The sequence below is a fragment of the Pogona vitticeps genome, chromosome 1 (assembly GCF_051106095.1).
Source record: "Pogona vitticeps strain Pit_001003342236 chromosome 1, PviZW2.1, whole genome shotgun sequence".
NCBI classification, from domain to species: Eukaryota; Metazoa; Chordata; class Lepidosauria; order Squamata; family Agamidae; genus Pogona; species Pogona vitticeps.
Genome location: NC_135783.1, coordinates 147,231,542 through 147,303,630, shown reverse-complemented (window position 1 = coordinate 147,303,630; position 72,089 = coordinate 147,231,542). Strand labels below are relative to the sequence as shown.

At 44.1% G+C, this 72,089-nt stretch overlaps 1 long non-coding RNA gene across 1 annotated transcript; it reads left to right on the top strand.

Moving 5' to 3' along the window:
• The first annotated feature begins 14,586 nt into the window (after nt 1-14,586).
• LOC110078952 (uncharacterized) lies at nt 14,587-69,498 on the top strand. Its single transcript, XR_012088158.2, has 2 exons — nt 14,587-14,800; nt 69,016-69,498. It is a non-coding gene; the product is annotated as an uncharacterized LOC110078952 (long non-coding RNA).
• The last annotated feature ends 2,591 nt before the right edge of the window (nt 69,499-72,089 follow it).

Here is a 72,089-nt window from a genome sequence, read left to right as displayed (position 1 = left end):
CTAGGCATACTCCTCCTATTTACCCACCTGGCATTGGTGTCACAAATTTGCCAGCCTCACTTCTGGAGAAAATTCTCCCACATGCTCTTCATGAAGACTTCTCTCAGTTTAAGAGGCTGACTACACAGGTTGTTTAGCCTGCTCTTTGAAGTGCTGCAGGGATGGGCTGGTGCACTCTTGAAGATGGTGACCAGCCTACCCCAAGTGTGTTCCTACCCACATCTTTTTGGCCCCTATCAAAGGGCTTCTACTTTTCTGGTGCAGGTACAATTGCTCTGCTTCAGATAAGTTCTGACCCATGGGGTCGCTGGAACTGGTCCAAAGCAAGCCTTCCTCTCTCAATTTACCAACACAATGAAGTGGCTTAATAAGCAAACCACTTCAAGATATTAGCAAATGAACCATTTCCATGCTTGGCATAGGACAGGTGATATGGAAAATATTTTTTTTCACTGCATGCAGACTATCACCGCAGCACTCAATCAGTTATAAAAACTTTTTTTAAAAAAATCTTTTCTTTGCCTTGTCTTAAAGGGCCATTTGAGAAACCACTGTTACATTATAACTGATGCAGTGCATCAGCAATAGTCTATTTACAATAACAACCCCCCACTTCCTTTGCTGTCTGCCAAACAAGAGAAATGATTAATTTCCCAATATCCTGAAGTGGCTCACTTATTCAGCTACTTCACGATAGTGGCAGGAGCCACTTCTGTATGAATAGCCCGGCTTGATTAGCTTATTCTAATCAAGCCCAAATGTTCCCAAGTGGACCACACTAGCTTTCTTCCTGCTGCTAGCATAGCCATACTTAAACATGCACTTACCTGCCTCAAGGCGCCTATCACCTTTATTGCCTGGCCTCCATGCCAATAGTCTGCTAGTCTCAGATGCTCTTTTGGGGGAAACTGCCCTATTCTGGACAGTGTCATCAAAGCTACCAACATGAGTTTGACCAAACTCTGGGAGGCAGTGGAAGACAGGAGGGCCTGGCGTGCTCTGGTCCATGGGGGTCACAAAGAGCCAAACATGACTTAATGACTAAACAACAACAGCCCTATTTTTTACCTTACTAGGACTCTGCTGGATTAATTTAACCTCTCTCCACATACCATTCTCCACTTCTTTAACCCCTTCTTTGTTAGGTTAAATGTGGTTGGATGTGTCTCCCTCTGATTTCTTCCAGATGTTCTTTAGCAACAGAAGTCTCCATAGTGGGCAGAATTCTATTGTGACACACAGGTTTCACTAGTAGCCAGGAGTGAATTAACAGAGTGGATCTGAGCTTTATGGTTTGCACACTCTACCAGTGTCCAGTGAGGCCTGAGAAAGGTTCATATACCTTGAGCATGCTTTACTACCTCCAGAGGCAGTGACAAGCCATCCTGGTTCAGGGGGGCAGCAGAGGTTGCTGCCAGAGAGACCCATGCTCTTGCCAGCAGCTGCAGATGGATTAGCCTCCGTGATGTGTTCCCCTCATGCATCCCTACAGTTCTTGTAAGGAAACCATGGTGAGGTCACTACAGGTCTGGAGAAGGTAAGTGCCAGTGACAGCTTTCCTTCCAAATGATACAGTGAGGGCTCCAAACAGGCTCATTAAAGGCAACAGAGGATGCTTGTTGGCAAGGCCTCTCAGATCTGTGTAAGGGTGGGGGCAAGGGGAACTGGCATGGCCTTGTAACTAGGAGTTCCACCTGCACAGCATCTACAGGCAAATGGGAGCAAGGCAATGGTTCCAAGGTCCCAGAGGGAGGGAAAGGAATGAACTGGCCTTTGCTGCAGTCTTTCCTGTCAGAGGATGGGCGGTGGGTAAAGAGTCCTTGGCTCCTGGGAGGTAGGCTAAGGTGTCTGGTCCCCAGTGAGAGGGCAACAAGAACGGCCTTCTTGTCTGGCCCTCCCCTTGGAGCAGATCCACAAGTGCCACCTAGGGACTGATGACAGAAGAAGGTCAGCTCCCAGGAGGGGCAAGGAAGCAGCTTTCCCAGCATGGAATACATGGAAGGGTACAAACTAGGGCTCCTAAGAAATGCCGGGCTCCGAAGTGGTAAAGGGAAGTGCATGTAGGTAGAGACTAGAACTTTAGCAACACAAGATCCAGAGACTGGAGAGAGTTGGGCAGGAAGGGCACAGCTCCGTCGGGAGCAAAAGAAGTCATCTTAGCAGTACCTCCACTAGCACTAGATCCATTGACTGACTGAAGAGAGAATTGCTTCCACAACATGGTTTGGAAAAATACTCAGAAAAATTTCTTGTCCTCAGAACCAAACCATATACTGCCCTCCGTGATGTGCTCCCTTCATGCATCCCTACAAACAAACAAACAAACAAACAAACAAACAAACAAACAAACAAACAAACACACAAACAAACAAACAAACACAAAACACCACCCACCATTCCAGAACTTTATACTACAATTTCCCCCTTGCACCAACCAGATTTCTTATGTTCCCGTGGAAACAAGAACTTCTGTCTTGTTTTTCCAGTTTATTTTGATTTTTAGGTTGGGGGGTTTGCCTGTTGTCTTGTGTAAGAAACTGCCAAATTCTTTGAAACTCAGTGCCCTTTCTCGAGAATCTTGGGCAAAAAAAGATGCCGTTCTGTACAGGAATTGTAACAATTCTGTCTTAGGTTGTGTTTCATCCAGAAGGAAAATGACAACAAAACATCCACGCAATACTGCCAGATTACTCAGGGCAGAAAAACAGCACAGAGAAATCTTGCTATGAAGAGAAAGCATGGATTCCCCAACCCCCCCACCCCAGTTTCTGACTGTGAAGGGTGGCTGTGAGATTTACAGTCTTATAAAATGAAGTTTGGCCAACTGTTTAATCCAGAGATCAGTGCCTTCCTCCTCCTCATTTCTGTGTTAACCTGATTGGCTGAGACGCTGGCATCTTTTCAACAGAAGGAACCACTGTTCCGCCTCATTCATTACAACAGCACCCCCTGCTGGAAGGCCTGAACAAATACCCATCTTGAGCTTCCTTGGAGGGCCTAGTAAGGGGGACCTCAGATATCATATACCCTGGACTGAAGAACGGGACACTCCTTCTATCTGGGATGGTCGCCCTCTTCCAGTGAATGTGCAGAAAGGGGTGAGGGAGGAAGGGGGCCCCCTGAATCAACCCTGGCGATCCATGGGCTGCAGCCATATCACCTTCACAGGGGGCAATCTGGCTATGCCATTGGGGGTGTGTGTGTCATGACAGTGGCTAACAAACAGCAATGGTCAGCCAGACACCACACGAGGCACAACCATAGTGCGATTGGGCAGACATTTATGGCAAGGGGGCTTTCAAAGATAATGCCTCCATTGCAATTACTGCCAAACCGAAAAGGGGTCCTAGAACATTGGATCAAAGCCTAGGCTGATCTTAATGAAGGCTTTAGTGGCGTGGCTGGTTTTTGCACCAAATAATTTAAGTCCCCAAATCAGGGCAGCTATGAAATGTCTGTACCAGAAATACTGACGTGATCTCTAAATCATTTTTTTTCTTTTATTGTGAAAGAGTTGAATGCCTACCTTTCTCAGAGATGGGGTGGGTGGATATTTGGAGCCCTGCCGGCTCACAGGGGACGGCAGGGAAGACCAGCCCAGAAAGCTGAGATGAGGGCTCAGCTGAAGGGCAAAAAGAGGTGGTAGCACCAGTGGTCCAGCCAGGATGAGTTTTGAAAAACAGAGAATTAATGGACAAAAGGGGGTTCTTCATCTCAATTCCAGATAGAGTTGCCCCTCTCTCACCTTCTTCTTCAAAGGGTTAAATGCTTATTTTTCTGGATTTTGAATCAAATGGAATAATAGCTTCTGTAGGGGTGGGCTATTTGACACACGGAAGCATCCTTTTGCTACACTTTTGTTCTCAATTCTGTCTTCCCAATCTGCTTTTCTTTTTCAAAAAGTGGTTTTATGGCGTCATTGTCTGCATTAGAGCACAACCTATCATTCCTATAATTAGCTCCTGGTTCTTCAGCCTAGTTCTGGATGATGTTCTGTGCATTTCAATAGATGATCCTTAAAAGTCTTTCTCCTCTCAAAATTGCTTATTAACATGAGTGTAAAACTTATATTGGGCAATAATGCACCCCCCCACTGCAGATGCTTCTCTTTTACATTAACAATAATACTCACATATTTTGTATAAATAATATAATGTGAAGGAAGCACATAAGCGATTCAAAGCTGCATTCCAGATGTGTAAAACTTTTAGGCAATGGCAGCAAAATCAGCAAAGAGTCTTGGCTGAAATCCTATACTCACCTGGTGAGAAGCTCCACTGAAGAAGAAGCAGCAGGGGTAAGAAGCAGTGGAACATGCTTCTTAAATACTTTTGGATTGTTCAAGCTGACCATTTGATTGCGACACGATGGATGAAAAATCTATCCCACTGGACTCACAAAATGTTGCCTTCACAAGTGGAAACACTCTAATTCATTGATGCATTGGGAATCAAATATATTTTGTACAGATTAATACTGCAAATCCATATATTTTAAACTCTTCTACAATTAATAAAGTGATAAGTATTTAATACCTGAGAGAATATCAGATTGTTTAACAAATGAACTGGTAAAACCACTCCTTGAGTATCTCACTTTACTTGATAGCTCTGCTCAGGGCCTTATAAATTGGTTCTGATTTGCTGGCACATAACAGACACATATAGCCTAAGGTCCAAAGGACTACGTATGGGGTATCCTCTTCCCCTACAAACCAATCAGAGGTTCCAGAGTATTCCTCTCACCAGCTTTGTCTGTAAGAGTATATTATCCAAGGGTTCATGGATGAGAATAACTATCTAGATCCATTTCAGTCTGGCTTCAGTCCTGGTTATGGGACAGAAACTGCTCTGGTTGCCTTGGTGGGTGACTTACGCTGGAAATTATACAAGGCGGGGGTATGTCCTATCGGTTCTGCTGGACCTGTCAGCAGCTTGTGATACCATCAGCCATGGTGTCCTTCTGGCCCGTCTCTCTGGGGTGGGACTTGGGGACACTGTTTTACAGTGGTTCAAGTCCTTCTTAGAGGAGAGAACTAAGAAGGTGGTGCTGGGGGACTCCTGTTGGACACTTTGGCCTTTTCGGCTGTGATGTCCCTACAAGGTTCTGTTTCATCCCCTAAGCCATTTAATATTTACATGAAACTGCTGGAATTGGTTGTCAGGAGTTTTGGGGTTTGGCGTCACCACAATGCGGAGGGCGGCCCGACTCTACTTCTCCTTGCCATTTCAATCCAAGGAACGTGTTTTGGCCCTAGGCGTCAGTAATGGACTGGATGAGGGGAAATAAATTGAAAATCCAGACAAGACAGAGGTGCTCCTGGTCAGTTGAAAGGCAGATCAGGGATGCAGCCTGTGCTGGAGGGAATTACATCCCCCCTGAAGTGCACAGTCTTAAGGTGCTCCTGGATTTATCTCTGAGTCTGGGTGCCCAGATTTTGGTGGTGACCAGGTGTGCATTTGTATGCCAGCTGAGCCTGTTCCTGAAGAGGTCTGATCTAGCCATGGGGACACATGCCTTAGTTACAACCTGGCTAGGTTACTATAGCACAGTGTGTGTGTGTGTGGGGGGGTGGCGGTGGTGGTTATGGAAAATGTCAGTAGCTTCAGTGGGTCTAAAATGCAGCAGCCTGCCTGCCTGCCTGCCTGCCTGCCTGCCTGCCTACTTACCTACCTATCTGCCTGCCTGCCTGCCTGCCTGCCTGCCTGCCTGCCTGCCTGCCTGCCTATCTATCTATCTATCTATCTATCTATCTATCTATCTATCTATCTATCTATCTATCTATCTATCTATCTATCTATCTATCTATCTATCTATCTATCTATCTATCTATCTATCTATCTATCTATCATCTGTCTGTCTGTCTGTCTCAGATATTTCTATGCCACCTTTCTCTCCAAAAGGACCCAAGGCAGCTCACCCTGTGCTAGTGGTAAACCCTATCTCCCCACGTTGTGCCAAGGCCTCCAGAGGGCTCCATTTTCTTGGAATGCATCCTGCGCATGAAGAGGGGCTTGTAAATGGTCACTGGGAGATCAGGATCAGATGCTGTAAATATGAAGTAGCTACTTCGTTGTTTCTGCTCCAGTTTGGGAGGTTTAAACTGAAGACCCATGGGATGGTTACCTGATTGAGCCATACGTTGGTGGTCATGATCTGCTCACGTTCATTCTAGGGCAGAAGAAAAAGAAAGATTGCTATTGAACATATGGATAAGACACATCCCGAAGAAGTCATATATGAATCAGTTCAATGGTTTTTGCACCAATGCACTGTTGTTCTTGTCTGCTGGTGATTCCCTTGGCAGTGTAACAAATGCAGCTGCAACAGATGAAGTATAAAACCCTTGGTTTCCTGACTGCAGTTGTTTTATCCGACAAAGGTCTTGGGTCTTCTCTGGTAGGCCCGGTCTACCCCCCCCCGGTTAGAATACTTCATGCCTCCATATCTTGTTCACAGGAGCTGTGACTTCAGCCAACAGGTGATTTCCTTGGTGGGGGGAGTATAAAGGCAACTCAATCCAAGAAACGAACACCTCCGGCCACAAAATTTTGAATCTACTTGCCAACGGAACCCCTGGTAGGCCCTGTCTAACCCCCCGGGAAAGCTGCCTCTACCTCCGGAGGACTCCCTGGCCTTCCCTGCCACCTATTTCAGTCCCCAAACTGTTAGAATACTTTACCTGATGTTGGTATCATTTGAGCTGCCTCAAAGGACTCTGGGAATCACAGCCCCACCTCAAGCCTAGAGAAAAATATTGTGGGCAGTCAGGGAACTTCTTTACTCCTGCAGTGCAGGAGGAGGAAGGAAAGGTGGGGCGGCTCCGGATCGTTCACCGTTGTTCTTGTTTCCTGGTGATTCCCTTGGTGGGGTATAAACGCAGCTGCAAGAGATGAAGTACCAGTGGGGTCTCAATTTACGAACTTAATCTGTATTGGAAGGCGGTTCGTAGGTCGAAAAGTTCGTAGGTCGAATCTGCATTTCCCATAGGAATGCATTGAAAACCATTTAATCCGTACAGTATCTGCTCCTTTCCATCCATAGAAACTAATAGGAAGCTGCTGTTCCGTCTTCTGCCACTAGAGGGGGATATTTTTTCTTTTTTTTTCTTAGGTCAAGAAAAGTTCAGGAAAGGAGGGGGGAGGCAGGGAACAGTTTTGAAAGCACTTTTGAAATCTTTTTTTTTCAACGAAGCCAATTTTAAAGCATGTTTTAAAGCATGTTGTGCTGATTTTTTCAGCACAAAGACACACAGGCAGGCTTTTTAGGTGTTGAGCAAGCCTCCCCAAGCCTCTTCAGAGCCAGCTGATCAGCTGTTAGGTGGGGAGAGGAGAGGGGGGGAAGCACAAAATGGCTGCCAGGCTCCCTTCTGGGTGTCGGCTTTTATCTGTTTGCTGCTCTTTTTCCTGCAGTTCGGGGGCTACCAAGGCCTGGTAAGTGACTTTCCTTTATTTATTTTTAAGTTTCTGACCTTTTCCCCCCCTCCAGAAGCCTCTAAGGGGAGGGAGGGGGCATTTTTTCCTGTTCGTAACTTGAGGGAACTTCGTATGTTGAGTATGTAATTTCCTATCGGGCAGGTTCGTAAGTCGAAAAGTTCGTATGCAGAACCGTTTGTAAGTGGAGACCCCTATTGTTTTATTTGACGAAAGGTCTTGGGTCTTCTCTGGTAGGTCCGATCTAACACACACACACCCCGGGGAAAGCTGCCTCCAGATGACTCCCTGGCCTTCCCTGCCACCTATTTCAATCCCTAAACTGTTAATATACTTTACCTGGTAATGGTGTCATGCTTCTGACTCTTTTCCCTCTTTGGAGTTGCCATCAATTGCCAGCCCTGCTGGTAATTTTGATGGAGAGAGACAAATGCAACATAAGCAGCAAGTTAGAATGAACTTCCCCACCTTGGATCTCTTGCTCGAGGAAACGTCTTCTGGGGTCTTTTCCTCTTTCATTTTTGGTTGTGCTAACAGTGAGCCTCTGCTGCTTTCCAGATCCTTGTCTCTTGAGGACAACATGGCTCTACCTCAGAGAGGGGCAAAAAGTCTCTGCTGGACCAGATATTTATAAAGGTGATGAACTGCATCACAAAGTGGGATGACAACGTTTGGTGAAGGCATTGTTACCCAGCAGGCCAAACATGGGAGGCCTGCCTTGTTTTCCTTACTGGTAGCAAATTGGAAACAAGAACACAAGTATACAGAAAGCACTTGTCTTTGCTTTGGAACCATTGTTTTTAAAATTCTTTGGACTATTGGGTCCAAAGCCTTGGAAGGCAGCCCATCTATGAGAAGGGAAACTCCAATTTCAAACCTCCACTGCCTTGTGGCTATATCCACTGATGGAAAAGGCTTCAGGAGTTAACCTTGAGGCAAAATCCGGAGCCAGGGTCGTTCTGTCAACTCCTGCAATGTTGCTGGAACCATTTGTATTGGCTCTTGCCTTTCCATTGGATTATTTCAGTGACATGGAGAGAGGGGATCTGCTGCTTGAGTAACAGCCTATCATCCATATTATTTTACCCAGGTTTCGTGCCATGGAGAGGACACTCCAGCTTTGCGTACAGTGTCAAAACACTAGACGCTGTTCCAAGTCCTCCATACAGAGCATGTTATCATAGTCTCTTGAGACTGAAGGATGCTTATGAAGGTATGAAGATTGCTAACTGGGGCTGGTTAGAGATCACATGTTACATCAGCTCCACCTGGGCAGAATTCAAAGTGCTGGTTCTAACTTATAAAGCCCTAGACAGCTTGGGCCCAAGCTATCTCAAGGGCTGCTTCTCCCTTTATGAGCCTGTCTAAGTGTTAAGATAATCAAGAGAGGCCTTTCTTTTGGTCCCACCACATTTACAGGTGCATTTGGTGGGGACACAGGAGAGGGCCTTCTCTGTTGCTGCTCCCAGGCTCTGGAACTTCCCTCCCACAAGAGGCCAGGCTGGCCCCATCTTCGCTGCCCTTCCACAAGCACGTTTGTTGCAAGTTACGCCTACCCAAATGTAAGGTATATGGAGTTGGTTTGGAATTGGATGACAAATTAAGAGCCATTAACTTCACAAAAGACCTGCTCTTCATTTTAAAAAAATGTCTATGTACAGATGGATCGAGTGGTCTTCATTTGGACTGTCCTTATGGCGGGAGCTAGCTATATCATGATGAGTGCCTAGACTTCCAAATTTATCAGTACCCGACTGCAGCAGTGGGGATGTCCTGTTCAGTATTTGAGCCATTGACTCTCAGGTACATATAATGGGTCATCCAGAGACTCAGATCTGATCCTAGTTCTGCACTGAATCTTCTGGAGCTTTCTTCTGCCAAAGGATATTCCTACTGAATCCTGCTGACTTTTGCCAGTTGGGTTGACAACAGGCAACAGTTCTTATTAAGGAGGATTTGGAAAACATAAACCCACCAAATAATACATAAATAAATACATTCCTATTTAACCTCTGTTCCTCATCATTTACCCCACTCTTCTCCAAATCACTTTGGACAGAAGAAAATATTTGTTGTGTTTTAGTTATGCTTGAGTCTTCAGTTTTAAGGCAAATGAATGTCACACACTGCACTTTTTTAAAAAAAAGTATAACTACTGTATGTCATTGTTAGTGTAGACTTCAAATTGAAAAGCATGCATGTGACACAGGTTGTTAAACAAATTCCAGAGGGGTAGTTGTGTTCGTCTGTTCGGCTTCCCCTTCCACTGCTGCTGGCGTTGGATTAGGATATTTATATTCGCAAACTAATATGAATATTCCCCATCCCAGCTGCAAATAACGTGGGTCCAGCCTTTGGAACCAGCCCGCCCAATCACACGTTGCCACATGGCCAGCATCCCACTCTTCCCACCAATTGCGGCAGTAGCACTGCCATCTCCCTGCTCGGCTGGCCACTCCCGGCAGGGGGCGGGATGACGAGTCTCCCCACAGGGCTGCTGAATGGCCAGGTGAGGAGGGAAAGGGTGGAGCTACTTTTGCGATTGGCAGGAAGAGCGGGACTCTGGCAGCGTGGTGGCACATGAGTGGACAGGCTGGTTCCAAGTACCGGACCCACGTTAGTTGCGACTGGGACACAGACATTTGTATTGGTTTACGAATACAAATATCCCCATCTAGCACACAAAGCGAGAGAAAGCACACCGTCATGAAGGGCAATGGTTGGAAACGGTCCCCTGTTTTCTTTTGTAGGCTAAACCAGTGTGGACAACCTTAGTGGACCTGAAGCCACATTTTCACTTCTAGGTATCACTGTGGGCCACTCTGGACCTCAACAAATGAGTCTGTGTTTTTGGAGGTGGGATTTTAAGGCCTTTTCCAAAATCCTCAGGACAAAAACTGCCTCTCCTAAATTATTTTGCCTCCCCCCCCCCATTTTTAACATGCTCTTAGTTGGCCTTGCAATCTACAAAAATGTCCCTAATGGGCTGCCTTGAACCCATGTTACACCATTGCATAGAAAAGCTACAGACTTGATCCACAGTTCCTCTTACATGCCATGATTTTTTCCCTCTGCTGTTAACTGTTTTTTTAGCCAGAGTCTGCTCTCAGAGAATAATACTTTACTAGTATAAAGTGGCCACTTAGGCATCCCAAACAAAAGAGGACAGCAGAGGGCAAATTTGCATATAAATGCCAATATAAATAGAGTTCTATCTGTGCATAAATACATAGGCTTAAAATCCAATTGATATTCCCTTAATAGATTAATAGGGTTTACATAAGTGCTGATTTTCCAAATCTCACTGATTTAATGGACCTGCTTCTTTTTTGGAGTAGTGATTGGATTTAGGCCATAATGCATGTGCCTAGATGGTAGTTTAGAAATTAAGCCATCTTGTCCTGAGGGAAGGAGGATAACTGAGTGACTAATTCCTGACCCAGGCCCTATCCGAAAGGCAGACATCCAGAACAGGGAATTCAAAAGGGGAACAAACGAAAAGAAGGCTCAATAAGATGATAGAATCATAGAATAATGGAGTTTGAAGGGCCCTGCATTGCTATTGGGTCCAACCCTTGCTAAGTGCTGGAATCCAAATCAAAGCAGATCTGACAGACATGATCAAAGCAGATCTGAAAGTGCTAGTTTATTTGGAAAAGACAACAAAGCGGTCGATGACAAGACTGAACTAATCTCACTATGTGTTCTATGTATTGTTTTCCTACTTCATACTCTGTTAACCAGAAGAAATAACCAGAATTCCCCAATATCTTGTACTTACAGGAAGAGGTTATTTCGTTCCCTTCTTGGATTAGGTAGATATAATATTTTCATTTCTCTCTTAATCATACGTTGATCTGCAGGCTTTACTGCCTTACGGCTGAGAACTCTTCGGGCTGCTTCGAAAACTCAGGACTGGTGGGCGTTTAGATTGTGCTAAATAACATTTCAAGCAGCTGCCCATTTCATAGGTCTTGGTTTTGCATGCCCTAGAGACTTCATTTAAAGGTTTAATGTTGTTTGTTTGGGATTGTATCTGTTTAGACAACTCTAGAGTGATTAGAATCATAACCTGCCTAGGAAAATCTCTGTATGTAACAAAGGGGTTGATGATAGCAAATGCCACCATTTTCTTCCCAGAATGTTGCTGAACTGACTTTGACCCATCCCCCATGTTCTTTATGGTAAACCTCAATAAATATTCAAATTAACTGCGCCAATAAATGGCCTTCACTCAGTGGGGTAGGAGGGCATGACCAGACCTGCATTTTCACAATCTGTTGGCTCAGGCGGCTGTCCAGGTGCTCAAACTCTTGATGAGTGACCAAAACCTCTGCTGTCCCTTCCTTAAACCAGTCTTTGACTAGATGGCCTTGGAGAACACTTTAAAAAGAGGACTGTCCCCCCATCACCATTCAAATAAAGGAAGAAGCTCCATAGGAAATAAAGGAAGAAGCTCAAGCAGCGTTGCCACTATTTATTTATTTATTTATTTATTTATTTATTTATTTATTTATTTATTTATTTATTTATTTATTTATTTATTTATTTATTTATTTATTTATTTATTTATTTATACCCCGCCTATCTAGTCATTTCGACCACTCTAGGTGGCTTACAATAACTTTATTAGTCTCCAAAGTGCCAACAGACATTCTCAGCATTTGCAACGCTGTGGCAACTGGAACAGAGTCAGTAGGGGGGCAAGATTAGCCATAGCCCCCCAGGTTGAGAGGATATTAAATAACAAACCCAGGTTATTTCCGTGTAATGTGTGAAAGAAGCCTAAGGGGTCTTAGTTTCAGTTCTGCTTCCTGGGTAAAACATATCATTGAAACTGGATCAGCCTAGGATCCTTTGTTTCGTCTTGTCTTGTTTTTGACATTTACCACCAACTGAAGAGAGGGACGGAAACAGAACTGCCAGTCTGTGATCTCTGCAGTGGATGATGGATAATTTTAGGGATGAATTTTGTTCCCCTCATTTAAATGCAAGATGAGGAAGTGATTGTGTGATTTTATAAAATAGCCCAAAAGTCCTCGATACAAATAGTGAGGAAGTGTTTACTTTTTAAACCCATATGTTCCATTCAGATGCAGGATGACCTTCTAGAACTAGGATGTGTGTCTTTGCTAGCTTGGCATGCAGATGGCAGTCCAGGCACTTAATCTCCAGCAAGTCCAAATTTTTCCACTGCTTTTCTGGCTGAGTAGTAAATTGGGTGGCCATGGATACAAATATCAAAGTATTCTGGCTGTGATATATAGAGTGTTGTGCTGCAGACATAAAATCTCTCTCTCTCCCTCCTCCTCTCAATCTCTCAATCTCTTTCTAACTTCCGAACAAAGGATGTTCGGTACAACCTTTTCTATTATAGATGACTGAATTGTTCAATCACTAATGCAAGGGCAACTGTACCAGTTCTTTGGAAAAAGAATGATAGTATTCTCCTCTTTCTTGCTACTCCACTTCAGGCAGCACAATGTCTACGGCTAGGCCTGTCCAATAATATAAATGCCATGCGTGGTTAGAGTTACGTAGCATTTTTTTACCTGTCCAATGGCCTAGTGCAAAGCTCGTGAGACGAAACAGGAATAAGCACTCTGGGAAAGAGTAGCAAGGCAGAAAGGCAGAAAGAAAGAAAGACAGAAAGAAAGAAAGGCAGAAAGAAAGGCAGAAAGAAAGGCAGAAAGGCAGAAAGAAAGGCAGAAAGGCAGAAAGGCAGAAAGGCAGAAAGGCAGAAAGAAAGAAAGAAAGAAAGAAAGAAAGAAAGAAAGAAAGAAAGAAAGAAAGAAAGAAAGAAAGAAAGAAAGAAAGAAAGAAAGAAAGAAAGAAAGAACTTACTGCTTATTAACTAGGAAATGATGCAGGAAGGGGGGATAAGGATAATGCAGGAAGAATTAATGCAGGAAGGGGGGGGGGAAGGATCACTAAACTCTGTTGTAGAAGCCCCTGGAATTAGATTTGAAGGGTGCAAATCTGTTTCTCCCTAGCTACAATGGAAGAGCAAGAAGAAACACCAAATGGCCTCAGAAAGAGAAACATTAAAGAAGCATAAGAATATCAATCTAAATTTAGATCTAGAAAATGAGGGGAAAACACACCACCTCAGCTACATAACTGCTAGTTGCCCCTTTTCCCATTGGTTCTGATCATCTGATACATGTGTTAGTGCTGTTCAACAAGCATGGTACCTGATGTAGAACAGGCTTTATATGTATGTGTATCATGCCGACTGCATGGAAATCCCTGAACCTGGGTCCTGAGTGGTTTGGTTTTCGATTTTGTCTTCAGTACTGCCACCTACAGGTTTGGAGACGGGAAGGATCACACCTTGGGGACAGGCAAATTCCTAACCCTTACTCTATGAAACCCGGAGCCTGTTTCTCAGTCTAAGCAACTTCTGTCTGGTGGGAAGGCATGAGCTTAATCCCTGACTGCTGTTCTAGATCCTGAGCTCTGTTTGTTTTGGATTGTGCATCTCCTACCGGCCCTTCCCTTGGCCTTTGAGGTTGACCTTTCCCAAGACCTGAGAGGTGAGAACCACCGCACTACACTAAGCTTCAGAGGTGTAAAATAGCCATTAGGGCGCTTGGGGCAAGTGTCATCACCTCCCATCCATCTTGAGACATGGGCATGGGTCCCACATCAGAAAAAAGTGGGAAAGAATGTGACACAGCCGCCCAAAAAAGATTGAAAAAGAAAGTTCATGCTTTCAAACAAAGGGAAGTGAATAGGCCCTCCAAGCCGTTGCCACTTGTTTTGCTAACACTCACCAAGAGATCTGCTTCTAAGATTTTCAGGTCATCTAGATGTTGGTGCCAAAGCCCCTGTTGCCACATCGGAGTTACAACTCTGGTAAACTGGGTTAACTTTAAGCAATAGGGAAGTGCATTCATTTTGGAACAGGTTAACCCGAATAAACCCCATTTGGTTTGTTGCACATTTGTTCCAAAGCAGAAGCCCAAAAGCCACAGAGTCTGCAACTGACAGTTAACTCTTAGCATGGCCATGTTATTTCCTCAGAATGCCATGTCATGTTGGGGCAGAAAAAAAAGGGAAGTCACGCCTTTTATTTCCTACACCCACACTCCCAAAATGCCCAAGAAAGAAAGGTCCTTTTGGTTATGTCATACAGGAAACGCAGGAAACTGACTAAAGAAGCTGGAGGGAGAGAGGCTGAGAGCCATTCCTGGCCTTTTGTGCGCTAGCCAGCCTGCTGCTTTGCTGCCAGAGCCTTCACTGCAGCAGCTAAAAGAGAGACAATCGTCTGTCTAGAGAGGTTACAGCACAGCACACATTTCAACCAGCTTTACAGGCATCCACAAAGAGAAACAAGGAATAAAATGTATGCATTGGCAAGGCAAGTATGTACTACTTTTTTTCTTTTCTTTTTAATGCTCACATTCATTGTGGATGAGGCCGGAGGAGGAAGGGAGAAATTAGCCAGGGAAGGCAAATGGAATGAAGAGGAAAATAACAGATGAAGCAAAACAGGGATGGCTTAGGCAGGCGGCAATCCTCCCTACAATTATGGGGGGAATAAGTCTTTGCCTGCTTTTCCAAGTGCATGAGCAAGCTGTGCCCCTTTGACATGCAAAGCACACCTTCTGGTTTCCTGCAAGTAAGTGATTGCTCAAGCATTCATGCACCAAGATTGAGCTGTGACTGCTGCTTGTGTTAACCCAAAAAAGGAAGGAAGGAAGGAAGGAAGGAAGGAAGGAAGGAAGGAAGGAAGGAAGGAAAGAAGGAAGGAAGGAAGGAAAGAAGGAAGGAAAGAAGGAAGGAAGGAAGGAAGGAAGGAAGGAAGGAAGGAAGGAAGGAAGGAAGGAAGGAAGGAAGGAAGGAAGGAAGGAAGGAAGGAAGGAAGGAAGGAAGGAAGGAAGGAAGGAAGGAAGGTCGGTCAGGATGCCTATAGGATTTCTGAGGGTTCCCCCACCCTGGAGTAATTTAAACCAGTACATGATGCCTTCCCTGTGGAGCCAGATGTTGGGAGTTTAATTCCCCGCCGTGTCTCCTGGGAGAAGAGGCAGCCTGTGTAGCCTTCGGCAAGCTGCCCAGCCAAGGTGCCCCTAGAAATAGGGAATGGTAAACCCCTTCAGTGTATTCTCTACCTAGAAAACCCAGAAAACGGTTGCCATAACGTCAGAATTTACTTGACAGCACAGGATGATGATGATTCGCCCACCTCTGGGGCTTCCCAGAGGATAATGGTCTCCATGCTGTGATGAACTCCGGTGTTGTCTTTATTAACAAAGTGAGGTCAAGCTGCTTTTTGTTGTCATATACTATTATCTAATACGAATGTCCTGACATACAACCATTTTGAGTTATGACCAGCTCCGGCCGCAAAATTTTGCTTCGACTTGCAGCCGGAGCTTCCAGTTACGAACAGAAAAAGGCAGGAAATTCAAATTGCTAACCATTGGTGGTGAAGAGGCTGCTTCTTTGTAATTCCTTCACCCCAATGGTTAGAAGGAGTGCGATCGGAGGAGGCTACCTGGTAAGGTGAGGTGCTGCTTTCCACTTTTAAAAAACTGTTCCAGATGGGTTTTGCAGCATGCTTTTGGGCTGGGTGGTGGGATTATGATTCTATGCTGTGATGGATCTTGCAGGGCTTGTTTGTTTTTTTTTGCTGTTTTTATCCCCATTTCCGATGGGTCTTGCGGGATTTGTTTGCCTTTCTTCCCCCCCCCCCCTTTGGCTGGAACAGATAAATTGCATTTCCAATGGGTCGTGCAGTGGGTTTCTTAAATTTAAATTTTAAGATTTTTTTTGGTGATTTTGTTATTTGGCCAGAATTAATTAATTGCATTTCAATGCATTCCTATGGGAAATGGTGCTTCAACTTACAACCATTTCGAGTTATGACTGGAGTTCTGGAACCAATTAAGTTTGTAAGTTGAGGCACCACTCTATTACATTCATATTCCTTTTCCTGCCAGGCTGGCATACACTGTCCTGCTCAGGGATGTGACGACTTCTCAGCAAACCCTGTGGGATTTTGTTCTCAGCAATCCCTGTGGGATTTACCGACATTGTTCCCTCTGATATACTCCCACCCATGCAATGTAGTGTCCCATCCTACACAAGGTAAGCCACCACACTACTATGGGCTATGCCACATCCTGCACAGGATGAATCACTGTACAGTACTGTGCAAGATGGGGGTACCTATGTGCATCTCCTGCAAGGAGTTGTTGTATACAAGACACCACCTACCACAAGAATGTGACATTTTTCTTTTGTGCAAGGCATGCTGTGAGGCAGTTGAGATGTCTTACAATATTTTCTCTCTGAGGATCCCTTGAAGGAGGAAATCTTGAAGCCAGAAGGGGATTTTTTGGGGGAGGGGGCTATCCTTCTTGAAGAGAGCAACATGCAAATTCCCAGTCTTGACTTCATTTTTATTCTCTCAACTCCCCAGTGAGGCAGGTTAGGTTAAGAGACAGTAATTCAATGAGATTTTGTAGCTGCTGGGTCATAAAAAAAACCTGGTTTGCTGAGAGTGTGTGGTAGGACCGTGGGGAACAACCCATAATGGAACCAAAACCACAGTGAGATCAGCATTAGTCCATGCCTGAAGTAGGAGAACCAAATTGTCAAAGGAGTGGATACACCCCAAGTGTAATGGCAGGCAGCTGCTTCTGCCAGGTTGACAGAAGACTCAGAACAGATTATTGTGATTTCTGGTTAGCTCCTGTGGTCATTAACATTTTTAAAGGAAGTTATTTGTGTCAAGCTCTTGTTTCAAGTTTGGAGACAGACAGAGACAGACACTCTGCTTTGGCAGCAAAGGGCTCTAACAACATAGTGCTGTTTAATGCAAAGAGCCTCCCTCTCATACATGGCTTACAGACTTGAACCACTTTGTGAGTGATTCCCAGAGTTGAACTTAGGCAGGGCTGAGCTCCAGGGTTTAGCAGTTAAGCTATTAGCAGAATTCACTTGGACAGCAGAGAGTCAGTTTGGTATGCCTCCATGGGTGGAATAATTTGTTAGGAAGAGCCCTGATCACATCTCCTGCTCTTAAAGTTAAGTTAAGGAGGATCCATGGACAGAAATCAAATGGACATAAATGAAAAAGGCATTAATAAATTACTTGACATAGTATGGGAAGAAGTTAAAATATCACAAAAATTATTGTCACGTAGAACAAAAACAACTTAAATGTCCACCACCACATTCATCATCACCCTCCAGATCAATAAAGAAGAAAGATTATTCTAAAGCAATGTGAGTCCAATATGCAAAAAATAAGCTTCTGAAAGCTTAACCTTTTAAAAATCATAGCTCAACAACATAGATGAAATAACTGAGATCCAGGAATTCTAAAATTACATACTATCATGAGATTTATATTTATTTATTTATTTGGAGAGCCAGGCTGGTGTAGCAGCTTGAGTGTTTTGACTACTAAGTCACTAAAAAGCATGATGATAACAATGGCAATAATGATACTTCAACATATTTATAGTCTACTTTGTCCAGCAAAATTTTCACTGAGGGGATTACAAATTATCAGAGAAGTATAAAATACATAATCACATCATGAAAACACAGTGATGTTCAAAAAAGCAGCAGCAGTAGCAGCAGCTAAAATCTGTGAAGCAGAATGTGTCAAACCAATGGTCTTTTACACCTTCCTGAAAGTCAGCAAACAAGAGAGGACTCACATTTCCAGGGGGGGGAAGCATTCCAAAGATGTGGTGCCACCAGCAAAAAGCCCCTGTCCTCGATACTTGCTAGCCTCATAGCTAGCTCTTCTGTGTGAACCAGGAAAGAAAGAGTGCCTCAGACTTTGACTTTACGGCTCATCCATAACAGTTGCAAGTGGCCTTCCAGATAACCTGCTTCCCAATTCTGTAGGGAAGAGGTGGTGTGTGACCCCATGTAGCTCCCATGCAGTTTTTAGCCCCCTGACCTTCCTCTTCTCTATCAGGTCACCAAAATCTGGTTGTGCAGTCGTACTAAGAAGTATCATTTCCCCTGTAGTTTTGTCACTACATTTGAACACATTTCGACAAAGCCAACTTACTCTGTAAACAATGTGCACTGTAAAAGTGCCCTGTAAACAATGCCCCCCCCTTTTTAAAGCAAAACATTTTTCATTACTGTACAGGGAATAGCAGTCACAGCCCTTCCATGGAAAAAGACACAACTCCTGTCAACCCATCTCCTTTGCGAGCGTTCTTCATTTCGGCAGTATGATTCAGGCCGGGGAACAGTCAGGTGGTGCTGCTGTGGTTAAACAATCGGGCGGGGATCCTTGCCAATGTAATCAAAGTGAGAGATCTCTCAATAGATCCCTCGCTGCAGGGGATACATCACCGCCAATGCATTTTCCCACACGCTGAGGATTATAAATGAGAAATCCAGTTCAATGTGTGACTAACCAACTGTCCAATATAGTGGATACATGATTAATAATGTATGCCCCAATCCATCATCTTGTCTTCTGTTAAGTGTAGCTTTCACCTTGCTGGACGGTTGCCTTGCACCTCTCTTTCCAGATCCATTTAGGGCTGGTAGACAGCTTAAATGCCTTGGCGCTGTTCTCTGCCTCTCTGTAGCTGCAAGAGGAAGCCCCCATCCAGTCAGTTTGGCAAATCAGAAAAATCCACAGAGAACCAAGCAACTGGCAATGGGGCCTATTGAACACTGCCCGAGAGAACTGAAACAAAATGCCTTGGGTGTTATATGGGCCAGGCAATTTGGCTTTTCCTCTGCCCACCTTGTGCTTCTGCTGATATCACAGAGGTCAAGCTCAAACTGAATGGACTTCCTTGCCTTTAGATTTAAATTAAAGCCCCACAGAAGGAACGGCAACTCCGAAGGGGTCAACATGGAATGGGCAAAAGATCAAGCCTTTGTTCCCCTGCCAACTTTCAATTGGTCTCCACCCTGCTCCCAATATGTGACTTTTTAGGGCCTAGAGTAAAGAAATTGACTGTGTATTAAGATATATTTGCCTCTTCTTTTTTTGTCTGACTCAAATTACAGGGATAACACTGATTTGTGGTTTATTCTCCTGCATATCTCTGTAAATAAAATGGGAGGGACCTAACAGAAGCAGAAGACATCAAGAAGAGGTGGCAAGAATACACAGAGGAATTATATCAGAAAGATTTGGATATCCCGGACAACCCAGACAATGTAGTTGCTGACCTTGAGCCAGACATCCTGGAGAGTGAAGTCAAGTGGGCCTTAGAAATCCTGGCTAACAACAAGGCCAGTGGAGGTGATGGCATTCCAATTGAACTATTTAAAATCTTAAAAGATGATGCTGTTAAGGTGCTACATTCAATATGCCAGCAAGTTTGGAAAACTCAACAGTGGCCAGAGGATTGGAAAAGATCAGTCTACATCCCAATCCCAAAGAAAGACAGTGCCAAAGAATGCTCCAACTACCATACAATTGCACTCATTTCACATGCTAGCAAGGTTATGCTCAAAATCCTACAAGGTAGGCTTCAGCAGTATGTGGACCGAGAACTCCCAGAAGTACAAGCTGGATTCCGAAGGGGCAGAGGAACTAGAGACCAAATGGCTAACATGCGCTGGATTATGGAGAAAGCCAGAGAGTTCTAGAAAAATATCTACTTCTGCTTCATTGATTATGCAAAAGCCTTTGACTGTGTGGACCACAGCAAACTATGGCAAGTTCTTAAAGAAATGGGAGTGCCTGACCACCTTGTCTATCTCCTGAGAAACCTATATGTGGGACAGGAAGCAACAGTTAGAACTGGATATGGAACAACTGATTGGTTCAAAATTGGGAAAGGAGTACGACAAGGCTGTATATTGTCCCCCAGCTTATTTAACGTATATACAGAATACATCATGCGGAAGGCTGGACTGGAGGAATCCCAAGCCGGAATTAAGATTGCCAGAAGAAATATCAACAACCTCCGATATGCAGATGATACCACTCTGATTGCCGAAAGTGAGGAGGAATTAAAGAAACTTGTAATGAGGGTGAAAGAGGAGAGTGCCAAAAAAAAAAAAAAAAACAACAGCCTGAAACTCAACATCAAAAAAACTAAGATCATGGCCACTGGTCCCATCACCTCCTGGGAAATAGAAGGGGAAGATATGGAGGCAGTGACAGATTTTACTTTCTTGGGCTCCATGATCACTGCAGATGGAGACAGCAGCCACGAAATTAAAAGATGCCTGCTTCTTGGGAGGAAAGCGATGACAAACCTTGACAGCATCTTAAAAAGCAGAGATATCACCTTGACAACAAAAGTCTGAATAGTCAAAGCTATGGTTTTTCCTGTCGTGATGTATGTAAGTGAGAGCTGGACCATAAAGAAAGCAGCCCGGCGAAGAATTGATGCCTTTGAATTGTGGTCCTGGAGGAGGCTCTTGAGAGCCCCCTGGACTGCAAGGAGAACAAACCTCTCCATTCTGAAGGAAATCAACCATGAGTGCTCACTGGAAGGACAAATCCTGAAGCTGAGGCTCCAGAACTTTGGCCATCTCATGAGAGGAGAAGACTCCCTGGAAAAGACCTTAATGTTAGGAAAGTGTGACGGCAAGAGGAGAAGGGGACGACAGAGGATGAGATGGCTGGACAGTGTCTGCGAAGCAACCAACATGAATTTGACCCAACTCCGGGGGGCAGTGGAAGACAGGAGGGCCTAGCGTGCTCTGGTCCATGGGGTCACGAAGAGTTGGACACAACTAAACGACTAAACGAATGAAACTACATGATGAATTGTTCTAACCTTACTGTGTTATAAATCTAATCAGCCCCCTGGAATCTGAGATGCAATGGATGAACTGTAAGGAAAGTGCAGGATATTAATCACTCCGTAAAAAGTGACACGACTAAACGACGACGTACTCTGGGATGATCAAGAACAGATCCTGCCCCTCCTCTGTATGACTACCTTTCAAGTATTTTAAAAGTGCTATCATGTCTCCTCTCCCCTCAGTCTTCTTTTCTCAAGGCTAAACATGCAGACTTTCTTCATAGAGTTTGATTTCCAGTCCCCTCATCATCCTTGTTGTCCTGCTCTGAACTTGCTCCAGTTTGTTGGTATCCTTCTTAAAGCTCAGTGTCCAGAAGTGGACACAGTCCTCTAGATGACTGGTTCTTAACCTTGGGTTACTCAGGAGTTTTGGACTGCAACTCCCAGAAGCCTTCACCACCAGCTGTCCTGACTGGGGTTTCTGGGAGCTGCAGTTCAAAAGCATCCGAGTAACAAAGGTTAAGAACCACTGCTCTAGATGGGGCCCAACCAGTGCTAAATAGAGGAGGACTATCTGGAAAACAACTAGCAACTAGTACAGACTTTTCTGTATTGATCTAAAATGATCTCGTTACCGTGCAAAAGTTAGCATCCCGGCCATGATATCGTGCTGTCAATGAATCTTCCAGACATTCTTCTAGGACAGCCTAATGTACAGCATGTACAGGAGTCCACCAACATCTAGATCTGAAGTGTGAAACTTTTAGTCTTTCAAAAGTGGATGAACTACTACACTCAGAGAGGGAGAAATTATTTTTTTAAAGTCCTACGTGATTAAGTTTTTAGAGGATTTTTTTTCAGATTAAGACTACAGTGTACACTTCTTTATTAGTTAAGTAAAAGATTACATGAAATATTAAGCCATTCATTAAAAAAAAACCTAAGAGAAAATTACCCTGCTCCTCTTTGTGGCATTTTACTATGTACTCCCTCACATTCTGTAGTTTAAGTTGGGTTCCACAACTTGGTATTTTTCAGATGTCCTGGATTACAAATCTAACACTTCATTTGCTGGGACTGTAAAACTCACAAACTAACATATCTGGAGAGTGCCCGTTTAGAGACTGGTGCTCCAAAATATTGATCTGAGAACCTATTTAGTTAAGCTTTGTGGTTGATTTCCATCTCTCTTCCCTTCTTTCCATCCCCATCTTCCAATCCTCAATTGCTATGAAGTAACCTCTAATTTATGGAGACCCTATTGTCCAAAATGTCCAGCAACTGGACTGCAGCTGCTCAGCAACTGCAAACTCAAGCCTATGGCTTCATTTATGGAGTCAATCCATCTCATATTTGGCCACCTTCTTTTCCTGCTTCTTTCAACATTTCCTAGTGCTGCAGTCTTTCCCACCAATCCTTATCTCATGATGTGCCAAAAGTATAACAGCCACTGTCTCCAGCAACACAGATATGTTCACTTACACTTCAGACACTGTGGATTATTTGTCTGGACTGAAAAAGGCTAATAAAGAACAATGTGTATATTCCACTTAGAGATCTCTGAGTCAGTACACTACTGGAGTGCAATGATAAAGGGCTACAAAGATTAATGAATGAATCAAAAGTGGAGAGTTCTTAATTAGATCTATTTTGAGTGCCTCTGAGCAAATGGATAACATTTTTCTGCATGATTGAAAAACTGCATCCTCTGCCTCTTCACCCACCTGGAATCAAGTGGTCCCCAACCTTGGGCCTCCAGATGTTCTTGGACTTCAACTCCCAGAAATCCTGGTCAGCAGAGGTGGTGGTGAAGGCTTCTGGGAGTTGTAGTCCAAGAACATCTGGAGGCCCAAGGTTGGGGACCACTGGTAGACTCTGCACAAAGATCAGGAGTGTAGCACATGTTTTTCTTGCAAAGACTAGGATCTGAAATGCAATTCCAGTCACCTCCAGTTTAAAGGATCAGATAACCCCAGCGTTCTACCCCAGTTTTCCCTTACTACTTGTTTGCTCCTTGGTTCCCATTGAAGAGGGCACAAATCTCAAACCAATTAATCCAGCATCTTCTCTTTCTCTCACGCTCTTATTGCTCACACATACATACACAGTCGTTGCACTCTGCCTCCTGCTGCTATTGTTGCCATTATCGGCTCTGCCACTTCTCCTTATCCTGAAGCTCAGGCTTGTTCTGCGGCTAATTAACTCAAATGCCTTCACATTTCCATTTTTAACCTTTAATTTTAAACTAATTGGGACCTAATTAAATTAAGTCACCATTCTAATTGTGTTTGGCCAACATTAGGACAAAAATTAAGAGATTTGTCCAATTAATTAAAATAAAACACCATTCCTTTGAAACAACTGTGACTCCCATTGTTCCTTATGATTGGCTGGACCGACTAGGACCGATATGAAACTTCTGGAGGTATACAAGCTGCTCAGTCCAGATCAAGCAGGGACCACATTTAATACTGGATTGTGTAAGTGAGTGAATGTCCCTCCATCAAACCATGCTCCCTAACATGTTAGGTCAAGGAGAATGGTTCCAGGTGAAATTCTTCACACTGACAAATCAGTGGTCTATGTCTAAAAACTAGTCATTTTTCCCCCAAATGTTATATGGAGGACCATTCCATCATAAGAACCCTTCCCCACAGTCTGAAACAGTACAGGCCACGTAGATCTCTGGTAACTACCTTGAGGAGATTGTGGCTACTGAGCTATAAAGTTTGGAGGTGAAAGCAAATTAACTGTGGTTTGTTGCAAGGGGGAAAATATGGATAAATAAAAGAGGCCAGCCTGTACACAATAGGAACTGGCTATTTCCCTTGCATTCTTTATCATTCTACTGAGCTTTCGAAACTGTCAGCTACCGACAGCAAAAACCTCTTTTGGCAAGCAAGACACAGAGTCATTGTCCTTGAAAAGCTAGAACACCCACTGGGAAGCGGCTGCCGTCGCTGCCTCCACCGCCACTGCTTCCTGGTGCATGAATGAGCAGAGAAAATAAATGGCTGTGCTGATGGTTACCCTCTGCATATGACAATCTATGAAGTGCTCACATACATGGAAGAACTGTCCACGCAGGAAATCTGGTACCCTTGAAGTGGTCTTGAAAAACACTCTCAGGTAGCAGAGAAACAAATAGATGGGATGTAAATAGAGATAACTAAACTAACAGTGCAAACAAACATGCGTCTACTCTGAAGTAAGAACCATTGCATTTAGTGGGGCTTTGTCCCATGTAGCCTGGGAAGAGAAGGACGAACCAATGTGATGCAGCGTAGCCTTCCCCAATCTGGCGCCCTCATTACGCTCTCTCAAAGACCGTGTCTCTTCTTATGAACCAGCTTGGGTGTTGAGATCATCAGAGGAGGCCTTTCTCTCGGCCCCACCACTTCCACAGGTGCAACTGGTGGGGACACAGGAGAGGGCCTTCTCTGTTGCTGCTCCCAAACTTCAAAGCTCCCTCCCACAGGAGGTCAGGCTGGCCTCCATCTTTGCTGTCCTTCCAAAGGAGGCAAAGACCTTTCTCTTCAGGCAAACGTTCCCTGAGCAACTGGCCACATGACAGTGACTTTTAGCCGGATTGTTACTGTATTACTGCTCTGACTGGCTCTTTAGTACTACTTGTGGTTAACATCTCTCAGAGAGGTGTTTTGTTTGCTCCTTTTTAATAATTGCATACTGTACTTATTGTTTCAGCTTTAATATTGTCTTTTAATGATTGCAAACTGCCTGGGGTCCTTCTTGAGGAGAAAGATGGAGTAAAAGTAAATATATAAATAAGTAATTAAGTAACTTTCTAGGGCTGTCAGCCCTGGGAGCCCAACAAGATGTGGAGGGCTGATGGGTCCCCGACTCTTCTTTAAGGAAAAGAAGTCATTTCTCATTTGAGGAAGAAACAACGGGGGTGGAGTAAAAGTAGTTAATATGGCAAGGAACAAGGAACTTGTTGAGCATATTGTTAACCAAAGTATATATCTTTCAATGTGCAAGGTGTGAGAAGCCTGTCAAGAAAATGGTAGGTCTTTGTACGGCTAGGTGTGAAAATAATACCAAGGAAGTGAGAGAGTTTGCACACCTAAATTCTTTTAATCATATGCCTTCACTGCTGAAGGTGGGGGAGATTGGCCAATACCTGAATCATTGTTCTGAGGGAAGAAGCACCTGTGAGACACACACACACATACACACACACACACACACACACACACACACACACACACACACACACACACACACACACACGTTGCTGGGGCCAGATGGCCGGTTGGCTTCTATGCAATTTTTTTTAAAAAAAACCCTCAGATGATAGACTGCTGAACTTTTAACACTGCACAACTTAGTCATATCATTCTTCCTACCAGAGACTTGGAAGATAGCCATTTTTGGGAAGAAGTCTCTGGTAATTATAAACAGGCCAGTGCCGTAGCCATTCAATACCTTCTAGGGGTGTGCTGTTCTTTCTTTCTTGGACTACAGCTCCCATTTTCTAATAATTACTCAGGCAGAACTCTGAGAATCACTTACAGACACTTTTCCACACCTACATTTCACTCACCTGAGACAGGCCTCTGTGGCAGGCCAACTTCATGTACAAAAAAAGAAATGACCCGAGTGCTTCCTGGAAGGTCTAGGTCTTTACAGGAGCTGTAGTCTTCCTGCTTATTAGACTCCCCCAAAGAACTACACCCTCCACTCCAGGCCAGTTTTGTTATCTCTGTTGCCATCAATGAAAGTGTGTCACCAGAATTCAGCACTAATGGAACCAACTAGGGACCATTCCCATCTTCCCTTCTGAAACAAAGGGAGCTGCTATGCCTTCCCTACTTATCTGCAGAGCTCTGCGATGCAAGAATGCCGAGAATACCGTCTGTCCCCTTCCCCGCGCCATAAAGTGCTGCCTTAGTGGCAACTGCAATTTGATGTCAGCTGCTGGATTTGGATGGTAAAGGTTTGGGAGCTTTCAGCCTCCCCATCCCCCAGAATACACAGTCAACATCAAATGAAATCTTAGGGGAGCACAGAAAGGGAAAATGTTCCAGAGAAAAGAAGCTTCCCCACTCATATTAGATTTCTGAAGAGAGATAACAGTATCTCTCAAATGACTCCATATATATATTTCTAAAGATGACAGGGCTGGGTCCCACTTTTCCGAAAGGAATCACTTCTCAGTAGGCACAGGACTCTTTCCTTACAACTCATGAGTGGTTAATAAATGATTCATGTGTCAAAGCTGTGAGAAGTCATTTTTGAACTCCCAGTTTCTTGTGCATGAATCTACTCTATGCTTTAATCCAGATTTAACAGCAGCTGTGGTAGGTGCTGGACCCCTCTACCCAAAAGAGGTTCAGCATCTTCAGGACCCCCTCCGTAGTTCAGATGAATCACTCCAATGAAATCAGAGTCTCCAGCCTGCCCAGCTTCGGACTACCACCTATCCCTGGATGCTGCTGGGGAGAAGAAATCATGTCCCCAAGTTCTGACTCATGGAGCCGATTTACAAATGCAGTGATCGGCAGTCTACAAAGAGTCTGCACAGCCTCTCAGCAGCGATTCCTTTTTGGAACTGGGACGCACGCATTGCTTGTAAATGCAGTCATCAGTAGTCAGCAAAGAGTCCTCATTTCCACAGAGATTGTCTTCACGGGCGCTCGGTCTCTTCTTAAAGCCCATTTCTCCGCCATAACTAATGCCCTAGTTCATCACCCACCTCTTAACAATCATTCCGAATCCCACATAACGTTTGTGTGCAGTCTGAAAGGGAAAACGCTGCATTAGTGAGGCTCTCTTATTGTCAGCAGATGACATTATGCATTCTTCCTTATCTGAAGCCCAGTGATTAAATATGTATATGGCATCCAAGATATAATTTCTTTCTTTTGTATTGTAAATTTGTCTTCTCCTTAGTTTTTTTTCCTGAGCTGCTTATAATTAAGACTTTCTGACATATCTCAGCATGGTTGGCTACCAGCAGCAATGTTATTAGACCCAATTTGTTTAAAATGGTATTTTTGTATCTCTTTTCCTCTCGCTGCTCTAATCAGCTACAGGATTATTCTTTATTAATGCCAGTAATTATTTGATTTCCTTCTTTATTAACAAACAGCAACACAGGCTTGAATTAGCCAAGCATATCTTGCTGTTTCCTTTTTTATTTTCTGGAATGACTTCAAAATATTTACAAAGGAAGAGGGAAAACATATTTAAAAGGAAGAAAAGAAAGTTGCCTTGTGTTTGTTTGAATGCAATTTCCTCTGTTCTTTCTCACCAGCAGAAGTTGTCATTAATCCGATTGCACACAGAGTTTTCCTGAATTGCCTGATATTTTGCAGGCTAAATCCTTATCCCACAAAATCATCAGTATAGCAAATCCAAGCATCATCCATAGAAACCAACCCATCTGACATGTCAGGTATTCTATTATTTACATCTGTAACCCAACTTTCCCCCAAAGAGCTGAAGGTGGTATAGAGTACATAGGATTGCCAGGTATCAGAAAACTAGCTTGAAGTTCTTGTGAACTGCTGTGCTTCTCCAGGTCTCTGGCAAACAGCACTGGAGGAGGAGACAGTCTTTGTTTCGTGCATTAGTGGCTGTAAAGCTTGAGCATCCCTCTCCATTCATGCCTAGCTAGCACTGGGATTCATTTGTTCAGCTCAGTGTTGTTAGTGTGCAAGGGTGTGCTGCTCCAGGTGACGCAATGGGCCCAGTTCCATGTACATGCCAGCTCCCTCTCCTGTTCCCTCCCATTATGCCAACTACTGTATCACACGGGCACATTGTGCATTTGGAGAAAGGCAAGAAAGGGAAGACCAGCCTTTCGAGACAGGAGCTTTCTTGTCGCAAAAGCCCAGCCAGCTTTTTACAACAGCCTTTTTTTTCTGGTCGTGCAAACCCAGTCACAATGCTTTTCTCCTGGCGCCTGCCAGAGGTCTATCCCCTGGATTTAATTTTGGTCCAGAAACTCCTTAGTTTGGGAAATTTCTTAGAACATTTTGGACATCCCTATGTACTTACTTGACTCGCCTCTTCCCCAGTTTTTCTTTGTTGAAACATTCATGTTGTTTTTACTTTTAAAACAATTTGGGATTCTTTAAAATGTTCTAACTACCTGCATTTTCTGTTTTTTTCTGAAAATGCAGGTAGTATTTCTGAAACCTAGTATAAGATTATGTAAATCAATAAGTAAATAAATACATTACTAATTGACGTGAAAGATTAAACCATTAAAAAGGAATACATTCTAAGAGCAGAATCCTGTTTGTTTTTAAAAAGGTAAAGGTTCCCCTTGACAATTTTTGTCCAGTCGTGTTCGATTCTAGGTGGCGGTGCTCATCCCCGTTTCCAAGCCATAGAGCCAGCGTTTTTTTGTCCAAAGACAATCTTCCGTGGTCACATGGCCAGTGCGACTTAGGTACACGGAACGCTGTTACCTTCCCACCGAGGTGGTCCCTATTGATCTACTTGCATTTGCATGCTTTCGAACCGCTAGGTTGGCGGGAGCTGGGACAAGCGACGGGCGCTCACTTCGTCGCGTGGATTCGATCTTACAACTGCTTGGTCTTCTGACCCTGCAGCACAGGCTTCTGCGGTTTAGCCCGCAGCGCCACCATGTCCCTTAGTTTGTTTTTACAGCACTGCAATCTAGTCTTTATACTAGCTGTGGCTGATTTTGTTTTTACTCATTTTGAAAGCATTATGTGTTTTGTCAAAACCTGCTTTTCCTAGTTAATTGTCTATATCATGGCTGAAATCCTGTTGCATTGCATTGCATGTATGATAGTGAAGTCATCACCAGCAGTGGCAAATCACTACTGATTAAAGGCTTTTTTGGAGGATTACAGTGTACACACTGTGGATGTCATATGAGCCCAAAGGTTGCCTTTAATCAACAGCAATTTGCCATGGAAATGACATCATCACCATTGTGCATGGAGAATGCACAACAGGATTGCAGCCATTGTACATGATTACAAATTGTTTGTATAATGAGTGCTGGTCTCTAACTGTAATAAACTGTGGATGGATAGATGGGTTTGTATAATGTAAATTGGTTTTTTACAACTATTGTAATGAATTTAAATAGTAGCATAAAAATGAGGGAGTGGTGCCTAGACCATTCAAAGACTTTCCTAAGGCCCCCGGAGCCCCCCTGCCCAAAAATTTTAAAAAGTGGTCATAACAGCTTATTTTTCATTCCTGCAAGTGCCCCAAAGCAGTGGTTTTAAAGTAGCTCTCCACTCTGTTCACCTTCCCTAATAATATTAGAAGTGGATGTTAGATAATTTCTTATTTTGATGTTGTTGCTGTTGGTGATGGCGGTATGTTGTTGTTGTTTCAGAGAACAAAAAATTGGTCCATCTTAGCCCTGGAATTTGCTCACCATCAATGTAAATAATGCTGTCTTTCAGACAACTTTCTGCCTTCCAAATATTATGACCACTATCTCCATCAGCCCCAGCCAGAACAGCAAGGATTGTAGGTTATGTGACTTGTGGGCCCAATGATCCAAAGTGCACTAGGCGGCCTAGCTAGGCTCTGTGTGCTTGCAATATACTGTAAAGCAAAAGCAAAGCAAAGCGTGCTTATATACCGCCCCATAGCGCTTCAAGCACTCTCTGGGCGGTTTGCAAGTTAATTATGCAGGCTACGCATTGCCCCCCCCCCCCCAGCAAGCTGGGTACTCATTTTACCGACCTTGGAAGGATAGAAGGCTGAGTCAACCTTGAGCCACTACCTGGGATTGAACCCCAGGTCGTGAGCACAGTTTTGGCTGCAGTACAGCAGTTTAACCACATGACTTAGTGTTCAAATCTGCACCATGGTATGTGAAAAGTATGAAGTAGTGTCAATGGGAAAATTGATTTAAATTGGCCTTCATGCTCATTTAAGTAACTGATTTGTAGAGCTTTGTTTTTAGGATAGTCTTCCCTGGTAGCAGACAGGGATCTACTTGGAGATGCCAGTGATCAAATAAAGCATCACTTTACTGGCTTGGACTCAAATTCCCAGGATCCTTCAGTTAGCATAGCCAGGATCCAAAGTGCAATCCCCCAAAGTAGTTTTCCTGTTGATGGCTGTGTTGTGCTTTCCATGCCTACATTTCTAGTTTGCTGGGTTTGCTGATCCATGCCAGATTTTCATGCCACATAGCCTATATGTGCAGTAGGGCCTATGGGGCTGCCCCATAGGCATCATAGGGAGGAACTGTAGCTGTTACCAGAAAATAAACTTCTCTAAAACTCTGCACACAGCAAACCAAAGTTGCCTCCAGAGGGAAAAGACGGCATGTCTGGGGATGAGCACAAGAGAAATGCAGATGAGGGGGAACAGATGGCAGCGAAAATGCAGGATGGAACTGAAGCAACAGTGGCTTTCAGTTTTCCTAAGAAGCATTTAGGGGGAAATGGCTTAATGAACAGTGGGAAGCGGGAGCCTCTCCCCCCCCCCCCCCCCGGCACAAAGGAAAGCAGGCTGAAGCCGATGATGAGAAGCACAAGGATTTGAGAAAAGGGGCAGCAGGATCCTAGCCAGCCGGAGAGGAAAGGACAGGACATGAGCCAGGAACATTGATCGGACCGAGCGAAAGAAGATACCACAGCAGGGAAGGCCGAGGGAAAAGAACTTTACCATAAGCTAGACGAGACATGACCAGAGTGCCAATCAGGTACTAGTTCAAAGCTTTTTTTCCCCCAAGCATTCATCAAGGGGAAAAGAACGACTGGCTTTGAAGTTGCATTCTAGCATCAAAAAGGCCACTTTTGTTTCAGATCAGGGACGACTGCAGGATCTAAGCGCCATTTTCTGAGAGTGTTTCTGAATTTTCTTTTGTTGAAGACCTCTCTTATCCCCCTCCCTCCCATATCTGAGCACGTGCCCCAAACCAACTTTTGCATCTTTTCTCCCTTCTTTAAGGGGTCGACTCTGAGAAAGAAAGGCTTCTGTGAACAGAGATCTGACACGTTTCATTCCCGCACCCGGTTAAAGGCACCTTCGCTCTAGCTAGAGCGGCAGTTCAGGTCTGCTGTAGTAACAGAAATGTCTCTCCCTCCAGATGGCTGTAAAGGTTAACAAGGAATTTATTTGTAGCTATGTAAAAACAGCTTGGCTCTCCCCGCCCCTCCCTCCCAATGTTAGACAGAATAGACAGCCGCAAAAGCTTCGAGCCCACACAGAGAGCAATGTTGCAAAGCTGCTTGGCAATGACAGCAAACCTGAGAATGCCAGGTTGTGGTGCAGACATGTTGATACATCATGCAGAGGCGGTGCGGGCCTGGCATTCTCTTAAATGGAACCACTGCATCATTTGTGGCACTCTGTACAAGTACTGCTAGAATCCTGAGAGGTAAAGCTGAAAAATGGCTAGTTTTGAGGCAAGATTCCTCCATATACCCGTAGAAACACAGGAATCTGGCATATCAGACCATTGGCCCACCTAGCTCAGTACAGTCAACTCTGGCTGGCAGCAGCTATCTGTGGTCTCAGGCAGGACACTTTCCTAGACATCTCTGGAGATCTGGGGGACTGAACTCTGGCTGTAAAGCATGTGCTACACCCTGGGCTACCACTGAGTCCCCCTGCAGGACCTGGTGTTCCCTGATAGACTCCTATCCAAGTACTAGCCATGCTTGCGCTTACTTAGCTTCCCAAATCAGACAAGTGTGCCTGGGTGGGGTGGTCTCTAGCGGTTGCCTCTCAGTCAAGAACAAATCCTGCCAGACTAATTTTATCTCATTTTTTGTTACATGGTGGGAATGCTGTGGACATAATATATATCTTGACTTCAGCAAAGCCTTTGACAAAGTGCCCCATGATATTCTGATTAGCAAGCTAACGAGATGTGGACTGGATAGAAGAAATGGCAGGTGGATACACAGTTGGTTACAAATTGTACTCAGTGCTTATCAATGGTTCCTTCTCAAACTGGGAAAAGGTAATAAGTGGGGTACCCCAAGGTTCAGTCCTGGACCCTGTGGTCTTCAACGTTTTTATTAATAATTTGGATGAGGGAGTGCAGAGAATACTTATCAGATTTACAGATGACACAAAATTGGGTGGAACAGCTAATATCTTGGAAGACAGGGGGGAAAGTTCAAAAAGATCTTAGTAGGTTTGAACACAGGGCTGAAAACAACAAAATGAAATTTAACATGGATAAGTGCAAAGTTTGTGAGGAGGATCGTAGAATTCTTGTAGCTCAAAAGCTGAATGTAAGCTAACAGTGTGATGTGGCCGGGGAAAAAATGCAAATGCCATTTTAGGATAAATTAATAGAAATATAGTCAGTCCAGAGAAGATGATCAGGGGACTGCAAACCAAGCTCTGTGAGGAAAGGCTGAAAGAACTCAGCATGTTTAGCCTTGAGAAAAGAAGACTGAGGGGAGATACGATAGTACTCTTCAAATACTTGAAATGTAGTCATGCAGAAGACAGACAGGATCTGCTCTGAATCATCCCAGACAGCAGGACATGTAATAATGGGCTCAAGGTACAGGAAGCCAGATTTAGGCTGAATATCAGGAAAATCTTCTTAACTGTTAGAGAAGTACAACAATGGAACCAATTACCTCGTGAGGTGTTGAGCGTTCCGATGCTGGAGGCATTCAAGAGAAAATTGAACAACCATCTGTTAGATCTGCTTTGTCTTGGATTTCCGTACTGGGCAGGGGATTGCACCTGATGGCTTTATAGGCCCCTTCCAACTCAATTATTCTATGGATTCTATGATCTTTTAACATCTACCACTCTAAACAGTTGCCTTACCCTTATGGTAGGACTAGCACTAGTAAGCCATTCAAAGGGGTTAAAACTGACTTTGTAGAGCTTTCAGAGTATGTTCGTTCGTGAAGGATAAACTGTAAACTATATTTAAGCAATGGAAAACACTGTTTTTTCAGTAACATATCATTTATTTGAAAGGAGTGATCCCATTTGAATAAAAAATGCTTCATTACTCTCTCGCCTCACTCTTTCTACACCCCATTCCCTGTATTTCCCCCCCCCCTTTAGCAATTATGTGCAGCACATAATCCCAAATCTGGCAATGTCACCCTTCTGTGCCTGTTTGCTAACTCAGATTGTTTTGGCTTAGAACACTAGCTCCCCTGGGCTTCCTATTCCCGAGCTTATATAGTAATTCCAACTAAAAGATAGCCAAGAAATAATGATCTCTCTCTCGTGTGTTTGTCTGTGTGTATATTGACTGAAATCTGCAATCTGAATCATTGCAGAAGAATAAGGTGTAAAGCTGGGGAGAGGGGAACATGGAGCTGGTACTCCAGATGTTGTTTGACCCCGGCTAGCCAGCTTTTCCAGTGGTGGGAAATGAATGGAGCAGGAGTCTAAGGATATCTGGAGGGATGCACGTATTCCTTGTCCGTGCAATGGAACATCAAGGCTGAAATCATTTTAATCCTTAACTGAACAGATAATTCCTGAACCAGCTGCTGGGAATCCCAGGAGGTTCTGACAGAGTGGCAACTAACAATTTTGATACATGGGGCAAACAGCATACATCCCCCTCCCCCCCTCTCCTGCCAAGCTCCAGATTATGCAAAACCCCACAAACCTCCTTCAGGCACTCTCACTGGTCAGCACAAGGCTTCCAGGGGAAGCAGACCCAGCAGGCAGGCAGCTAGTTGTTGTTGTCTTTCTCAGGCCATGATGCCGGAATGGCTCTGTGCAATCTCTCCCTCTCCCCTGCTGTCCTCCTGCCACCACCCCTTGTCAGCTTGCTCACAGCATCATGAGCCGGGGCCACCAGGAGAGAGGGAGGGCACGGAATAAGGTCGCTGTGGGAATCATGAATGGGGAGGGGTGGCAGAGACTTTGGTTACTAGCAACGTGGTTCCCTGAAAAGCAGTGGGCATACTTGAAGAGGCCGATCCAATATTTATGAGATCCACTGCCAGAAATAAAGAGGTGCTCCAGGGAAGGATTTCTGAGGCCTCTAAATTTTGGAACTCTGGGTCTAAGATCTGGTTGCTTCCTTCTAGCTTTAACTCTGCGGATAGCAGCGTTTCCTCAACCAGCTGGCACTAACGAGAACTGAACTGAAGGTGGCTCAGAGCAAAGGCCCATCTAGACCTGCCCTCTCTTTCCCACAGCTCAACTCAATGTTTCTGTGAAGCTCAGAAAGAGAACATGAGGGCAAGAAGCTCCCCTGTTGTTATTTCTCAGCCATTGGTCTCCATATAGAACATCTGGTCCTGGAGGCGGCCTACAGCCATCATGACCAATGGCCATAGGCAGCCTTGTCCCTTTTCAAAGCCAACCCAGTAGGTGGCCATCACCATTCTGTCTTGTGGTAATGAAACCGAAATTCACCATGCATTTATTTCCAGTGCCAAACTTCTCACATTTCAGGTTCATTGGACAACTCGGCATTCAGCTGTGATGAGGGGAGAAAATCCACCTCCTGTTTACATTCTCCACGCTCTGCCCCATTTTATGTGCCGTTATCATGAATCCTGTTATGCCCCCCTTTTTTATTGTTATTCTAAGCCAAACAGCACCAGAATACAGACTCTAACTCACTACATAGTTGCTAATTGCGCACTGACTGAAAAAAAGCAGGAAAAGAATTTGTGAGTAGAAAGGCGTGGCCCTCTTCAAAATCTGAGGCAGAGAGAAAACAACGGGTTGCTGCTGGATTGATTGATTGACAGTCACCCTGGTCCCTCCCAGTTAAAATCTCTTGAAGGTAACATATGAAGGTTGTAATAATTCCAACTTTGGTGTGGTTTAGCAGATAGAATGTCAGAATAGGACTCAGGAAACCTGGCTTCAAATCCCCACTTAGCCATGGAAGCACAGGGGGGGCACTGGTAAAACCACTCCTTAAATATCTCGCTTACCTCAAAACCTCTTTTAAAATCACTACAAGTCAAATATGACTTGTTGGCACATTCTACCCATCTACCCAGAGAGAGAGAGAGAGAGAGAGAGAGATTCATATGGCAAAATCTCCATTTTCACTTTCTTCATATTCAGTTTTTTTAAAAAAAGAATTCAAGTTCCTTCCATTCCAGATATGTGATTTGCAATATTTTTTTTTTGAATCTTGATAATGTGGTCAGGATGTGGGGAACCACCTTTGTGTGAGCCTGGTCTATTATTATGCATGAAGGATGAAAAGTTGGTGAGAGAGAAAAGGTGCTAACCTTATTTCAGCACTCATTTGCTGAGATTCAGATCCAGACTTTTGAGAAGCAACCACTCAAAGCCTTGGATGGATGAATCTGTTAGTTTTGGTTTCAATTTTTGGCATTCAATTTTTAAAACACTCTTGAGATCTTTCTATTGCAGATACGAAAGATTTTAAGTATTTTGCAGAATTCTTATCAAAATGGCTGAAATGTAATTCTCACCAATTCCGATCAGACACCACAATGAAGCTGGAATGATTAACACACCCCCACCTGCCAATAAAGGACTCAAGTCTTTCCTCAAGTCAGATGAAACCACAGCTACCCACTCCATATTCTTGTGATGATACAGTGTCAGCTACGTGGGAATGGAAAGGGAATGGAAGTTTGCAACAGTTTGCATTGGGGAAAATGTGCTGGAGAAGCTCTAAATAACATCGGCTGGAAAGGCTGTTATTTTCTTTTTGGTCTGCAGCGGCTTTATCATTCCTTGCACACATACACAACAAATAGCAGCCATCTGTATTCCAGATGGCACAACAGGAATGATCTCATCAGAGACATCAACCTTTAGTGCAACGCCAGTAATCTGGCACTCTAAAAAAGACCGACCCTCGAGCCTTGACGATGCAGCGTTATGCGTCTTTCCACCTTTTAGCAAATCAGTGTGTTTCCCTATAAGAACAAACACATGGCACGGCTGGGCCGCAATACAGAAGATTATTTAAAGAAGCCATGAGATACTCGCTCTCTCAGACTGTACATTCCTGTAGAAATCTGCCGTGGAAAAGCCACGATCACATGTTTATGCCACACTGGAGTGAGCAGTCCCCTCACACAAAATGCTCTACAGTCTACACAATGGGCGGGGTGGGGGGGATGGGGGAACAAAACAAAGCGAAAAAGAAATAAATCCAGAGATTCATTAGAGGAATTTGTAGGGAGGACTTGAGGTATTGTGCCAAACTTTGGCCATTTCCAGTAAGCCCAAATCCAAGACACCATCTGATCTTAGCAGAGGTGGAAAGAAAACGTGCAAAAACAACCAAGAACTCTGAACCAACAATTCACTGTTATTCGTGTGGGTCACCATGGTGAATGTGAAAATCCTTCAGACTTGATTTTTGGGGGTTTTTTCCCCTAAATCCTGTCTGCTTTCTTTCCCCATCCTCAATTCGATTAAGATTTACTTTATTTTCTCCCTAGAATCAAATTTGTAGACTTTTGTTGTTGTTGCATTTTTGTGTTTCTTCTTGAAAAGAATTTTAAGAGGTGCCCAAATACTTCTTCTATTGAGACTGCCTGAAGCAAGGGAATTCTTTCCCATTGCTAGACGGCACTGTATCACAAGACCATGAGTGGGAGGATTTCTCAAAGTCATTATAACTTGCATGAATTATATGCAATAGTTACAACAGAGTTATACGAGAACACAGCTTTATTTGGGGGTTCGGCTCCATGACCTTTGGGTTTCCTTCCTGCTCTGCAGTTGAATGGTTCTATGACTCCACAGGACTGGGAAGCTTGGGGATACCCTAGAGTCAGTCATGATTCCGGGAGACCCAGTGAATTCAATGGGATTTGAGCCAGTGCCAAGCACCCAGATAAACACTTCCCTGAAAATTTCTCATTCCCTGAAAGCAGTGATTCCCTGCCCCCTTTTGCATGAACAGAAGGTAAGGTGGTTGCATGAAAGTGGAGGGGCGGAGGGGGGGAGAGATTTCCAGTCTTGTTCAGAAGCAAATGATTCCTCAGTCATCAATTGTCAAAACAGAAACATTTCAGTTTGGGAGGCAAAAGTTCATTAAAAACGTTCTCCGGTTGTTTTCATTCTCAGACTTAATCTCATCAACACCTGAACTAACCTGTTGCCTTCATGTGAGTTTTATTGTACATTACCTGGAGAACCCAGCTGGGCAAGAAAGTGAAACAGAAACATTTCTGATAAATAAACAATCACTAAAACGCTGTCCCCTCGCCAGCACTTAAGAAAAATTCAGCTGCCAATCCAACCACCTTCTTGTTCTTCCCCTCGGATAGCAAATTGTCTTTGACCGGCCTGACTTGTCCTTATTATTATCTGCTCTCTTCTGGCTCCTGCCCTCCCCCCCCCCAGGTTTGCTTACCGTCTCTCTCTATCAAAAGCATTCCTGAAACGACCCTCAGTCAAGTCTTTGATACTCAGCCCAGTACAGCCTTTTCCCCCTGGAAAAAAGAATCAGAAGGGGATGAATCAAAACCGTACACACATACACACCAAAAGACCCTTTTCTCTGCTGTTTGGGTGGCTGGAGCATCTTGAGCTGACATTTCCAGAGCACTCTTGTACGATGACTCTGGGAGCTTCCTTGAACAGTAACAGTTCGAGACAGGCCGATCCCAAGGGACAAAATCTCACTGATGGTTTCTGACTGATTCCAGACCACCATTTGAAATGCCTCGTTAGTTGTCCAAATTGGATCGGGATTCTCAGATGAAGCAAACCAAAGAGCTAGGCAATAAGTTCTTGGGAGCTTGGAAGGCCCTTAAAAAAAACCCATGTGGACTTGGCCATATTGCAGCTCCACAGGCTCCAGGGCTGCTGGAGGGTTGCAAGACACCAGCCAACGTCTCAGAGAATGGTTCCGCTTCGTTCCGCCTCCGGGCATGAAGACAAACCTCAGAGCAAGAGACGCTAAAGGCAGAGAAGGAAGTCGGAATTTTGTGCCTGAGATAGCTTCAAAACCTAATTGTTTTCTCCACCTCTTCCCAAAGGGTGTGAGGGCCACTGGCTGAGTACAAATGGCTGTGTATAGGACTTGAGCAATGGCAACTAGAGATAGGCACGAACCAGCAAAATGGCAGTTCGTCTTGGTTCATGGCTCATCAAGGCCCTTGAACCACAAACCATGAATTTCTGAACTTTTCCCAAATGAACCAAAAATCAGTTCCTCGGCCCTATGCATTTATTTATTTATTTGTTTGTTTGTTTGTTTGTTTGTTTCGTTCGTTCGTTCGTTAGTTAGTTATTTAGTTATTTATATTAAAAATTCAGCTGAGAGGCAGATGCGTTCGCAGAGGCAGCCCCAGACTGCATCTCAAAATTTTAATTTATATAGGGGTTTTTTTTTTTAAGAGGCAGGCCTAAGCGGAAGACTGGGGAGGTTTCCAAGGGTGAACATGCTTGGATCTAACGTCCCATCTGAAAAAAAGCATGATTCACACGAGTACAAGCCTTGGAAGCCACCGCGCGGAAATACCGTATTCCCCCCTGGACTGGCAACACAACTTACGACCCCATAAAGAATCATTGAAAAAAAACTCCTCACATACCATGTGTGCTTTAGAAACAATAGCCACTGCCTGCACGGGGTGCATCCCCCCCCCCATCCACCTCAAAATAGGATTCCTCTCATGCGAGCTCTGATGTTACCTGTCTGTCATGGGTTTGGAGGGAAAGTTCCATCCTATGGGGCGTGGAAGGCGGGACATCAGGAGGAGGGGCTGTACTGTATATATATGTGAAGCGTGTGTGGAGAAGGAGAAGAGCTGAGATAAGAAGCTTGAGTGGGAGTCTGTGTGTCAGACAGGGTACCAACCTGATAGGTTCAGGTGTCTGTATGGTTAGCCAGAACTGATAGGTTCAGGGTCTGTGCTTCAAGTTAAGTGTTCTGTGTGAACCAAACTGTGTGCATGTATGAATGAGACTAAGCCACGTTACTATATCTTATTCACTTGATCATTTTATTTTCCCTGTGTGTTGTATTTAAATAAACCTTATTCTTTTATTTGTTGAAAATCCATCCCTGGTCTGTGTGACTTCTTATAGGGAATGGTTGGTGGCAGCTTAGTGAACGTGTGGCAGATCCCAGTAGGTCTGGGTTTGTCACATTGATTGGTGTCCAGCGTGTGGGATACGACTGGTCCAGTTGTCCAGCGGTCCAGCAAAGCCTTGGCAAGTGTGCCCAGAGCAAGGGGGGTCTAGTCAGGGACAATCTGAGAGCGCGTAGGTAATCTTCTAGGTGTGCCTCATAGGGGGGGTGCACTAGTAGAAGAACGTGTAACCTCAGATTGGGGGCTAGATTAGGGAGCTCTGAGGCAGCCTGTTTTGGCGGGAAAAGCTGAGGTAAAACTGTAAAGTAGAAGTGAGTTAGCCTGCCTGCTGAGAGGCCCAGCAGAGGGGGGTAGACTCTAACTCGCAACTGTTGCAAGTTAGTGCTGAAGGACAGCAGCAATCTATAGAGAAAGCTGGTTCTGAGGCAAAAGAAAAAGGAAAAAAAAAAGTGGTCGCTTTATTTTGAGGCTTGACTCTTGAAAGCAGCCTGTGCTGGGGGGGGATTATGCCCTTGACTCGAAGCCAAATGGCAGACATGGGTGAAGTGAAAGACCCCCAGGTTGACCAAGGTTCTGAGGATGAATTTGGCTCAGTGCAGGGTGACAGCACGGGAGAACAGAACCCAGAACTCAGAAAATTGCTCATAGCCCAACAGCATGAACTGAGGGTGAGGGAAATGGAGGAAAGATTAGAGAGAGAAAGAAGGCAATTTGAAATAGAGAAAATGGAAAGAGAAGAAAGAATAGAGAGAGAGAAAATGGAAAGAGAAGAAAGATTGGAGAGAGAGAAAATGGCGTTTGAATTAAGAAAATTGGAACTGATGAATCAGAACAATAATAACAATAGGGATTCTGAGGGAGGCCAGTTGTCTAAAGCTGACCTGAAGAAATTCCCTGTGTACCACAAGGGAGATTGTCCTGAGGTGTTCTTTTCCCTAGTGGAAAGAGCGTTTGTGGACTTCTCAGTGAGGGAAACTGAGAAGATGACCATTATGCGATCTTTAATCAGTGGCAGCCTTGCTGAAGTTTATTCAGAGATGCCACAGGAACTGATGAAAGATTTTGCAGAGTTTAAAAAACTGGTGTTTGCCAGACATGGGATAAATGCGGAACAGCTGAGGCAAAGATTCAGGTCAATCACCAAGAAACCAGAGCAGACTTTTACCCAAGTGGGGGCCCAATTGGTGAGGCTGCTAGAGAAATGGCTATCTCAGGAGGGAACAGAGACCTTTCAGCAGCTCAAAGATTTGATAGCGCTGGAACAGTTCTATTCAGTCCTGCATGGGGAACTGAAATTCCAGGTGAGGGAAAGGAAACCGAAATCTGTGGCAGAAGCAGCCGAGATCGCAGATTTTATTTATCAAATAAGAAAACCCTTAGGTGCTGAGTGGAAATCTGTAGATAAACCTAAAGACACCTACAGCAAGTACTCTCAGGGACCAGGGAAAAGCCAGCAAGGGGGAGGGGCCCATGGTGAAGGGAAGCCCTCAGACATGAAACCAAGACCTCAGATTTTGGAGGGAAAACCAAAACAAGATGAGAAAGACTCAAAATATAGCAGAAAATGTTATTTCTGTCAGGGAAAGGGCCATCTAATCTCAGAGTGTGAGAAATTAAAGCAGCTAAAAGGAATTGTGCCTCAGGATTCGAGTGGAACCAAGCCAAAAGCTGTGTTCCGTGTCCAGAAAGAGCAAGGCTCATTGTCACTGAGGGAGCCTGTTGCCATGGCTACTCAATCTGGAACAGCTACATCTGCTGATCAGGCTGAGGAAAATGGTCCTCTTGTAGAGGTCAGGCGCTGCCTACTGGTGAGAACAGATTCTCAGTTGTTTGAAACAGCAGGGGTGGACGTAGGAATACTTGACCATCAGTATCGGGGGCTGCGGGACACTTGTTCTCAGGTGACCCTGTGCCATCCAGATATTCCTAGGGAGTATATAATCCCAAATGAGAGCATGAAGGTGGCAGGGATTGAGGGGCAGGTGATCTCACTGCCAGTAGCGGAGGTACCTGTGAACTTTCAAGGCTGGAGGGGAGTTTGGCGGCTAGCAATTTCATCGACTCTGCCAGCAGCCGTGCTCGTGGGAAATGACCTGGCTGAACATGTGAAGGGTGCTAGTGATTACACGTTCACAAGCCACCACGGGGACAGTTCAGGGGGGTAATGATGAGCCAGAGACGGAAGCAGGGGGGAGTTCAGAAGCTGTGGTGGAAACCTTAACCACAGACAGCCGATTTGGCCAAGAGCAAAAGGCAGACGCCACTCTCCAAAAGTGTTTTGAACAGGTGACAGACGCCCAGCTAACACCTGAAACCCCAGTGAGATTTCTAGAGAAAAAGGGGATTTTGTATAGAGAGACCCTGAGGAATATCTCAAAAGGGGGAGATGGGATCCGAAGTCAGCTAGTGGTACCTGAAAAGTATCGCCCCATGATCTTACAAAGGGGGCACTCTGACATGTTTGCTGCCCACTTAGGGGTGAACAAAACACAGCAGAGAATCACACAGAATTTTTACTGGCCTGAAATAGGGAAGCAGATCAAAGAGTTCTGTAAACAATGTGATGTATGTCAAAGGCAGGGGAATAGCCGCGACAGGACCAAAGCAAAGTTGTGCCCTTTGCCTGTGATTGACACTCCGTTCAAATGTATAGGGGTGGATATTGTGGGACCTTTGCCCAAGGCCACAAAGAGGGGGAACAGGTTCATTCTCACCATTGTGGACCATGCCACGAGGTACCCTGAAGCCATACCCTTGACTAACATTGAAACTAACACAGTGGCAGATGCCTTGGTGGGGTATATGTCCAGGATGGGATTTGCCTCAGAAATAATCACAGATTTGGGTGCATCGTTCACATCGAAGCTCATGAAACGCTTATGGCAAATCTGTGGAATTAAACACAAGGAAACCACTGCCTATCACCCTGAAAGTAATGGGTTAACTGAGAAGTTCAATGGGACTCTAATGCGCATGATTAGGGCTTACTTGGCAGAGAATCCAAACAATTGGGACCAGAAGCTGCAATCCCTTTTGTTTGCTAATCGATCAGTGCCACAAGCCAGTACCGGGTTCAGTCCGTTTGAACTTTTGTTTGGAAGAAGGGTGAAAGGGCCACTCGATTTAATCAAACAAAATTGGGAGCAGATCACCCAGGATGACCCACAAGACGTTGTGACATACATAGACACCTTGATGAATGACCTAAAGAGAAACCTAGAGCTAACAGCAGAGACCCTGCAAGCTCAAAAGGTCAGAAAGAAAGCTTGGGATGACCAGGAAGGCAGGGAGGGGCACTTTAACCCAGGGGAGGAAGTGCTTTGGCCTAGGCCCTGCAAAGAGAACAAACTGCAGCTGGGTAGCCCAGAAATAAAATACTTGGGTCACATGGTAGGGGGAGGAGTGATAAAACCCCTGGAGGCCAAAATAGAAGCTGTTCGTGATTGGCCCAGACCCAACACCAAGAAAAAAGTCAAATCATTTCTTGGGTTGGTGGGCTACTACAGAAAGTTCATCCCGAGGTTTAGCGAGATTGCGGCTCCGCTGACCGATCTGACGAGGAAGAAGGCTGATGACCGCATCCCGTGGACCAGCGACTGTGAGGAGGCGTTCCAGAGGTTGAAGCAGGCGCTAATCAACTATCCAGTGCTGCGTGCTCCAGACTTCGACCGGGAGTTCATCATCTACACCGATGCGTCTAACAGCGGGGTAGGAGCGGTTCTTTGCCAGGAGGATGAGAATGGTGACCAGCATCCAGTGTCCTACCTGAGTAGGAAACTCCAGAAAGGTGAGAGACATTTGGCAACCGTGGAGAAGGAGTGTCTGGCAATAGTCTACGCGATCCAGAAGGCCAAGCCTTACATCTGGGGAAGACATTTTGTTCTGTGCACTGACCATTCACCACTGCAATGGTTAAAGACAATGAAAACCCACAATAGCAAACTTATGAGGTGGGCTTTAAATCTGCAGGACTATGACTTTGAAGTGAAGGTGGTCAGAGGGTCAGTGAACTGTGTTGCTGACGCCTTGTCAAGAAGACCTGAAGAATGAAGACGGCGAAAGAAACATGGACTATGTATATATTTTGGTGACCAAAGGTTAAATGTACCTGGTTTTTTTGAATTTGGTTTGTATGAATAAAGGTAACTTGTTGTAATGTATATGGTAAATGTTTAAATGGTATATGGTTAACTTAGAGTGTAAGTATAAGTAAGTATGATATTGTATGTATAACTGGTTTTGTGTGTTTTATCCAGGTTGTTTTTTGGTGAAAAGCACTTTTAGCTTTCCCCCTACAAAACAACTTATAAAGAGGGGAGGTGTTACATACAGCACTGATGTTACCTGTCTGTCATGGGTTTGGAGGGAAAGTTCCATCCTATGGGGCGTGGAAGGCGGGACATCAGGAGGAGGGGCTGTACTGTATATATATGTGAAGCGTGTGTGGAGAAGGAGAAGAGCTGAGATAAGAAGCTTGAGTGGGAGTCTGTGTGTCAGACAGGGTACCAACCTGATAGGTTCAGGTGTCTGTATGGTTAGCCAGAACTGATAGGTTCAGGGTCTGTGCTTCAAGTTAAGTGTTCTGTGTGAACCAAACTGTGTGCATGTATGAATGAGACTAAGCCACGTTACTATATCTTATTCACTTGATCATTTTATTTTCCCTGTGTGTTGTATTTAAATAAACCTTATTCTTTTATTTGTTGAAAATCCATCCCTGGTCTGTGTGACTTCTTATAGGGAATGGTTGGTGGCAGCTTAGTGAACGTGTGGCATATCCCAGTAGGTCTGGGTTTGTCACAGTCCCATCTGAAAAAAAGCATGATTCACACGAGTACAAGCCTTGGAAGCCACCGCGCGGAAATACCGTATTCCCCCCTGGACTGGCAACACAACTTACGACCCCATAAAGAATCATTGAAAAAAAACTCCTCACATACCATGTGTGCTTTAGAAACAATAGCCACTGCCTGCACGGGGTGCATCCCCCCCCCATCCACCTCAAAATAGGATTCCTCTCATGCGAGCTCTCGGTTGCTATATCACCTGGCTTGCCAGGGGTTTTATCCAGATTGCATTTGTGCTCTTTCAGTAACCAGCTGGCCCAGAAGCGGCTCGAGACCATCTCAAACCTTGGCTGATGTCTCCTGCAATGGAACTTCATCAGGCGCCCGCTATCTTCTCTCAGGTTTCGTCCCCCAAGTCTCAAGGAAGGGGATATGGCTCACCTGGCAACTCTAACGTATTTACAGATTGTTGGCTAGCAAAAAGTAGAGAGTGCTATCAAAGTAAAGCCAAGAAAAGGGTACTGCACTACTCTGTGGAAATTCCTAATAATATGCTTGTAGACCAGATATGTTAAATCAGCATTGTAGAAGAACCAGGGTGCACAGGGTTGACACCTTTTCATTAGCATGGATGATTGCCTCTCTGGACCAAAGAGACTGTTTTCCCTGTTCCCTCTGAATACAGCTAGCAATATTCACAGCTGGGGCTGTAGCGGATTTTCTCATGAGCAATAGAGAGCTGGAAGCAAAATATTTATGTGAGCTTGGTTTTGAATGGGTAGTTAAGTTCCATTAACTTTAAAAAAGATATGTCTTTGGCAAAGATAAAAGAAGCTAGAGCCGGATTGATAGGGCTGCCTGTATTTTTGGACTCTCCGTGCAGATGTGCCTTTTGGGGATGCCATAATGAGCTCCTCCAAATGTACTGTTAAGCCACTAGTTAAAATCATGCAGAAGAGCAGATTTAAGTCTCAGATCTTTAGCAGAGAAAGAAAACTGTGATTAAGGTGCTAATTACAACGTATTTGCATGCTGGAGATTTTTTTTTAAAAAAAATTTGCTTGGAAGAATCCTGAAAGTGTATCCCACACCATTACAGAATTCAGAACAGACTGTCATAAAAGCCTTTCCTACCAGTAGCTAAGTACATGTCACATACAAGCATGTGTCATGGTCTGATACCGGGTTTTCATTTTAAAAATACATTCTTAGAAAAGGGCAGTGAAACCATAGAAGAGAGCACTTACTTCTTTTTTTTAAAAAAAGACAAATAACGTTTCATAAACAATAAACACTTTTGAACGCAAAGGATTTCTTTGCCACCATTTGACTAAATTGTCTGTTTCAAATTAGAAATGGACACAGACATCAACATGGTTTTTTAAATTTTTTTAGTTAGCTGGCCCACCAGCGGTCCAGAGACCATCTGTGCATGGCACTGCCTCCCCGCTGGTAATATATATTTAGTTAGCCAGCCTGTCAGCTGGCCGAGGGCCATCTGCGCATGACCCCGCTTACCAGCGGAGTCCCCTGGTCCGAAGTGGGGCTCTTAAGATGGCAGCAGCAGCCAAGGAAGAGGAGGCAGTAGCAGGAAAAAGTAGGGAGGCAATGGAGGCAATAGGTAGGCTGTGGGGGGGGGGGGCAGTGAATCGGGAGGTTCATAAATTCCCCCCAAATTCACTGGTACAGAAAAGTTTGGATTCTCTGGTTTGGACCAACCCAAAACAATCTGAATGAATCAGCACTTTTTGACAAATCTCCTGGCTCATTTCGATCTTCATGCCCATCTCTATTCCAAATCATTATAAACATATTTAAGTTCCCTAAATAATTCCTTAACTTGAAAATACTTATTTTCACAGCACTTTGCCTAACAGGTAAACTAAATGTCAGGGTATCGGTAAGCTAAGCTGGCTGGCTGGCTCAGGGGGTTTCAGTATCTGGCTGCAGAGCTAGAGGCTGGGCGTTCGATTCCCCATCATAACTCCTGGGAAGAAGAGCCAGCCTGGGTGACCTTGGGCAAGCTGCAGAGTCCCAGGTTGAAGAAGAGAACGATAAACCACGCCTGAGTATTCTCTTTCTGGAAAACCCTGGAAAGGAGCTGCCTTAGGTCAGACATGACTTGATGCAATTATTGCAATTATGCAATTATTATTATTATCTGTAGGACACTTCCAGTACCATAGGGGGCATTCCTCTGAATTACCTATGACTGTTGGGGAAATGAGAGTGGAATTGTCCTGCTCATTGCCTGCCTGTGGATCTCCTGTTTGTGCACCTGAGCGGCCACTGTAAGAAACACGATGCCGAATTAGAGACACCTTTGGTGTGATCTATCAGGGCTCAGCTGTTTTTCTTAGGACCTTACTGGGTCAACATACGGTTTGAACCATGCTGGGGTGAGGTTATCATGTCTCAAGTGTGATTTTAGAGCAGAACAATGGGAGATAGATATTGTGAAGATCCCACCCCCTTGCTGATTTTCTGCTCATCCCCCTGAACCTTTTTAAATAAACATCATTGGCAATGGCTTGGATGATTCTGCAGTTAATGAGGAATTCACCATTTAACTGGCCTTTCAATCTTACTTTCAGACTGATGAAGCCAAATTTTACAGGACTGAAACACTAGGACTGTTTAATCAGCAGGATTAATGACATTATATACCACCCTCCACCAGGTCTCCTGGTTCCCATCTGAAGGTCAAATTACACAAGATGATCAGCTCATATTTAGAAGCGGAGACCATGGTTTGTCTTCCAGCAAAAAAAAAAAAAAAAAAGTTTCTGATAGCAGTGAGTTCAACCAGTCCAACTTGCAAATGAAGCCTATGCTTATTTCTGGACAGCCAATCACAAAACAAAGCAAGCTACTCTGCAATATACAAAGGAAAGAAAAGCTTGTACAAGGACAGTCAGATATCTTTTGCCCCATGAATGTTTCATGGAGATTAACTGCAGCCCTCACTCAGAATGGGTGGCAGAAATGATGGTGCATTTTCTCAATCGGGACAGTGTGTGCTATCCCAGCCATTATGCAATGTGTTTCAGCTGGGTTTGGTTCTGAATGATCAATTAAGGCCCAATAACATCATGAAGGTCCCGCTTCTTGTGTGAAAGAAAACTACTTGAGATAGTTTAAGATTGTTGCCTGGGGTTTGGGGGCTATAAGGATTTGCACACTGAGCACCTGTTCTTCAGAATCTGTCATACCACTGGTGGGACTTCCAGGTTGCACTATTAAAGTGAAGAAGGGGAGTCCATCGGTTTCTTTCTTCTCCTTAGCAATATCAGCTCCAGGACTGGGGAGGTGGGGTTGGGAAAGATGACTCCAGAAGAGGGTCTCTCCTGGGCTGGTCTCATCTCTTCTTCATTACTATCTTCTTCATTACTTTGAGCCTCTGGACTCAAATCTACTCCAGAAAAGCATGAGCAGGGCTAATGGTGGTTTCTTCTCTTGCTCCCCCTACTCCCATTGCTCCTTTCACCAACTGCTCACGTGGAAAGAGAAAGTGAGCAGGTGGCCAGAGTAACTAGGAAGAGTAGCCAGGTCACGAGGATCACGGAGTAGTTTAGCAAAGGGCCCCATCCTTTAGGACAGGCCTTCTCAAAAGCCCAAAGATATGGTCTCCTGATGCTGGCTGTGAGCACGGGCCTGGTAGTGCATGCCAGTAGTGAAACAGTGGCAAGCTCTAAAGTTTTCTCTGGTCTACATGAAAGCTCTGTTGAACCCTTATTTCACTCATTAGGCTGTAAGGAGGCTTAATTGAGAAGGTGGATGGAATCTTATTATCGTCGTCCTCTTAGAACGGCAGAGCTGGAAGGGACCCTATGGATTATCAAGTCCAATCTCTGTCAAGGAGGCCCAGTGGGGGAATCAAACTCCCAACCTCTGGCTGTTCAGCCAGTTGCCTAAGTCACTGAGCTTGTACAGCAGAGGTGAGTATGGATGGGAGCTGCTGAGCTGAGGAAATGGAAATCCTTCAGTCGTGCTTCTTCACAAACATGGGATCACGTTTGCAGATGTTGTGAGTGCTTCTGCCTTCTTTTAAGAACCCACGTGCGGTATCTTCAAAGTACACGCAGAACAGGCCCTCCATTTTCAAAGGAGCGAAGGGCTCTCTGAAGAGACCAATTGCTAAGAGCAACATTTCATCTGTTAATGATGAGTGACTGACATCAGAAGAGGAAATGTATTCTTAGGAAAGGGAACTGCCTCTGTGTACTTCACAACATCTTACACAACAAAAGTCCCATCTATTGCAAAATGTAAGAAGTGCATTGGCCCAGATAAGGTCTCTCCATTTCCCGTCCTTTGTGAGATGTGTGTTAGGATTGTCTCTTGAAACAGAAGGTTCCTCAACTCCAGCACCTCAGGAGAACATCTCCCTGTTTTTCATTGTGTCTGTATAGCTTTTCAAAGGGGCTCCTGGTGATCAATATATTCAAAGATGTTAAATATACTGTCACACATTCCTTGAAGGATAAGATGCTTCAAGGAGAATTACTTCAGCCATCTTCTTCAGATGAGCGAATACTAGAAACCTACAGTGCTTTACCTTGTGTATAGAAAAATCAGCCACCACAGGAATGGAAGCTGAAATGCAGTCGGTTGCACAGGGTGGACGATCTGAATGACCGCAGGGTGTCATTCAGATAGCCAAAGTATCACTCTAACACCAACTAGAAAACTAATGTGCATCAACCTACATATTAGGGAATATTCACCACAGGCAAAGTGGGGGCATTCTAGCCTCATCCTTGTCTCCATTGCACTGAAGGTTTAAAATTTCCAGGGGGTTCCCGTTCAAGTGAAGAGCCCTCATGAATAGTGGAGGATGTCCTGTTGAGACTCAACACACCTTGCACACATTCAAGACAATGAAGATGGCGACAGAGAAGGGTGGAGCTGATGGGGCAAGTATTCCCTCACATAAATGCCTAAACAACGGCACCTTGCCAACCATTGCTCCTGAGTACCTTCCCATCATTTCTGTGTCTTGGAAAATGGAACCTCCTAAACTAGAATCTTATCCTCGTGTGTGTTGAAGGAAGAAACTTGTGGTCAAAGCTGAAGTAAAATTCAAATCTAATCCCTGTCAGATCTTGTTCATGCAATGGAGGGCGTCATGGGCCACCTCATTTTTGGCTTCATATCCTAGGCTGCCCCTGAAGGATAGTGCTGGTGGGGAAAGAGGCCGTGAAACTAAACATAAACTGTTTTGTGAGTGTTGAGTGAGATTTGTGGTGCAATCTTGAAGTCTGCCACAGCCATTTCTGTTGTCTTCTGTGAGTGAAATAAAGTCAGAGAAGTGCCATTTTGTTTTTTGCTCCTTCTCTTGGGTTAACCAGGGACAGAGATAGCTAACATCAATCAAGCACAAGAAGAAAGTTAAGGTTGAAGATTTTCATACTCCTAGTGATGGGGACTCCTTCATGGATGCACACCTTAATGTGGTGAAGGGATTTGAGTATGTCAGTGAACAGCTGAGAGCAGTGCTGTCAGGAGGCCAGACTCTATTATGAGCCCGGCTCCTAGCAGGGTCAAGCAAGGCAAGATGATCACAGCTGAAATACGAGACTAAGATGCATCCACCTTCTTCAAGGCAGCTACTGGGCGGCAGCAGTAGCTGAAGGTGACCCTAGCAAAGGAGGCAACAGCAGTGACAGTCAAGCTAACTTTTGTTAGTACTGTGCAGAAGGTGGTAGTCGGACCGAAAATGTGATTAAGTTTTGCCTCATCCTGTGGTCTGTCGTGCGAGTGGTTCGGCCAGCCAGTGTTCTTGTGAAGGTAAAGTGGGATGAAGAGAGGTACATATGCCACCTTGACTTCTTTGGGAGAAAGCCAAGGTACAAAGGCAGAGATAAACATTAATACTAACACAGTAGATGAGTGGTTCCCAACCTTGGGTGACCCAGGTGTGTGGACTACAATTCCCAGAAGCCTTCACCACCAGCTGTGCTAATGGGTTCTGGAAGCTGCAGTCCAACAACACCGGGGTTACCCAAGATTGGGAACTACTGCAATAATATTTCCTTATTTTCTGGTTATATCTATATTTTCATCACACCCATGCATGTCATGAGAAATTCCCCCACCACCTCCTAACTGCTCCTTCCTACTGCTGATATATGGACTGGTTGTTCTGGACCATTAACTTGCAATTAGTCTAATAAAGGAATGGTCGGCCAACAGCCATAAAACAACTGCATGCAAGTAGCAAACACAACCATACAAAGGCCTGTCAATGTCCTCAAAAAAGACTCCTCGAGATATGAATGTGAATAATTTTCTTGATCCATTTCATGCTGACTTTTCCTTTAAAATATGTTCACTCATGCCTTCCCCATGTCTGTTTTTTGCACTTTTTAAAAGGTTGTCATTACATTAAGCTACTTTCCAGTCCATTAGTAACAGAAGCTGCTTCCCAGCAAAGGATTACCTGCATCAGGAGCAACCCACCTTCTTACTGAAGTTAGCCTGAACGTTTTCCATTGGCTGGAGGAGGGCTTGATTGCATCCCGGTGCAAGAATTTCATATCTGAGTTCTCTGAGAGCTTTGATTAATGCCATCAGGTTTCTGGTGATGCATTACTGTTCCAATTACTACCTTGTGCTACACCTCTTTTACAAGCTGCCATGCTTGTCAGTTAATCTAACCTGGGGCCCAGAAAAATTAGTGTATTAACTCTGGATGTCCCTTAGATATAATATTAAAAGCAGCCTAAATATCATAATTTCTTCAGCACATGTACTGTAAGAATAAAGAGACAATCTCATTTTCCCCCTTCCTTGTCACATAAAAAGCCGATGGGGACGGGGGGGGGGGGAGAGAAGAATGAATCTTAAAACAACCAGAAGGGGAAGGATTAAAGCTTTCAATTAACAACTCACCCAGTAACTATAAATGAAATGGAAATCGTTTTAGGGAAGGATGTATGGGCAGCTCTATCGAGTCCATTTCCATGAACTTCTTCTCCCACTTCCATTAAAGGCTAGTTTTCTGTGTATTTTTTTTTCCAATGAGAAAAAAACACTCTAATCATCTTTGGGCAGATATTTCAAATATAGCAGATAGATTGATGAGTGCATAACCCCACCCATATCTAAAAGAGGTTTGTGTGTGTTTTGGAAATGCATGCAGGTGGTGAATCTGCTTGAGCCCTTGCTGAGCTAAAGCTTCAGCAGAGCGGCTCGCCTTTGCCTCCCTCCCTGGATAATGCGAGACCCTAGGTCTGAGGAGAGCAGCTGGGCAAGAGGGGGAAAACGTTAGGATATTGACGGGATGTTCCCCCCCCCTCCACCCTCTTCCTTTTCTGGCTTCACTTAAGGACTGAGCCACGCTGCTCGGCGTTGTTGTGAGCTACGTTAAGGACTGCAAGGCCTTCAGGGAGCAACATTTAGGACTGGGAGGGTAGAATCGGCTCCCTCCCGCAGTTTGGCTACTGATTTCTTTTAACTCGAAGCTAATTCTATTATTAATTCTTTGGGATTAATTTGGATTTAATTATAATATTAAGGTAGCTTCTTTTAATTCAAAGTTATATTATGTTTGGAATGATATAATGAAAAGGGGGGGTCCGCGACCGTGCGGGTTGTGCTGGTCATGCTTTCCCAAGTTCAGGGCTTGAGGAGTTCAGGCATTAAGGACTAATTAATTAATTGATTGATTAATTAATGAATAAAAATGAAAAGGAAGATACGACAGAGAGATAGGCGAGAGATTGTGGTATTTAGGTCCCAGCCCATCACCTTACCTTTGATGAGGGCCGGGTAGCTAGGAGGCGGCTGCGGTGTGGCACAGCCGCTTGGCTGACCAGCCATTTGGCTTCAATCTCTTCCCCCCCTCCTTCCCTCCTCGGGAGAGTAGGCTCTAAGGCAGGGGTGTCCAACCTTTCACCTTCCCTGGGCCACATTAGAAGATGAAAATTTGGTTTGGGCCGCACATAAATTTGGTTTGGGCTGCATGGGGGGGGCAGCCCTAGCTGTCCTCTGCAGCCCCGCTCCAAGTGCGCTTACTGGCAGCTGCGATCTCAGACTCCGGTGGCTTTATGGAGCTGGGAGGGGGTCCACCTATTGACCGGGATGGCACAATGCAGTCACGCAGCCCCCCTCTCCCCTCCCCTCCCACTCCTTCCTTCCTTCACTCTCCCCCCCTACCGTTGTGACATGCCCCAGCCGCATTCCAGCCGCAAATGCCGGCAATGTAACTTGAAACTTTGGAATTTATTTAAAAATAAAAAATTGCACTGGGCCGCATTATGAGCCAACCTGGGCCGCATGTGGCCCTTGGGCCGCAGGTTGGACAAGCCTGCTCTAAGGAGTTGGGTGCTCTTTGCTTTAGAGCGCGCCACGTACTTAACGGGTGAGGCAAGTCAGCTTGCATGGCAAAAAACCCCCCACAAAAACAAAAATTATTAGCCTTGTTGTTTCACGTAGCCTCTCCAAAGTGGTGGGAAATATTTTAAAATAAACAAACTAATAATAATAATAATCAATAATCAATAAATAAATAACAAACATCAATTAATTAAAAGTATAGCAATTGGAGGGATTAATTTAGTTTTACTTTACTATTGCAATTAATCAGTACTAGGAAGTAATTTAATCTTCAGTTCTGTTTAATTATATAAATTTGTAATTGAGAGAGGGATTGATTATTTCACGTTAATTGATGGAATGAATACATTAATAATTTAATCGAATAAATAAATTTTAATTGCAAGAGATTACAGGGAATTAGTTTCATTAAAATCACAGTGTAAATCATTAATACACAATTGTTGATATAGCAAGTTGGTAATTAAGTGCTTGTGCAAGAGCATAATTGGGTAACACAGTACTTGCAGTAATACTATTTATATGGTGTACATAATTGGCAGTATTGTACCAGAGGGCAGCAGAGAGCCATTAGCTGGTAGCCCTCACGGTAGTCAAATAAAGTGGAAGAAAAAGGAAAGAGGAAGTTTGGCTGTATTCACTGCATAGAGCTCTGCATTATCAATTAATTTCTTGACTGATATTTTCAGGGTTTGTCTTATAAGTAATTGGTGATTCTAAATCATAGAGAGGGGCAGTATTGGTTTTGAGTTGTCAGGGCAATTGGATACGCAACATTTTGAGTGGTGTGGTAACAACAGCTTCCAGAAAGGGTCCTATTGGCAGCAGCTGCACGACAAAATTGTGGCCTTAGAGGCGGAGGGAACGGCGCAAAAGCTTCCACAGAGCAGCAGTGTGCAGCTGCGCCCTTCTGCCAGAAAAGCCAAACGTCATAAGAGGGCTAAACTTAGAACGATGACAGAGAAATTTAAAGTCTCGTTTTGATGGGCTTAAGGCAGATTAGCAAGTGTCTGGGTCATCCAGGAGGGAATTGGATGCATCCGGGGTAACAACACAGCCTCAGAGTGAGGACAAAGAGAGAGAGAGAGAGTCGGGGACCCCTGAGGCAGTCGGACCATTGGCAGCGGCCAGGAGCCGGCAGGAGGCAACGACAAAGTCACAGCTGGTTCCCAGAGGGGCAGGAAGGAACACGAGGTGTTGCCACCTATGACAGCAGAGCAACAGGCGAAAGAGGTGTCCAGGTGAGAAGCAGTAGGGCGGTAGTGACATCTGTAATGACATCATAGAAATATATTTCTCTGGTGAACATTATAGACAACATGGTCTCTGGCTCCTTCTACTGGCCAGTTTTGGTAACTTTAGAAATGCATATTTCTAGGATCTTTCTTTTAATATTTTTCATATTTTCAGACCATAGGAAGTTAATCAGCAGATACTGATCCCTTGGATAGGGGGGTACTTCTGTATTCAGAAGTGGTTTGCCATTCCCTTCTTCTGGGCGCATCCTCAGACTGTGCAGCTTGTCTAAATCCACCCAGGTTGGCTCTTCCCCTAGGAGGCACAACTGGGGAATCAAACTCCCAACCTCTGGCTCTACAGCCAGATACCTACCTGAGCAATCTAGCCAGCTTTTTAAAAACAGGCTGGTAGATTTACTGTATCCATTTGGCCCCTGAAATAAAATCTAAAAATCTTCAGATTTCAACAGCAACCACAATTCTTGGGATTTCAGCTTGAGATGCTCTTATTTGGACAGCAACCAAGCTTCTTCTTTCCACCTCTCCTTCTTGCTGTGTAATACTCATCCAGCATTCTTGCTAGTGTTCAGGTAAGTGTTTAGGTAAGGCATTCCTCATTTCTCCTCAGCTGGAATGTCCTACATGACTTTACCTCACATCTAAGGAATATTTGCTCTCTAGTTGCTGATGAACTGAGATGCTGATTATCACTGACCAGCATAGGAAGCTGCGTTACAACAATGTTTAGAGGGCTGCATTGTCCTTATTTCTTTGTTAACTGAAAGTGGTTGGCTATTTTCGTAACAGGTTGCTTTGAACCTTCTTCCTGAATCCTGGTAGTGCTGGAAGAAGTCATTACAGTTGTTTGGAACTTAAAGTAGGTGTAGTCATTTCCCAAAGTAGGTGTGGTCATTCCCCTTTACCATGTATTTATATTGACAGTTAAAGTGGATGTGGTGCCTTCCACGCAACAACTATCATTTTATTTAGAATTATACACTACGCAAGTTGGAAGGACATGATTTACAGCTAGGTTGGCATGCTTTTCTATGGTACAAAAAAGATAAAGAGCAGAAAAGTTTCAACTCACACATGATAAGACTTGGAAAAAGATCATCCAGCAGATTTAACAAAAACACCAGGCTGGGTATTGCCAATAAAGGCCTTTACACAATCATGACAGAAGTGAAACTTTTAAGATATCAAGATCTATTAAAAATGATTTTGAGAAGGTCCAAAGAAGAGTTAGAAACACAAAACATATATCTAGACTGGTGGTCTAGAGCACAAATGGAATCTAGGTATAGAAAAGATAAAATAGAGGGTTTTTACCCAGAACAAACGGTATTTGATAAACTTTTGCTGGGTTCAAATGATAAAGTAATTAGGAAGATGTATGATTATTTGCTTGAAACTAAAATGCAAGATGAGATGGTAAAATAATGTACGATTAGGTGGACACAAAATATAGGACATAATATTGATCAATGGTTACAAATATGTAAAAATAATATAAAACTCACAAAATCGGCAAATTTTAAGGAGAACATATATAAGATGCTTTATAGGTGGGCTATGACTCCAAAAAAATTGTCAAAGATTTATACAGAGGTATCAAATGTCTGTTGGAAGTGTGAAGCACAAGAGGGAAGCTTTTACCACATGTGGTGGACATGTAAAGTAGCAAAACAGTAATGGATAGTAGTACATACTCTGTTAGAAAAAAAATGCTGTTTTGTAATGTTCCAATAACCCCAGAATTGTTTCTACTGAGCATTATACCAGATAATATAAATAAGACAAGGAACTAGGTAAAGGTAAAGGTTCCCCTTGACATTTTAGTCAGTCGTGTCCGACTCTAGGGGGTGGTGCTCATCCCCGTTTCCAAGCCATAGGCCAGCGTTTGTCCGAAGACAGTTTCTGTTGTCACGTGGCCAGCGCGGCTATACACGGGACACTGTTTACCTTCCCACAGAGGTGGTACCTATTTATCTACTCACATTTGCATGCTTTCGAACTGCTAGGTTGGCGAGGAGCTGGGACAAAGCGACGGGAGCTCACTCTGTCGCGTGGATTTGATGTTACGACTGCTGGTCTTCTGACCCTGCAGCACACAAAGGCTTCTGCGGTTTAGCCCGCAGCACCACCACGTCCCACATGGTGAAAAAATACTGCTTTGTAATGTTCCAATAACCCCAGAATTGTTTCTACTGAGCATTATACCAGATAATATAGATAAGACAAAAAACTACTGTACCTAGTTATATATATAGTCACTGCAGCCAGAATTCTGTATGCTAAGAACTGGAAGAAATTAGAGATACCGAAACAAGAGGAACTCATTGAGATGATATGTGAAGCAGCAGAACTGGATATACTATCAGAAGTGTTGAAATACTGTCCAATACAAAAGGCAATTGAAAGATGGGATTTACTATATAAATGGCTTGAGTCACCAGATAGAGCTTGAATAACATAGAATTAAACTAAGATGTAACTGAAACCTGTAAAAAGGCGGAAAGTAGACTTGATATCGCACCATGAACAAGCAGACTGGATGACAGTACATTTTGCGTTCTCCTTCCTCCTCTCCCCCCCCCCACATTCCCCTCTACCTTTTGTATTCCTTACCTTATCTTTAGTTTTAAAAATAAATTTTTAAAAAACCAACTTATCATTTTATGGATGCTTATAAGTTGCCATTCCAGACCGAACCAACTTTGCCACAGGGTGGAGTGAGGTGGCTGCCTTGGGGGGCATACGCTCAGTAGTAGAGAGCAACAACAAAGTATCTGAGGAGGTAGTTAGATTAGAGACAGAACCTGTAGAGTATGGAAGGGAACACTACTCCCATGGCCGGTACTGAAAGAAAATTCACTTACTGGTTCGATCAACTCCTATGGCTGGGATCCTATCATGTATTTACACCAACATAACTCAATTGGCATAAATCTCAGCGGCAAATTCGTGCAAGTTAAGCAGTCAGCAGAGATGTTTTCTTTTGCATGGCAACGCACCACACAATAGCCAATATCTGTCCTAACTTCTTAGCTTGTACTAATTTGCTACTGAGATTTACAGAAACAGAGTCATACCAGTCAGTGTAACTAATAAGTGTGACAAACCCAGACCTACTGGGATCTGCCACACGTTAACTAAGCTGCCACCAACCATTCCCTATAAGAAGTCACACAGACCAGGGATGGATTTTCAACAAATAAAAGAATAAGGTTTATTTAATACAACACACAGGGAAAATAAAATGCTCAGGTGAATAAGATATAGTAACGTGGCTTAGTCTCATTCATACATGCATACAGTTTGGTTCACACAGAACCCTTAACTTGAAGCACAGACCCTGAACCTATCAGTTCTGGCTAACCAACAGACACCTGAACCTATCAGGTTGGTACTCTGACACACAGTAGTACCCTGTCTGACACACAGACTCCCACACCAGCTTCTTCTTCCCAGCTGCTGCTTCGTCACATCCCAGCGTCTGCTAACTTCTCCACACACGCATCACATATATATACAGTACAGCCCCTCCTCCTGATGTCCCGCCTTCCACTCCCCATAGGATGGAACTTTCCCTCCAAACCCATGACAGACAGGTAACATCAGTGCTGTATGTAATACCTCCCCTCTTTATAAGTTGTTTTGAAGGGGGAAAGCTAAGGTGCTTTTCCCCAAAAAACAACCTGGATAAAACACACAACAACAGTTATACATACCATATCATACTTACTTATACTTACATTCTAAGTTAACCATAGCAATTAGGCATTTAAACATTTACCATATACATTACATCAATTTGCCTTTATTCATACAAACCAAGTTCAACAACCAGGTACATTCAACTTTTTGTCATCAATATATATACATAGTCCATGTTTCTTTCGCCGTCTTCATTCTTCAGGTCTTCTTGACAAGGCGTCAGCAACACAGTTCACTGACCCTCTGACCACCTTCACTTCAAAGTCATAGTCCTGTAGGTTTAAAGCCCACCTCATAAGTTTGCTATTGTGGGTTTTCATTGTCTTTAACCATTGCAGTGGTGAATGGTCAGTGCACAGAGTAAAATGTCTTCCCCAGATGTAAGGCTTGGCCTTCTGGATCGCGTAGACTATGGCCAAACACTCCTTCTCCACGGTTGCCAAATGTCTCTCACCTTTTTGAAGTTTCCTACTCAGGTAGGACACTGGATGCTGGTCACCATTCTCATCCTCCTGGCACAGAACTGCTCCTACCCCGCTGTTAGACGCATCGGTGTAGATGATGAACTCCCGGTCGAAGTCTGGAGCACGCAGCACTGGATACTGGACGAGCGCCTCCTTCAACCTCTGGAACGCCGCCTCACAGTCGCTGGTCCACGGGATGCGGTCATCAGCCTTCTTCCTCGTCAGATCGGTCAGCGGAGCCGCAATCTCGCTAAACCTCGGGATGAACTTTCTGTAGTAGCCCACCAACCCAAGAAATGATTTGATTTTTTTCTTGGTGTTGGGTCTGGGCCAATCACGAACTGCTTCTATTTTGGCCTCTAGGGGTTTTATCACTCCTCCCCCTACTATGTGACCCAAGTGTTTTATTTCTGGGCTACCCAGCTGCAGTTTGTTCTCTTTGCAGGGCCTAGGCCAAAGCACTTCCTCCCCTGGGTTAAAGTGCCTCTCACTGGCTCTCTGGTCATCCCAAGCTTTCTTTCTGACCTTTTGAGCTTGCAGGGTCTCTGCTGCTAGCTCTAGGTTTCTCTTTAGGTCCTTCCTTAAAGAGTCTATATATGTCACAACGTCTTGTGGGTCATCCTGGGTGATCTGCTCCCAATTTTGTTTGATCAAATCAAGGGGCCCTTTCACCCTTCTCCCAAATAAAAGTTCAAATGGACTGAACCCGGTACTGGCTTGTGGCACTGATCGATAAGCAAACAAAAGGGATTGCAGCTTCTGGTCCCAATTGTTTGGATTCTCTGCCAAGTAAGCCCTAATCATGCGCATTAGAGTCCCATTGAACTTCTCAGTTAACCCATCACTTTCAGGATGATAGGCAGTGGTTTCCTTGTGCTTAATTCCACAGATTTGCCATAAGCGTTTCATGAGCTTTGATGTGAACGATGCGCCCAAATCTGTGATTATTTCTGAGGCAAATCCCATCCTGGACATATACCCCACCAAGGCATCTGCCACTGTGTTTGTTTCAATGTTAGTCAAGGGTATGGCTTCAGGGTACCTCGTGGCATGGTCCACAATGGTGAGAATGAACCTGTTCCCCCTCTTTGTGGCCTTGGGCAAAGGTCCCACAATATCCACCCCTATGCATTTGAACGGAGTGTCAATCACAGGCAAAGGGCACAACTTTGCTTTGGTCCTATCGCGGCTATTCCCCTGCCTTTGACACACATCACATTGTTTACAGAACTCCCTGATCTGCTTCCCTATGTCAGGCCAGTAGAAATTCTGTGTGATTCTCTGCTGTGTTTTGTTCACCCCTAAGTGTGCAGCAAACATGTCAGAGTGCCCCCTTTGTAAGATCATGGGGCGATACTTTTCAGGTACCACCAGCTGACTTCTGATCCCATCTCCCCCTTTTGAGATATTCCTCAGGGTCTCTCTATACAAAATCCCCCTTTTCTCCAGAAATCTCACTGGGGTTTCAGGTGTTAGCTGGGCGTCAGTCACCTGTTCAAAACACTTTTGGAGAGTGGCGTCTGCCTTTTGCTCCTGTCCAAATCTGCTGTCTGTGGTTAAGGTTTCCACCACAGCTTCTGAACTCCCCTCTGCTTCCGTCTCTGGCTCATCATTACCCCCCTGAACTGTCCCCGTGGTGGCTTGTGAACGTGTAATCACTAGCACCCGTTTCACATGTTCAGCCAGGTCATTTCCCACGAGCACGGCTGCTGGCAGAGTCGATGAAATTGCTAGCCGCCAAACTCCCCTCCAGCCTTGAAAGTTCACAGGTACCTCCGCGACTGGCAGTGAGATTACCTGCCCCTCAATCCCTGCCACCTTCATGCTCTCATTTGGGATCACATATTCCCTAGGAATAATATCTGGATGGCACAGGGTCACCTGAGAACAAGTGTCCCGCAGCCCCCGATACTGACGGTCAAGTATTCCTACGTCCACCCCTGCTGTCTCAAACAACTGAGAATCTGTTCTCACCAGCAGGCAGCGCCTGACCTCTACAAGAGGACCATTTTCCTCAGCCTGATCAGCAGATGTAGCTGTTCCAGATTGAGTAGCCATGGCAACAGGCTCCCTCAGTGACAATGAGCCTTGCTCTTTCTGGACACAGAACACAGCTTTTGGCTTGGTCCCACTCGAATTCTGAGGCACAATTCCTTTTAGCTGCTTTAATTTCTCACACTCTGAGATTAGATGGCCCTTTCCCTGACAGAAATAGCATTTTCTGGTGTATTTTGAGTCTCTCTCATCCTGTTTTGGTTTTCCCTCCAAAATCTGAGGTCTTGGTTTCATTTCTGAGGGCTTCCCTGCACCATGGGCCCCTCCCCCTTGCTGGTTTTTCCCTGGTCCCTGAGAGTACTTGCTGTAGGTTTCTTTGGGTTTTCCTACAGATTTCTCCTCACCTAAGGGCTTTCTTATCTGGTAAATAAAATCTGCGATCTCGGCTGCTTCTGCCACAGATTTTGGTTTCCTTTCCCTCACCTGGAATTTCAGTTCCCCATGCAGGACTGAATAGAACTGTTCCAGCGCTATCAAATCTTTAAGCTGCTGAAAGGTCTCTGTCCCCTCCTGAGATAGCCACTTCTCTAGCAGCCTCACCAATTGGGCCCCCACTTGGGTAAAAGTCTGCTCTGGTTTCTTTGTGAGGGACCTGAATCTTTGCCTCAGCTGTTCCGCATTTATCCCATGTCTTGCAAACACCAGTTTTTTAAACTCTGCAAAATCTTTCATCAGTTCCTCAGGCATCTCGGCATAGACTTCAGCCAGGCTACCACTGATTAAAGATCGCATGATGGTCATCTTCTCAGTTTCCCTCACTGAGAAGTCCACAAACGCTCTTTCCACTAAGGAAAAGAACACCTCAGGACAATCTCCCTTGTGGTACACAGGGAATTTCTTCAGGTCAGCTTTAGACAATTGGCCTCCCTCAGAATCCCTATTGTTATTATTGTTCTGGTTCATCATTTCCAATTTCCTTAATTCAAACGCCATCCTTTCTTTTTCCAGAGCAATTTTCTCTCTCTCCATTCTTTCTTCCCTCTCCATTCTCTCTCTCTCTCTCTCTAATTCAAATTGCCGTTGTTTCTCTCTTTCCCTTTGCTCCATTTCAAATTGCCTTTCCCTTTCTTCCCTTCTTTCTCTCTCTAATCTTTCCTCCATTTCCCTCACCCTCAGTTCATGCTGTTGGGCTAGGAGCAATTTTCTGAGTTCTGGGTTCTGCTCTCCTGTGCTGTCACCCTGCACTGAGCCAAATTCATCCTCAGAACCTTGGTCAACCTGGGGGTCTTTCACTTCACCCATTTCTGCCATTTGGCTTCGAGTCAAGGGCATAATCCCCCCTCAGAACAAGCTGCTTTAAAAAGTCAAGCCTCAAAATAAAACGACCACTTTTTTTTTTCTCTTTTGCCTCAGAACCAGCTTTCCCTATAGATTGCTGCTGTCCTTCAGCACTACTTGCAACTGTAGCGAGTTAGAGTCTACCCCCCTCTGCTGGGCCTCTCAGCAGGCAGGCTAGATCACTGCTGTTTCACAGTTTTGCCTCAGCTTTTTTCCCGCCAAAAACAGGCTGCCTCAGAGCACCCTAATCTAGTCTCCCCAGTTGGCACGTTCTTCTACTAGCGCACCTCCCCGTGAGGTACACCTAGAAGATTACCTACGCGCCTCAGATTGTCCCTGACTAGACCCCCCTTGCTCTGGGCACACTTGCCAAGGCTTTGCTGGACCGCTGGACAACTGGACCAGTCGTATCCCACACGCTGGACACCAATCAATGTGACAAACCCAGACCTACTGGGATCTGCCACACGTTAACTAAGCTGCCACCAACCATTCCCTATAAGAAGTCACACAGACCAGGGATGGATTTTTAAACAAATAAAGAATAAGGTTTATTTAAAACAACACACAGGGAAAATAAATTGATCAGGTGAATAAGATATAGTAACGTGGCTTAGTTTCACTCATACATACACACAGTTTGGTTCACACAGAACCCTTAACTTGAAGCACAGACCCTGAACCTATCAGTTCTGGCTAACCAACAGACACCTGAACCTATCAGGTTGGTACTCTGACACACAGTAGTACCCTGTCTGACACACAGACTCCCACACCAGCTTCTTCTTCCCAGCTGCTGCTTCGTCACATCCCAGCGTCTCCTAACTTCTCCACACACGCATCACATATATATACAGTACAGCCCCTCCTCCTGATGTCCCGCCTTCCACTCCCCATAGGATGGAACTTTCCCTCCAAACCCATGACAGGCAGGTAACATCAGTGCTGTATGTAACAATAAGGTTTCTAGACAGTGTGTCAAAAAGGAAGAGCCCTGCCTTGTCTTTCATCTCAGCTGGAAAAATGATTGGACTAGACCAGACGCCAAGGATTCAGAAGTTACTTGTTTGGAATATTCACCAAACCCCTTCCCCCACCAGCATGGCCTCTTGTAAGTTAAAAATAAATATGTATTTCCAAGCTCTGCAAGGGATAATCACATCCATTTATAGAGAGGGGCTTCTCTATTCTTCCTGATGTATTAATTTATTGTATAGTAGCCTGTCCTCTACCGGTGTAAAAGATGGTAATTGTTATTGTCATTACAGATATGCGGGGCTGTGGTGGGGATGTTTATATTTTTACAAGCATTATATTATTGCATTTATCATTAAATGTACATTTTAAGGACATAAAAATGACAGCAATGTTATTTGAAGAACACATACAAAGAACAATAATAATGCCATTAGTAGCTGAAAGGTGTAATAGTAATATTGTGTATACATTATATTGCTGCCTTAACTGTAAAACATAAAAGTTAATGGCAGAGGAACATGGAGATTGAGGGAAAGAGGACTCTTAGTAATGGTTATGAAAAATTTCTGTCTCTTTTAATATCATTTTTGTGCCTCTGGTGCTGTATGCCCAACTGGCTGAGAATTTCTAAGCCCATAGTAAATTAGCTCTGAGCTAGAAATCCCCAGGTTAGTTTATCAGCTGATGATGTGAAGACTTTTCTCATAAACTACCACATACCATCCGCCCACACGCAGGGAACTGATTGGCTGGAACGGAAGCAAAATGCACCAATCAGAGTGCATTAGCAAAGGACAATATTAGACTACCGAGAACTGGTCCTAGTGCTAGACAGAGTAAGGCAACCACTCCATGCCGCCATTGGGAGTAGCAGCGTAATCTCCCAACTGGTTTCCCTAAGTCCCATGGCTGTTCCCTTTCCTTTTAGCCCAGAGCTATTATGTATGTGACACAGCTTATCCTGGGCTCTGTAAGCTAGGCTGCCATCCTTAGGTGTGGTGCAACATTCGCAGCCATTTGTAAGTATCAGCTCTGCCAGACTGCCTAGTTTCTGTGGGTTGAAGGGAATGAGATCCATCTTATCTTTCCTCTGGGACCCTAAATGTTTCGAGCCAGCCTTGAAACCAGTGACTTAAGTTTTGCCTGAGTTCCTGATCAGTGAGAATCTTAAAGAGGATTTTATTTGGGTAGCTGGAATCTCTATAGCAGGTGGTGGGCAGTTTTCAGAGGATGATCCCCTACCCACCCATTCACCATGATGACACCTGCTATCATTGTGTTGGCCACGGTGGGTCCAGAGAGAGGAGGGGGAGGCTAATATATTAATGTATCCATTAACAAAATGACATGAAAACCACTAAAGCACATGCAAGGATACACCTTTCTGGTTCCATTTTGGTCACAAATTTTTTACTCTACCATGGAAGTAAAGTGAGAATAAAGTCAGCTTTTCTTCTAACAAGCATTAATACTTTTGTTTGCTAAATACCAAGTTCATACTCTTCAAGGACTTCAAAATGACACCTTCAGTGAACATTTGGAAATTTAATTTCTCCATGTAAAAAGCAGATGATTAATCAAACTAAACAAATCTTAATTGGACAATGACAGCTGTGGTGACTTTATTTTATTAAGATCTATATTTTATCCTCCCTCCAAGGAATTCAGCATGACGTACATGAATCTCCTTCCCCTATTTTCTCTTGACAACAACCCTAAGAGAGAGTTTATTTTGACAGAGCTTAATTGAACCATGTTGAGTGGATATTTGAACTTGAATCTCCTAGTTCAACCGTCTTCCCCTTATACCACACTAGGTCTCATCAACTTCAGGTAATAGTGGATCTAATGAAAGATAGAAGGGCAGAGTGGGTCACTGGAGATGTGTGGTGTGGATTAAAATTCGAGGCCAGGGTTTGAAATGATGCAATGGAACACAATGTGAGCAAACCATTGACTCATTTTATCCGGCTAATTTTGTCAGCTCAAGACTCACAGACCTCACCAAGCTACTGCCTACCAGATGTGTTAGATAACCTCATTGTAGTTGAGGATGATGGTAATTGTGTTCCCGCATATCTGAAGACTGTGGGTTGAGAAATTCTGCCTGAGAGCGTGTCTTCAGTTTGTCTCTCTTGGCAGCCTACGGCCTATTTAAAAAATGGATCCTAAAGTTTATGAGTAAAAGTTATGGCAGTTTTCATCACCGATATTGTCTACAGCAATACAGTCTACAGTATCTTCTGTTCTTTTATATTCAGGGCGGGCCGTCAAAGAAAAAAGGAAGGAAACACAATGAGTTCATTTTTTACATTTGAAAGCTGCACATAGTAATTAGATCTGTTCTCATATAGGCTGCTGCCCCAGCTAGAAAAGCCTGAGGAAAAAGCAGAAACTTGTCATCTCTAGAATTCAGAATTGGAAAAAGTCAGCAGCTGAGATAGAATCATGCCCATGTTCATAAAAGTTCCTAGGAAAAACATGGAAAAAAGAAAAAAGGGCTTTAAAAATAAATGTGAAAGATATAAAGCCTTGTAATAAATAATAGAAGTCAGTTTTATTACTTTTTATCTGATGTCGGGACGATTTTATGAAACTGCAGCTATAGCAGAATACTAATCGGTGAGATTTAAGAAAATTACCTTATCATTCATGACCTACAAAAAAGTTGGCATGGAACACAAGATGATATGTTTTCATCAACACTGCTTTTATGTGCATAAGCTGTCCTTCCAAGGCCTTGGGAAACACAAGGTATCATCAGACTCCCAGAATGAGGCTCCCTTCGTTCATATGCAAATGGGGTATGTAATGTTAGAAAGCAGTCTTGGTGGTGTGGAACTTTTATTTGACCATTACTCAAACCTTAGAGAAAAGCACTTTGGGACAGCATTTGGGAGATGATTAAACATGGTGTGGGGGTACTGGGAGATGATTTGTTCTTTTGTCTTCCTCTCCCAAATCTAAAATGAAACCTCCACTTTCCAGACCAGGACTGTGGCGTCTTTCTTAGCCTGTGGGTAAATTTTCACCCTGAGGAGATAACTGAGGGCTGAATTCCAATGGAGAAGGCTCAGAGGCCAAGTGAGTGGGGCTAAAGAAGGAGGCACCATTTTAAATGCTTGTTTCAGTTTTATTTCCTCCAGTTCACTGTGAGGTCTGTGATTTCTTCTCTCTTACTAACTTTTGCATATTCAGTTGAAATGATGATATTGCCATCCAAAATCTATTTTTTTTCAACTTCTGCTTCTTCCATCCACACAAGGGTTCTTTTCTAATGGAGGAATCCTGCTGGTGTGATCAAGGAGGAGGAGGAAGAAGAGGAGGAGGAGGAGAAAGGAGCAGTTTTCACTGGTTACACAATCTCCCTGTACTTCCCACAGAATCAAAGCACTGGGGAACTCTATGGAACAATGTGGGAAGTGGTGCTGGGAGCAGCATGAGGAGGGGGGGGGGAAATGGAATAATTTCCTTTCTCAGTCTCTATCCATAACAGAATTCTGAAGAGAAGTGAGCTCAGACAGTGCCATCCTTGGTGGAAATGGACTTTGGATCCAACCCTTGATACATATTGCTAACATCTGTGCATATAGTCTTAGTTGCATGCCCAACTTGCAGTTTGATCCTATTGACTATGACAGACTTCGAAAAGGGTGGCAGCCACTATACCTCTAGAGGCAAATGACTTCTTCTTACAAGATAACAAAATTAGTGTTTTTTTAAAAAATAGAAAATCATTTTCTTAACATTATGTTAACAATATGGAATACATATAGAAAATTGTTCATCCTGCCAATATCTCCAATATTTCTGGTGATAGAGCTGTACAAATTCCCAATGAATTTTAAATTATCAGTTGAAGAACTTTTTGATAAAGAGACAAGGTTTTAGGTTAAAGGATTGGCTGGAAAAAATGGGGAATGAAGAACAAATAAAACAAGTGTTAGGCAAATACAGTGGTGCCCCGCATAGCGAGGTTAATCCGTTCCGGATTAACCCTCGCTATGCGAAATTGTCGCTAAACGGAACGTAAAAGCCCATTGAAACGCATTAAACATCGTTTAATGCGTTCCAATGGGCCCTAAACTTACCGTTCAGCGAAGTTTCCTCCATAGCAGCAGCCATTTTCGCGCCCTCGGTAAGCGAGGGGAGGGCGCGAAAACGCTGCACTGGCGTCCGTCGGCCATTTTACAACCGCCGAACAGCTGATCGCCCGACTCAGTGGGAGGCTTGGGGGGGCGGCGGCAAGAGGAAAAGAGGGAACGTGGGGGGGAGGATGCGCGAGCGTGCGGCTTCCCTGCCTTCGCCTGCCTGCCTTGCCACCTTCCTTCCTTCCCGGGGGCTTCAGGAAAAGGACGAGGAGGAAGAGGGAAGGGGGGAGAGGAGGACGCGCGAGCGAGCGACCGGCAGGCTTCCCTGCCTTCGCCTGCCTGCCTCGCCGCCTTCCTTCCTTCCCGGGGGCTTCAGGAGAAGGATGAGGAGGAAGAGGGAAAGTGGGTGTGGGGGGGGAGGACGCGGAGCGAGCGACCAGCAGGCTTCCCTGCCTTCGCCTGCCTGCCTTGCCACCTTCCTTCCCTCCCGGGGGCGTCAGGAGAAGGATGAGGAGGAAGAGGGAAAGTGGGGGGGGGGGGAGAGGACGCGCGAGCGAGCGCGCGCGCGCGGCTTCCCTGCCTTCATCTGCCTGCTTCGCCGCCTTCCTTCCCAGCCAGCGTGGCCCCGCATCACTCTCGTGGCGGCGGCGGCGGCTCCTTCCTGGCACCCGTCGGCCCGTCTTCGGTAAGCGAGTTTTTCCCATAGGGACCGACACGATGCCTTCACATTAGCGATCCCAGAGAAGGGATCGCTATGCGAATTCTTCGTTATACGGTGCGCTCGTTATACGAGGCACCACTGTATAAAATATGGTTGTTGTAGGTTTTACGGGCTGTTTGGCCATGTTCTGAAGGTTTTTCTTCCTAATATTTTGCCAGTCTCTGTGGCCAGCATCTTCAGAGGACAGGAGTCAGAACTCTGTCTGTGCTCTGGTGCAGTTTGTACGATAGTAGAGTATTTATAGCTGTGGGATCAGCTTTTTGTCTTATTCAGGAGATTGGGTGATTATGGTAATCTAAGTTTTTTTTGTTGTGGGTGTATTGTTGTGATAAGGGGAAGAGATGATCTGTCACTGTGATTGATGGGTGTCGTTAGTGGGTCTTTTGTGTGCAGTGATCACCAGTCCTTGTGGCTGGGTAGAGTTTGTTCACCTTTCTGCAGGCTTCAACAAAAAAAGAAAAAAAAATCTAAAACTCAACAAAGCCTGGCTCCCAGCACTGAAAAATACAGTCCAGCCATGAAAGCCTTTGAGAATACAAAGATAAAATACCTTGGTATAATGCTATTCAGTTAGAACTGTGGACAAAGAAATAGATAAAAGGAAATGATATATATGGGGAACCTATTAAATCTTAGAACTGCAGAGCTGGAAGGGACCCTATGGATCATCAAGTCCCGCCCCTGTTAGAGAGGCCCAGTGGAGTATTGAACTCTCAACTTCTGTCTCTGCAGACAGAGACTTGAACCACTGAGCTATCCAGCAGTCAAATGAAGGAATTATTTTACAGAAGGAAAATGTAAGAGAAGAGAAAGTAGGGAAGCAGATAGTAAAATTTATAATTTATTACTGGAAGTTGAAGAACAGGGGGATTTACTTTAAATGTTGTGGGAATAAGATTTAGGAGAATAAATAAGCTGCAAAGCTTAAAAAATATGTGGAATGTTAGAATATTATGATTCATGTCAATAAGGATAAAATGGATTTTTTAATAAATTAGTGTGGAGATGGTACTTAAGACAAGCAATATGGATGCAATCCATAAGGTCGCTTCCACCTCTGCAGTTCTAAGATGATGATGGTGTTTAATCAAATAGATAATAATTGTTCTAATATATGCTGGAAAGGGTGCTAGAAAATAGGCACTTATTTTCACATATGCTAGGGATGTGAAAATGGAATAAGCAGTTTAAATTTAGCTGTATGTTCTAAAATAGTGCTTTAGAACCTTGAAAGGGAGATAGATAAGTGGACTAGGAGAGAATTGGTTTCTAATCTGTTAACAGTGGCAAGACTGATTATTGCTAGTAATTCAAAACCACCTCATAATATATGTTGTTAAGTGACTGGTGTAGAGAAGTTTGGGATATAGAAACTAATGATAAACTTACATGTATTATAGCAATTAAGAAGGGGATAACTAGTAACTATGTGTTTGCAGGTATAAAGGGAGAGTTGGTTGGTTGGTTGGTAGGTAGGTAGGTAGGTAGGTAGGTAGGTAGGTAGGTAGGTAGGTAGGTAGGTAGGTAGGTAGGTAGGTAGGTAAAGGACAAAGTGTTACATATGAGTCTATACAATTTTGGAAGGAAAAGGGAGCCCCAGAAGGGTTAATGGTTTAAGTAGTTATTCCTTAACAGTCCCAGTGGTGGGGTGTACAGTGTATTTAATATGTTTTCCCCTCCTTAGTTTTGTTTCTTAGATGCTTTAATGTTTATTATTTATTGTGGTTTTTTAAAAAAATTATAAATATAAACCATACCTCAAGTTTATATGGCTGAGATAACTTGGATTACTTACTTAGACTTGATCTAGAATACAGCAGCTGGAATCCGTGGTGTGGCATACATCTTTGTTTAATCACCTTTTCCTTCATAAATTCAACTCTTGCAATCCACTTTTTTTAAAAAAAAAAAAACTGAACATGAGAAAAAACAAAAGCAAAACAGACATATTTGCCCATTCAAGCAAAGCCTGTGCCCAATTCAGTGATTAGCTCTTAAAAGCCTGGCTTTGACTCCCTGTAAATTTAGGTAGCTGCCATTTCTCTCCCTCCCTGTCACTCTGCCATTATCTTTAGCAGCTGCACAGCAGTCCAGCACAGCATGATCCTGTCCTTACTGCAAATAGTTGTAGCTATTGACCAGGGCAAGGTGTTTGAAAATGTCATTCAGTTCACTGGAACGTACGTGTAGATATGGAATTGTTGGTTAATTGTACTTTTGCTTAGGTTGGCCCTATTGTTACAGTGTTACAGCATCAATGTTGGCAGAGATGAAGATTTCTCCTATCTGGCGTTTTCTACCCAGGCTGAGAATGGTTCTGACTTAAGGCTAATGGCCCACATCTCAGTGGGCAACATCGATCCATGAAAACAGAACAAATTTGGAAAGAGGAAATGATTCGTGTCTCCAGCATAGCTGTGCTCCCTAGGTAAGTAAGAAATGGAGAACATTCAGATTTCCACTTAACCTTTGCTTTCCTATTTCCATTTACAGCTTCAAAAGTGACAAGAAACAAATGAATTTGGTTCAGGAGTTCACGAGGAAACACTCTTCTTTCACATCCTTTCATCTTTTCAGCATGATTTCCTCCATGCAATGATTAAAGCATCTATAGCCCCAACATCGGGCTGTAAATGAAATTGGGGCAGTTGGTTAAGTGTATATAGCCATAATTCAGTTTAGCATTGGTTCTGTGCATATATTTGGATGCTTTTCTTTTTCCTGAAACTTCAGGAGGGGTCCCTCATTGACTGAGCCCTTTTTAATAGATAGAGCCAGAGAGAGTTACTATTTTTTGGGCTACATTTCCCAGAAACCCTCAGAGGATACGGCCATGCTGGCTGTAGGCTTTTGGAAGCTGTTGTCCCAAAAGCAGCTTTTTTTCCAGCATTATGGAAAAAAAATAGGGACAGTGACATGCTGAATGGGGTTGAGAGCGAGAGGGAAACAAATATCTGTTTATCATCACTCCTTAGTGTTCCTTCTGCATTTATCAAGCTCAGTGAAAGGAGTCAAAAACCTTTCATAGACAATTATTTTTAAACCGTACTTGGTACTCTGTGGGACAGTACCTCTTGAAGGATCCTCTAAGTAAGGATATTAAAGCCATGCCAGAAACAATGTATTTCCCATAAACAAGTACTAAAGCTATCATACCAAGGCACGATATACACTACTCACGTTAGGCCTGGTCTGTCGCTGCAACAGAATGAGTTTTCTCAGGTGAGAGGGTGAATGAAGGCTTTTACTTCATTTGGGATGTTAGGTCTGACAATTTTGGATGTTCAGCTATATGCATACACATGTACCTGCACATCCATGTGACTAGCACGTTGGAGAAAAGGTTCTTAGCTAATTTCCTTGATGTACATGTTGGCCTCAGGTCAAGAGTTGCAGCTTCTCCCAGCCTGCAGGCCAAATCCAGAAGACCAGATTCAGACCCCAGAAAAGTTGAGTCTGGTTCCTACCTAGAGCAAATGCTTTCCAGACACTTTAAAAATCTCTTTATGTAAGAGATTTTAAAAAGAGATGTCAGAAACCCTGATTTGAATCAACACCTTGCTGCGAGAAAAATAAGACATCTAACACTGTGCTCCTCCTTCTATACTCCCAGTCCAAATTTCCCCTTGTGCCTGTTATTTTTATTGGAGGAAAAGACATACAGTATTACCTTATCACCTACAAGAGAAATGGGTCCCAACTGAAAAAGTGGGGGGGGGGGGGACTCAAAAAAACCCAAAGCTCTTGTAACACCTACCACCAGAGTTCCTATACAGATTGCCCTCCCCTGCACCTGTTTCCCCCCTGAATGTTTTAAGACCCTTTGCTAATTATGAATAATCTAATTTGACCATAATGGAGCACTTTGTGTACATCATCATCATTAAATAATTTAGCAGGTTTATTTTTCAGGGCTAAAAAATACTCTCAGCCTCAAAAATTAACTTGTCCCAGACTAGCATGACTAGAAATTACAATTAAAAAAAAAAGGGGGGGGGAACTTTGCCAACAAAATAATGGCCAGAATCCTATTGGGGATTTACCCCAGTCTAAATGTAATTCTGGAAATCACATTGGCCAGTTGCCACTAATTAACAAATTGCTGCTCACATTTCTGGTCCTGTGACCAACACTGAACCAGGACTAGGAGCAACAGTTAGTTCATTAGCAGTAATTTGGTGCCATAATTTACACAGTCACACGCCAGCATAATCACCAATAGGGTTCTGGCCAATGTCTCTAAAATGGAATAAGGCAAGGTTTGTCTGGTCTTGTCTTGTTTTTAAGGTCAGCAGTTAAAAGGCACTAGCAGAAATACTTGACACAAATGTGGCAAATAAATAAAATGGATCTTGCTCTCATGTTATAATTCTAGACTGTAGGTTGAGGTAAGGATTGCATGCAGGGAAGTGCATAGATTTTCTTTGTCAGTGTGAATTAGCCTCTTTACTGCTCTTGGGCAGTCCCAAGGGGACCTTGAAGGTCCCTCAGGAAGCTCTTCCTTATCAAATATCCTTATCGCAGCAGCTTTGCCTCTTGGATCAGGCTGTAGATCTCATCAGATGCAGATTGCTTATTCCAAGGTCATTTTCCACAAATGATACTTCAATTGCACTTTGCATCTCTGACTGAATGACAGAACCACATTGACTGGAAACTGTAGAGTCAATTCAAGAACTTATCCATCCCAACTCCTGCTTTCTATCTTGTATTATCACTCCGTAAGTGACACAGACTGGAGCAGGACTGGGGAACTTGTGGCCCTCCAGATGTGAACTGCAGCTCTCAAGATCCTTCACCAGTGACCAGGCTGGATGGAGGTGATGAGAATTAGAGTCTAAAACCATCAGGAAAATCAAATTATGAAAGTAAGCCCCAAAGCAAAAGGTGTGCTGCTTATAGTGCTTAAAGTGTTCTCTGGGTGGTTTACAATTTAATTATCTGGGCTATATATTGCCTCCCTCCCCCAGCAAGTTGGGTACTCAATTTACTGACCTCAGAAGGATGGAAGGCTGAGTGAACCTTGATCCATCTACACGGGATTGAACCCAGGTAGTGAGCAGAATTTTGGATGTAGTGCTGTAGTTTACCCACTGTGCCATGAGGTCCTCAACCCTAGAAGACAAGTAAGAACTACTGCAAAACCATTTGTGGTAAAATAGAGGTGTAAGAAATGGAGCTAAATGCAGAAAGTTTGACCTAAACAATTTTTATTGAGAAACATAAAATGTGTCCCTTGAGAATTCCTTTGAAACATCTTTGGGGACCATATCTACTTGTCCTTTTTTCTCTTAGGCTTCACAGCTGGTTTACCCCTT